Genomic DNA, 72,089 nt, shown 5'->3' on the forward strand with positions numbered 1-72,089 from the left:
ATTTAGCTAAACGTAATGCACATACATATGATGATGGCAGACCGTGAGTGCATCATATTTAACGAAACTTATTGCACATATGATGATGGTAGATCGCGAGTACATCATATTTAACGAAACCTAATGCACATATAATGATGGAAGAGCGCGAGAACATGGTATTGTACGAAACCTCATGCACATATGATGATGGACGACCGCGAGTACAACTAATTAAGCGAAACTCGATGTACATATAATAATGGTAGACCACAATGACATCATATTTAGCGAAACTCGTTGTACATCAAATAATGGTAGACCGCGAGTACATCATATTTAGCGAAAATTAATGCACACATGATTATGCTAGACCAGGAGTGTATTCTATTTAAACATATCAAAACACATTTTATTTATAATCGTACGGACAAAACAGTAACAGAAAGCTTTTGTTGATGTTGTGTTTTGGGCTTATGAAATCAACCATTATGATTGCATATAAAATACTTAACAATTATACATAGTGATTTCTTTACCCTTCATCTATTATAATAAATAGAATACATATAAAAGGCATTTCACTTCTTTCAATGATATAAGTCTAATACTATATATTTAAGCAATGTATGAATAGTAAAATAAAGATGTTCGTTTTTTTTCTTGTTGTTTCTAATATTAATATTATAATATCTAATAGGGTACTTTGAAATCACTGAGCGATATAAGGACGTTATATTTATATTCTTTTATTTGATAGTTGGGTTCCTCTAAAACAGTAGTTTTTACCTTGGGGACCCGGCTTGCCAACAAAAAGTCCAAGTCTATGATCAACTACCCCTCTCTTGCGTCTGCTAAGAACTGAAAAAAGCGAAGCAAAAGTTATTGGAATGGTAGATAAATCTGATTTAAAACCATAGGATTATCTACGCTCTACCGCAAGCTGTTCAGATAGAGCACCTCCTTTAAATTTTGTGGTAAATAAAAAAAACCTACAGCATAAACTACTAGAAGAAGATCCTGGATGGGAGGTCCTCTGGAAGCACTTACTCCTTTCAAAATAAAAAGATTCTCGATTTGATAGATACTGTTCATTGCCATTAACTAAATATAGAGCATCGCCAATGCCACTTAGCATCGGCCTTTAAAACGGTAATCGTTATGAAAATGATCTCGTAGGACAAAGACATAAATAACTGAACTACGGACCAGGTACGAACTTAGTACTTAAGGCCAGTTGAAGTGAAATGAGGACATATTCTTGACGAGAGCCGGCGGTAAAACACAATCATATTTATGGTGGTGATGTTTTTTTTTAAAAAGACACAATGATGTAGTTTTTTTTACAGTTTTGGAAGTTTTGCGTTATCCAATCTTGAATTTGTGTGCGAGTATCTGCTTCAATGGAATGATCTGTTCACTATATTAATTCTAATACACACTCCATATTCCCTCCCCCATCCCCATTAACCGTTGCTTCACAGTCATACAGCAGTATAATTCACTAGGCATTAAAATTCCGTTTCATTATCTCATTTACCGGTTGATTTAAAGTCAATGAGAATGTAGTTTCTGTTGTCTATTGCAGACATGGAAAACGAAAGCTCCACCTCACATACGCAAGCATCACACGTGCGCCAATTGTACCTTGAACATATCTTAAACGCTTGATCTAAATAAGTTATTATAGAAATATATCATAGGATAAATGAACAGATTCTCGTCACAGGTGTTATGTCCCATCATTAAACGTCTTTGTCTTTTATCAGTAGTGATCGCTATTGTTTCTGGTGTCGAAAGTCCCGATTAGTTAAACTGGTGAACTGTGCCTATTTGAAAAGTGGAGTATCCAAAAAATACCATCAAGCACTGAGACATAACATATCCATGACAAACCCGGTTAATCTGCGTAACGGGAAATGACGTCATAATGAAATAAGCGAAATTAGAATAAACGTGAATAAAGTAAAAACATGGGTTATCGTTGTTGACAACGGTTGTGAATAACAGTGCTACCACTTCGAAATTGTCTCTGTGAATCTATTACCCATGAAGCGGTTTATACACATTTATATCAGTGCTTTATCACGTGCACGCAATTCAAATTTCATTGGTCGTAAAAGTCATCACGTGTAAATAGAATAAAATCAATATTTTATAGAAAAGGCAAGCACACTTTGGAATAGTTCTCTTTTTTGTGACAATGACAGTTTAATGAAAAAATAAAGTAATGTTACATTTAGTTCCTAATGTTGTGTTGATTTTTTTGGAAACAATTACATTTTCAAAGGTTTTCCTTTCGTTGTCCTGGTAACCAGAGACATACGTTGATGACCTAGACGTAAATTAACTTCACAATCGTACAATTACTAGTGGTTCTTGACATTGAAATAATTCCTAGCTCATCTGAGCACAAACAGCACATGTGGAGCTGTGAGGATTGTTGGATTTCTGTTGTTTGTCCGTCGTTAACAATTGATATTTCTAGAAACGTTTGAAATGATGTTGAAAGTGCGCATTGTCAAATGTACATGTCCGTCAGTTTGACAAAAAGGCGAGTATATATGTTACGTCATACGACGATTTAATTTTCTGATTGTCCCAAATGACGGTGTTGCGCGTTGTCGTAACATTAATCCCAGAAGGCAATGTTCACCTTTAATTGCCGTAAATGAACTGCGTTATTCAAAACGAGGCTGATGTGTTCATCACTAAGATTTTCTTTCATGCTTCGCTTCTAAAGGATCACACTTTCATAACTGATGAACACAATAAGGGAGATAACCTTGTCTTTCCCCAATATCAAATAGTAAGTAATGCGGAATTGTTCTATTAACTCAAAATACAACTTTAAACCTTTGAATTAATAATTTCCTTAATATAACATTGTTCCCATCTAACTATAGCAAACTTATATTTATATGATTGAAAGAGACTTTCAGGTCTATACATGCACAAAACAACTTTTTTTGTTCGAAACAAACAGATACTATAAAGGTATCTTTAAACATAATGTATATTGTCGAAAAGCTAAGTCTCAAAACGGCTTGAAATTTGCTTATTATTATCACATTTTAACATATATTTAATGAGTCTATTATCTAAATTGATAAACGTATTTAAAATTAGTGCATGCACATGTTTACCAAACATAAATTATGAGAGATAAATTTTTAACTGCTTACTAAATAATGCAGTTATGAAAAATACTACTAGCAAGATTGTAACCGTGTGTTTAATAGATGAACACGCACATTTTATAAATAAATTGCTTGTTGGACCTGATAGGGATCAACTATCGTCTCATAACGTAGAAATACCGTCTTGTCTGCACCCTTCTTTCAAGTTAAACATGGTATCACATGAACCATTGTTCTTGATTGTTTTTTATATTCATTAATCTATTTCGGTTATTTAAACAATTGAATAAATTGCGGTACATATTATTTAGGGTGAGTGCGCATCTTTTGTATAGACGTAAATAGCTTGGCATTCCAAAACAACTAAGCAATTTTATTTGACGTTTATTGGTGCATACAATTATAAGTTAAATAATTAATGGTACACCGAGCAAGATTGAAAAAAAATAATTTTAAATTGATATATTATGAATTAACTATGAAAGCTCTTGATATTATAATTGTTTTGTTTCTTTTTCTTTACTTTATTTCTTATATTTTGATAATGCCAAGTTTTTTTATCATGACTATACTATACATTTTGCTAGTCAATTGACATCAGTCTCTTATCAGCAAAATCTTTTCTTGAATATGTTACATTGATGAGTTTTATAGTAGAAAGTGGTTTAAAAAACGTCGCTGAAGTTTTCATTGTACTATAAATACTAGAATATCTAAACATAGATAACTCTGATGTAAACTGAAAAGAAATGTGATAATCAATTTATTATATTCATATACAATCATAGTTCACTTGTATATGTATGTGTTGTATCACTAATTACATAAACAAATCAAAGTACAAATCAGATAATAACATTGTTTTGACCAGTAATGTATGTACACGTAACTAAATTTGTCTATGTATACACTATTCAGTTTATAAAATTCGCCTCTCTATTATAACTTATTTTAATTTGTGAATATCCCCATTCACTGACCATTCATTTCGGATAAAAAATGCTAATAAATTTTATTTTAAAGAAGGTATATGAACTACTACTTAAATGTTGAAATTCATTTAGGGGGTATTTATGCGATCTTAAGTGCCCTTGGTCAAACTGTCGATTTCCATGAAGCGCGGTTTTCACATTTTAAATGTTAAAGTAAGACCAGTAGTTCTGTTCAACGATCGATATTATTACGCCGGTAATTCATCTAGGGATGCTAAGGGAAAAAGTAAATGAAGGTTTAGTATGTAAAGAAGAGTACTTGTGAATGTAAATATGAATTAGTAAAATCAGTTATCAATATACGATGCATTTATAACCAACATGAACACAATGTTCACAACAAAACATACACAATTGCACAAACTTTAAAAAAAAAGTTTCTTTCTGACAAACCTTGTTTCTTTTAATTAAAATCTGATAAGTGATAATATAATATTACATGTATAACATACGCACCGATAGATTTGACGGTACGGATGAACGGACAGACAGACGGAAGGACTAGGGCAGTTCTATATTGCTCAGTTTTGGGGCATAGAAATATTGAGTACTAGAGAAGGCATTTTGACCTTGGTTATACAAAATGTAAAACATAATAAAATAGTTGTGGGGCAGAAAGCCACTGTGGGTCGAAAATCATAATTATTGAATACATACAATAAAGTACAGCACTGCACCATTAACAAATTAATATGTCAATGTTCTTTTCGGTTATAAAATGCTCTTTACATCTTGTTTTATTTAAAAGAATCCATAATTGTGCGACCAATGTAAATGCATTCTTTGTCAGGTCCAGTTTATGTCAGAAAGTCTATCTTCAAATGGTGAACCTTTCCTGTTGCTTTCTCTGTTGCCTCGACATCGATTTCCGTCCCTCCAAAAATGAATCGTACCTTTACCCATCTGTTTGTTCCGCTGCCACATATTGGTATTTCAAGGTTCCCAAACTGAATACACCCCGGGTCTGTCGTATACATGGGATTCTTATCGTACGTTGTGAAAATTGAAAGGCGGATGCAAGTTTGGTGAGCATATAGGGGATGATATATCATGTTAGATTGTGCTTTGCCAACAGTAAGTTTCTGTCCGATTTCTACATGTTTTTCAAACACATTGCGGCATCGGGCTTTTCCTTCATAATATTTCTTCTTGGTCGCATCATGTTTGATTTCATCAAATAATTTGGACGTTTCAACACCATATGTCAGTTTGCTAATACGTTCTTTAATAGCGCTCGGGTAATGTCCAAATATCACAGCTCCTTTCAACACTGCCAGGCTTGCTTCTTGTGGTACGATTCTTTTCACAGCTCCGAACTCCGTGCTAACGGCGTGTTAAAGCATAGGTGACTCTGAAAATCCACCTACCATCAAAATAGCTTCTACACCCCTGTTTACTGGCAAACTTAGAATGTTCTTCAAGTGCTCAACAGTGCTTGAAACGGATGTATCGAAAAACCGTTTGACAACGCTAGCGTCGATCATGACCTTCTCGTTTTTCATTGACACATATTAACAGTAAAACGGATTTTAAAACAAATCTTATTTCATTAATTGACTAGACATCGCCTATGTTATATATTACTGGAAATGCATGATTTTCAGGTTTAATGATATTTTGTTTAAGGATATTTTTATGCGGTGATTGTTTTCTTGTCTTATTAAAAAAAAATCATAGTGTAACATAATGAACGTATATGCCATTTTAATGTTGATGTTGATGTCTACTATATTTATTTCAATTTATGAGTAAAGAAATCAGAGACTTCTAAAGTAAAGTATTGGTAAGTATTGCAAACTGTATTTTCTTTTTTATTGGTATATCTATGTATTACCTGATCGTGAATGATAACGACTTGCATATATATACATAATTAAAAAGAACAAATCATTCTTAAACATTCATTTTCCGACGAAATATATTAGTAGATACCATGTAACAGTAGAACAAGTAGAAATATTTTACCAAATCGGCATAAGACATGTTCTTGATGAGGTCACACAAGGCTCGTCCCTGTCGTTTCTCTATCAAGGAGCACAGGGACTGAGGAAGGGGAATAATCGTATTGCTGTCCTTGTCTGGAGAAATGGACCGCTTCTTGTTTTCGAATCGACGAAACAATTCGATGTAATCGTCGAGGTGTTTACGCTTTAAATCGGCCATGGCGTCGAACCCTGCACATAAAAATACATATCTATTGTATGTTTCACGATCTGTAGAACAAATATGTTCAGAATTGTTCTATTCATTTTTATTGAAATGCCATCAAAATTGTCTTACCTTTATCAAACTTGATCACAGTTCCAATGGCAAGAAATATAATTTGGGTTTAGAGTTGAAACCTTTTGAATTTATTCTTGGAAATTATTTCTTAAAGCGATTTTTCATTAACAATAACGCCAATCTTCAACTATGTTCAGCCAAATAAAAATCAACATTTCTCCGAGACGGACTGACCAAATGTATTAAAACTTTTAGGATGTCTTCTTGAGGTAATATGAAACCATAATACGTAAATACAAAAAGATTGAATTACCATACTATACTCAATAGTACCTTTCTTTTGAATCCCTGACGATGATTTATGCATGTTCAGTATAAATGTATGTTAAAAAATCCATATGCGTTGTTTAAAGAACATTAATTATGTTACCTGCAATGTCATTGATAAACCCTTTGAAGGCTTCGTCGACCTTAGTTCCACCCCAAGCACCGCCGCTCGCCTTGTACAGTTCCTTTACCTCCATCGACTGCAACACTTCATGGACGGTAATATCTATTGTCCCACCTTAAATTATAGAATACTTCCTAGTTTCTATACATAGCAACATGACATTATGTTTTCACTATGAATGTAATTTCTTAAGGGATACGAGACACACATATGCGGATTCTGGATGACTAGTGACCCCTAAAATGGTATCATTGTAATGGGATTTTAATCTACAGCAAGTATATGTAGACATTATACTGTAAATCGTTTCACAAACATGTTACTTTCTCCTCCTAGGCCTTCTTAACTGGTAAAACTGGCACGTCCGATTTATAGTTGTAATATAGAGCAAAAGAAAAACACTTTTTTATCAATTAAGTTTTTTATTAGAGTTGTAAGTAATTAGTTTTTTTAATTAAACTTATTAGTAAATGAAGTTATTCGAAAACTAACCTATAAGTTGGTTGATGCCTGAAACGAAACCACCGCCAAAAGAAACAGAAGCAGGAAATTAACATTCGTTATTTATTTTTATTACTATTACCACGTAACAGAAGAATTATACGGCTTTGCGTAGCATGAAAACATTTTTTTTTTCATTTCAATTTAAGTGAGGTTCCGGCTTCGCGATTATCTGAGCATTGACAATGTATTTATACACACATGAACCGCATTTCTAAAATATTGAATGTGTTTCTCGTTTCACATTTTATATGTGAAAATGGTATATTGATACAACAGAAATACCATGTTAGCGCGCATATAAGGAAAGGCAAAAAGAGTGTGAATATAGAGTTAATAAACTTTTTTAAGGTCGTTACCATCTGTAAAGGCCCGTAAAATGGTTTACAGCCCGTGTGCTTAGCACGAGGGTTTTAAACTATTTTAAGGGCCTTTGCAGATGGTAGCTCGGACCGAAAAAAGGGTAAATTACCGTTTTTTTTGCATAGAATATACACCATGAGAAACGTTTGTGTTTAAAAAAAGCTGTTTAATATCACGAACATGCAAAAATAGTTCAAACAGTTCAAAATAACTTCCATAACAGGTAAGCTGTGACGTCACGAGGGATGTCATTAAAAATGTTTTTCATTTTTAAGCTCGATAAGGGCAGCTTCATTACTCGGCAGTTTTGCTTTTGTTTCGACGCCATTTTTTGCAGTGTTCATTCGTTTGGAAAGTGTTTTGTTTTGGAAATTTATTGGATTACTTGTATTATTTACACACAATACCTATTGGGTAATCGATTAATTACCGATAAATTCCTACTTTAACATTTGTTTGTTTTAACAACTGATTTAAGCCTTAAGAAATGTTAACATGTATCTGCAGCATCACATATTTCATTTTTTTTTAAATTTATTTGTTCATTGTATACTTCGTAATGGAGTCATGTCTATAAACGTAGTTTGTTCTAAATAAAAACGAAAGAAATAGCTCAAATTCGGAGGTGGCAAACGTTTTAGACTTAATATAGTGTTTTTAAAGGAAGTGAATAGTCAAAACAACTTCAGAAAGTACTATTTAGTAAACACATATCACTTTGCCAGGACAAAAACAACTCAAAAGAAAATATGTTAGCTAAATGCGGTGTATTTCATTTGTTGATATTTGTATACAGCTATAAATGCTGAAATTTATTTTTGTGCAAAAGACGGAATCGTTGACCCACTTAAGGTCAAAAACCGTGTTTTAAAACGGTGAAAATGGTGCTCAGTGGGCATTGTTATAATGCTAGCCTTGAAAGCGCTAATGTAAAACAAAAAGCCGGTCATTAACGGCACGTGAATTTACTATATAATGCACTTTTTCTTTCGATAAAGACCGGGTCTTTTCGTTTTAACACACCACGATAAGGGACCGAAAACACACATTTTATGCAATAATATTACTTTAACTACTATAACTTGTTCTACTACAACTTCCAATAATATTTTTCCTTCAAAAATATTGTAAATCTATTAAAACAGTTCCAATAGAATGCTTACAGACGTTCGTTTCTTTCTCGTACTCGTTAGATAAATGATGCATGCTCAGTTTGAATAGAGGGGTTACCGAACCAGCTTGTACGAGTACGATCTACCTTATCCAGTTACATGTATTATGCAAACGCATAACTAAGTGTAGTTTGTACCTAGTAATGATGTAAAATATTGTATGCACATTCTTAAGGTATGAAAGTGCTTGTGCAAGGTGCACTGCAACCAATACAGATAGAAATACTAGATTCGCACGAGATTACTCAAACCTGTGTAAAAGTTTAAGCAATTATTAAGCCTATTGGCAAACAATTTTAAACTTGTACATTGTACACATGACCTTTAAAAAGGACCTTTAAAAAGGAGTTATCCCATATACGTAAACGTTCAAGTAGAGTTTAGCAATCTCTCAAATTCAAGTCACGGAAAACTTGGGGCAAACAAAGAATAAATATTTACTCTCGAATACACATAGGAACGGAGCGAGGCAGAGCTGAGACACATTTGTTTAGAAAAAAAATGTCAATGAGTCATGTTGGAACATTATGCGGAAGGTCCGGGGTTACGTGTAACTATCGCAACTGCCAGTTATACCTCCCGCATCCAACACCAGATATCTCTGTTTAGCTTTCAGTTTGCCGAGCGACGTTTTATTTCCCCTTCGTTCGACTGGTAGGAGGCGACAAAACTATGACGCTGCCTCTGGTTCTAGAGCAACAGTGAGACTTTTTTCTTCGATTCCAGCCTTCAGGAAAAACGCAAATTAGTGAATGTTCCAAACACTAAACATAATACAATTCTGCACGCATTGTACTTTCCTCCTAATTTAATGCTTTGCTCAAAGTTGATTATAATTTAAGATAAGATTGTTAATCATTCAATATATTCATACACTATGATAAATTGTCGTATCGAAAAAGATAAAGAACGACGATATATCAGATGTTTACAAAATTAATCAATAAAAGAATACAGGGTATCTGCGATCTATATTCACTCAATCTTAAGACGACATTTCCTTTCTTAACAAAATGCTTATAAATACATTTCCTTTCATGTCCTCTGCACACCACATTGTATCGAGTATCTAATAATCGATTAACAATTCTAAAAATACTAACATTGTGTTAAAAGCTCTTAATCGTTTATTGATCGTTTATGGCTTTCTTATACCTGTTTAGCGGCTTCTCTCATAAACTGTTTGGCAGCATTATCCCAGATTGCTGGCACAGTCAACACCCAGTGTATCTCATTCTCTCGTATTGTGCCAGAAATTCTGTCGTTTGAAACTCGTAAAAGGTCGTCCTTGAGCCATCTTCAAATAAAAAAATAGAATTTGTTTTATGTTCATTAATGTTAACTTGTAGTTAACACTCTATTCTAATTATAAAGATTTATTACCACTCGTCTGATGTATAAAACGTATATTTCTTGAGAGATATAAACCGTAAATTCGAGACATATATAAACAGTATATTATTGACAGATATATACAGCATATCATTGACAGATATTCTTAACAGATATAAACCATATATAATTCTTGAAATATGTAAACCGTATATTCTTGACAAATATAAACCGTATATTATTGACAGATATAAATCGTATATTATTGACATACATAAACCCTATATTTTTGACAGATGTAAACCGTATATTCTTTACAGATGTAAACCGTATATCCATGACAAATGTAAACCGTATATTCTTGACAGATGTAAACCGTTTATTCTTGACAGATGTAAACTATATATTCTTATAAAATATATTAACACTCTTGTATAAAGACATGTTGATTAGGTCATTTTTCCAAAGGCTAAAATTAGAGAATTTTGCCCTTAAGCCTACAAAAAAATGTGTGGTTAGGGTAACATGGCCCCCAATAATAGGTAGGGTAGGTAGGGATATTTTTAGGTTTTTAGTTTGGTACAGGTTTGTTTGCTTTGTTTTTGTCCCATTTCAACAGTATTTCAGTTACATAAGGGTATTTTTGGGGCTAAAGATTCGGTAACAATGGTTTTCCTTGATAAACAAACCCTTAGATTGATAGTCTGGCGCTCTCCCAACTGAGCTTGCAGAGTTTCGTTGTCATTCGTACACACCTTCCGAAAGCAACACATATTGATAATAAAATGGCAATATTGCCTTGGTTTAGCATCTCAAAAAACATTTCTCTGCCATCCCCCAAGAAGTAGAGTAAGGAATATTTTATAAACTTTACAAATGGCAACAGACCCAGGTTTCAGTTCAAGTTTGAAAATAAAGTCAAATTTTGTCAGGCACCAGCCTGTGTCAGAACTCATTTTATGTTTCCGTTTTATGCTAGTAGTATGTTTGCCCAGCTGATATTTTATTTAAACTTTTTCTTTTATGATTGCATCATTGGATAAAAACATGACAAGTGAAAAGGGTCATGTCTTGTCCTGCAGAGTGGGTTGGGTATATTAAAATTAGACGACATTCAATCGACAGGAATGTCGTACATTTGTTCTTCATGCAAATGGGTCCATGGCCCCTTGTCGGATGTTTACATGTCAATTTCGGATAAAGAGTGGGTTTTTTTTCGCAAGTCCCACTAAAAACAGTAGGGTCGGCGGTACTTTCCAGGAAGGGTCGGATGACCCGAACCACAAAACTTATTTTTTAGGCCCTATATTCAAAATAAGTGCCAGAACATCATTAATAACTTTCTTTAAGACTCTATAAGAATCAAGTTAATTCTAAATAGTCTATACATTTAATACATAGAATAATATAGAATGTTCTGAAGAAATCTTAAAAAACATGCTCAAGGTAGCAAAGGAGAAAACATACTACTTAAATGAATCTAGCTCACCTTACAGATAAGACCCAATATATTAACCATGAAGTAGTAAAGTTTAAATGCATAAATGAACATGTTGCAGTGTTATTTGATAAAGAAGCGCACACATTTTTCTGTACACGTATTTGGCTTACTTGATTGATAGTGCAAACACAGTTTGTGCAGAAAGATAACGACTGTTTTCGTCCTCAATAAGCATATCTCGTTCTATTTTTTGAAACAAAATGATATTATGAGTACATCAAATTAACCCAGATTGGTAGTTTGTTTGTAACGAGTTGCATGGAAAGTTTTAAGTGATATATAGGGTTAAATCAGAATTTTTCAAACGCTTTCGATTTGTTTTGAAGCTATGAAAGTTTTTAGAAACAGCTATTTCAATCAGCCATGTGGCCGAAGGGCGCCGCTAAATACTAGCATTCTATGTCAGTGTTTATTTCATCCATATATTTTACAAATTAAAAAAAAAATCATTTGAAGTTTTAAATTGATTGTACTCAAAACGAGAGCACAAACTTCATTTCAGTACGATACGTAATGATACATCATTGAATGGAAGATCGTAAAAGCTCTGATATCGAATTACCCAAAGGATTGCCAAATTGTTGTTGCCAAAAAGGATTGTTGATTGTAATCGACATGACCAAGTTAATATATATGGAGATTTCTATAAAGTAAGTCATGAATAAACTGTGTGTATAAATATTGGATCAGCACACTGAGTAAAGTTATGAATAGATTAATGGAATCAGCGCAGTTGGGTTAGAAAACAAAAACAACATGATTTGAAGGCGGATGAATTCCATAAATTAAATTTTCTCTCCTACTCTGGACTTTTACTTGCCTGGTTCCATAACTTCATTTTAAATCTTTTGAAGAAGTAGTACGATTCATGCTCGTCTTCGTCTATCAGTTCTGTATATCTTGTCTCCGCCTCAAAGCCAAATGCCTCCAGGGTTTTCCCATCGGGTTTTATCAAAACCGTTGTTGGTCCTTACCAAAAGAACATATATGTTCGTTTAATATTTTAACAAAAAAGCGCTTAAGTTGAATTATGTCCGCTTTCCGTAAGAAGTTATTTAAAATTCGTCATAATTTCATCTCATTTTCAAATAAGTGAAGCCTTTTGGTGCCATTTCAAATTATCTCTGACAGGATATAGACAAAAAAACCTTTGTGTAATTGACTGCATTCATGCCGTCTAGCGGTAAATGCATTGTTTAAATGCACGCAATTAAATTGTTATATAATTAGACATTACAAACCCTTCGTCGAATCATGTCCCTGCCACTGTTTTGCTGATATCTGTCTTGGATCATTTTTGTAGTCATGAAGCAAAGAGTACGCCCAACTTGAGTACGTCGTACCGAAATCTATGGCTGCAACCAGCATCGGTTTCGACTGTTTCAAATAGAGATATTTGGAGAAATCTGCATCGAATCGTACAAAGCAATTTCCATTCTTGTGAGTAAATGGCCTACCAAATAAATTGCAAAAATAGTATGGAGACCGCGGCGTACCTTTGGACCCTTTCCACATTGGCATTGCATAATATAGGTTTGCAATGTCGGGTTTTACGGCACAGAGAATGTTTGTCTGAAGTGTTGCATTCTAGCGCGTATTTTACATGAGTATTACAAAGTTTTAGCAACAGGATCTTTGAAATAGAGCACACAAAGAGCAATAAAGGGGCAGCACAATCCTCAAACATCAATGTCATATTTCGTGTAAAAAGTGTTATTTATTACTAATTTCTTTTCGCACGATTGTAACGACAGCTTATAAAAGCACGTTTGAGTCCATTCCTGGGTAGACACCGGCACGTGTGTCCATTATGAGGTTATGAAAACGGACTGATAATGTGATTTGACCCACATTCTCTTCAGCCAGAGACGGACAGCGTTCACAACACTTAATTCTACTATTGATGTCATTTTTTGTTTCAGTATCAAGTTTCTTCAATACAATCGAGCGTTAACTTACACGAAACATGTCGGGATCCCTTTGTCGTTATTGTCGTCGACTGGAATCAAATATAATGCGAACATGTAAATGGAAAAAAATGTTTGATGATATTCCTGATTAGAATTACTTTTTATTTTTGTTAAGTCGTTCAGTCCTTTACTGTTTGATGATTTCATTTGTTTTATTATTCCTCTTTCGGTAAACACTTTACTTGATAGGCAATACGGCCCATTTTCTTTCACAAGCACGTATATTATTGATGACCAATTTTCAAACATTGTAATTTTAATTGTTTTTTTTTCTGTTAACTGCTCAATTTACCTTAAGCGATCCTTTATCTAAACTCCATCACTTTCTAGTTCCACCTATCAAAATAGGAAGTAGTTTTTAAATACATACCGAATTCGTTGAAAGTACCTGTTGACGATTTATTGACAAAAAGGTCTGTCTGAGTATAAAGGTATGCGTCCAGAATTGCACTTTATGCTTAAAATACTGGCGCGGAACGTTGTAACGTATAAAATGGAACAAACAGCTGCTGAAATATTATCCTTATGGCCTCTAATCTTATAGCTGATACTACACAGGCGATATTTGTTATCTATTTATGAAGGCTAACCAATGAATAATCATGTGTTTATCTTTTATCTTTTATTGGTTTGTTTACAACACTACACCTGGCTCACCTCACCAACTCGTCCAAATTAACTTTTCTTTCATATAGGAGGAAAAAGTAATACAATACGCCCAAAATGCACCAATTCGGATCAGAAATCTGAGAAAAATGAACTTTTTACATATTGTACATTTACATATTTCAAAAACAAAAATATCGATCTTTAATACATACAAATAAAAAAACAAATTTACCAATACATTCAATGATATGTAAGGCAATCTATTATAACAAAAAATAAATAAAAAAAGGTTGTTTATCTTTGTAAACTTTTTCCAGTAATGTTGAGCGTTATTATGTCTATATTGCTTTAAAGTTTTTATTCTGTCGCCGAGGTATGTTTTCTTACAAGATTGTAATGCATTTGTATTCCGACAGAGCTTTAACAAGTAACAATATATTTTCATTCGAATGACAATTGCGATATTTGTTTAAAGATGTTAAAAATATGCTTCTTTTTTGACAGCATTCTTCAGTAAACAAAAGATTATTTCCAGGTTGTGTTATATTCGAGTTGTTGCATTATGGTAAATAGAAGTAACATTGTCCATAAGCTTGGAATATTGTGATAAACTAGAATCTACGTCACTACCCGTCGAACAATTAATCATAAAATAGTGCATTCAGTTCATCAACAAACACTTCGGTGCTTATTGCATTTATTGAATTATTCGTAAGATTAACTTGCCGTATAGTTGTGATTTAATGCTACAGAGTTTATCAATCTGTCAAAAACATTTTCTAACTGTAAGATAAATCTACCGCTACTTTCTGGTACAACATAAAATAAACCGATGAATAAATCATTATCTAGAAAGAAAATATTGCCATCCAACCGTATCAATAAGTGTCATCTTCACTTTGGAAGAACAAACTTTTATCATTCACATATATATCTTTTACATAAATAATTATTTCACCGGAAGCACGTTTAGAGTTTTTACTATTTTCCCTATGTAAACAAAAATGCTGAGCTTTTTGTACATTTAAATCAATAGATTCATTATACCATGTTTCAGTAAGCATAACTATGCTATTTTTTATCAAATATGGAAATGATTTCAGGACAATGCAGTTTGTTGCAATATTTAGACACTAAACACTGTATATTTAGGACGGCTATTTTAAGGTTAACCTTCTCCTGCCATTCCTAGCCAGAGTCAGCACCTCCTAAGGCTACAGATTCACCAACAGGGGCAGAGGTAATGTTTGTACCCGGATTATGTTGAAGGTTTTCACGGCGCGCTGAAACTGACTGTGTCCGACGTGGACCCGGCTTACGCCGGGTCGTTGATCTAGGAGTTTGGGAACCATCCTTACCCCCCGGCTGGGTTTTAGACATAACAATTGTGAGTTTTGTACCATTTTGTTTAGAGGCGTCCCGTGTTTCCTTATGTTTAAAGAGTGATGGTACAACAGTATCACGTGGCGGCTGCGGAAAGTCGAACACCATGTCCTTCTCGTGACTATTGGCTGTTGCCGTCGGAAAGGTTACATGAAGCGTAATTTGGGGTGTATTTCCGGAGGCATCAGCAGACGGTACACCCCCTACCGCCATGGCGTTATCTGGCATAACATCAAGCACAGTGTGGGATGGGTTTCGGGAATAAAACATAAACATTTTTCCTTCAAAATGGATATAAATCTCAGAGCTTAATAATCCTGTTAATATGAAAATAAATGCAACAGACACATCATACATTCCGTGATTGATTTGTTTTATTTGTAAACATTGTTGCCTGATTGATTCAACATTTCGTTTAGTTTGGACATTTGAATTCAAAGTTTTAACGAGCGTACGACAAACAAGCTTAAGGAACTACAGCGAGTTTCAGGTACTGGTTTATATTTTAACTCAAACTAGAATTCTGCTTTTCAGAAAAGGGTCATCTCCGGACCATACCAAATATGTATACCAAGTTAAAACCATGCAAGACGTCAATAAAACGTTTATTGTGAAGGAAGCGAAAGCGCGATGCGGCTAATGACGTAGACATACGCAGTTAGAATACCGTGATGTATCTAATGATGTTGACAGAGACGAAGTCGGACAAAGTATTCCCTGTGTTTGCCATGTTAGGCAGGCGAAAAAATGTCATTGTCAAACGTTTCCAATTCAAATTTATATTTCATTGCATATATGATTCATAGCGACCAAATATACTTTCGTTGATAAATGGTCCCAAAGGCGTAAAATGAAACGGTCCTAAATGTTAACCCTGCAAAGATATTTGGTAATCCACTAACGTCACTGGAAGAATATTTTGTATACTTAGACACTTGATTGACACTTTCGTGGTCAGTTTAATATTTTAATTTCGAAAGTAGTCCTTTTGAACTGCCATGATATACTATTCAAATTTGAATTACAATGATCATATTGAACTGTAAAATAAGGCAGTATATAATGTATATAATATGTGGATATAAATGATTTCAAAATACTATTTGAGACTAGGAAGACCTCTCTAGCCTCCTGATTAACACGTAACAGTGTGATATGAAGTCGAATATATTTGATCGTTATTAAAACCGTGTTTATCCGGTTTGATAAGCTAAGGTAATCAGGTTTTTATGTATGTATCTATTCGTTTAGAACTTCAACAACATTTATGCATTGGTTCTTTATTCTGTATGATTACCGAGTTCATTCTGGCTTTGGTGAGGCTTATACATTTAAGTAAAATCTTGCTTTATTAATATATTTTAGAACAAGTTTTAGGTTGAGCGCTGTTCTAAGCGGTCAAAAACCTTCTACCGATGGTTTCAATTTATGGACACTACCCTATTATTCATAATCGCATAATGTAATGAAAACTACAGAAACAAGCCTAGGAGTCCATGGTTAAACGAATAATTTTATTTGTCTGGTGCTTCAGGTTTTCAGCATACAAACTGTATACTCAGTGACCTTTTGCATTCCTTACTGTTCTAAACTATGATTAAGATCCTATATTTGTTGCTTTAAAAATGATCTCAAGTATCTAAAACTATGGACTATTACTCTCATAGTTTAAACCTTTTAATACACATGTGTATATTTGGATGAGAAAGCCTAATATTTACATATGTATGACATTTAAACGCGTATTTAACATTGATATAAGACTGATTAATGTTAACATATTACGGTATGTTAAGAGTTGTCTGAGCCATTAAATCCCTTGAACCTTTTTAAAGCAAAGTGGAAGAAAAACACCCAATTAATGAGTCACATTAAGATAATGTTACGGTCACAATAGCGTCAAAGTCTACAACAGCCGGTTGACTTCATCTGGAACAGAAACCTAATATATAATAAGAAGGATGTCGTATTCCTTGGAGTTCTTCAAACAACACATTCTTCTTCTTAGAAGTCTAGCAAGCCATATTCGAGGACCGAGTTGCCTCATTAACAATACGTCGTAGCCGAAATGTTAGCTGTAACCGTCTTTATATAGACTTTAGGAGAGGACGACGAATAGATATTTGAAAAACAATAAGGAATGAGGTATGCGTCTGTGTCCTAACCACCAGTTCTGGTGCTCAATTCCAGGTGCCTTCAGGGTTTGTATGTTTGAGGTATGTTGTGTAACTCAATGTATTAGGGAGTCATATATATTTTTTATCTTAAAATGAAATGTCAATGAGTACAAACCATAACTTTGCTTGCAATTTGTATGAAGATGACCAACTTGATGAAGGCTGTGATAGCTTGAACGTTAGGTTACAATCCTTCAAGGAAAACAACGTGGTTCAAGTAAGACTTTTCTAAATGCATTAACATACGTTTGTGATGCAAACACTTTTGTTTTATGATCGGCTTAAACGTAAATCTGCTTACCCTATATCACATTGAAGCAATATGTCAACTCAAAATGTTTTGAAGATATGGGTTTGCCTTTGTCCTATTTTCGTTTAGATAAGATTAAGGTTCGGTTTTGATCATAGTCTATTAAATAAAAAAAAATGTTTCAGTTACCATTTCAAGAATTATTCTTACCTTCTTCTATTTATTTCTTGACAACATACGAATCACCTCTGAAATATAAATATAGTGTATATGGTTTGTCCCGGCACAGTAGGTTTCTAGGTTAAAAGTACCGTGAACCAATTTGTCTGGACGATACACATTTAGGCCACTTGATTAAGTTTGGACTCTCGTGTTATATATTGTGACTTTATGAGATAGTTCTTGACTAATAGTGATCTAGAAATTAAATAACGTATATTTTTGGGTGCACATTTTCATCCCGAATGGACCTCTAGTGCATTAAAAGGGTCTAATTAGACTTATCATAGTAAAACGCTGTTGACCAAAATGACACGGTATTGAACTTATCCGACTTCATGTCGAGGCAACCATTCTGACCACGATTTTCGTTTTCTGTGGCATCTAAAAGTACACAGTTGCTGTTTTGACCTAATAACTTATGTTTTGACCAAAATTAATTCCCCATCAAACTTTTGGCGAAAATCTATCAAGATCACTAGGCTAAATTACGAACTTTCAAGGATTGAAAGTTCACACGTGTCGACTGACGTCAGAAGAAAGACTCTAAACGAACAGACAAAATAAGATGTGTCAAGTGGTTGTCATAGGCAAAAGATATTCGGTACAATTTCGGCTTCATATAATGGTACTGGTTTTAATTTTTGAAACAAACATTGGTGTGATTTATATCAATGGAAACTATACGGACATATCCAATGCCGAGTTCAGAGGCAAATTGTTTAATACATAGCATACATTTGAAGAGATTCACACACCAATAACATAAAAAGCACCTCGGTCAATAAATAAATGAATGTGCCTGACTTTCAGTCCCCAATAGTGCAATAAGTAAGCTCAATATGCTGAGATAGTGTTTGAGGTTCTTTATAAAAATCTTTATTAATACATATTTAAACCTTTTTCTTGTTTTTAGGGCAAGTGATCAACATCGACGGTGGTAACACATACGAGAGTATTTAAACTGACTGACTATTCAATCATTTAACTCACATGTTTTCATTCTTGGTTTTTGGGGACATTATCCTCGCGAGCATTGTGAAGTGCTAGGCAACGACATGCCGCCATATTCATCAATGATGTGACTAAACAACGGTTCAAACTACACCAGCTATTAAAGCTTCCAGTACTGCAGAGCCAATATTCCTCAATCTCTTAAGGGGTTTTCATAACTTATGTCATTTTTTAAGTTAGGTTGCTCGTTTTTCATATAATATCTTTGCATATTTGCTTTGACACTATTTTATTAATTTACTTTATTTAAACTACTCACTGTCTATATTAAAAATGTATAAACGTATTTTTGACAAAATCTGAAAAAAATGATATGACATAACTTAGAAAATGCCTTAAACGTTTTTTATGAATACTGGCCCGAGTATGTTTTTCAAAGCTAAATAAACATCGAATGATCATGTATCACGAGTGTTCTTCTGACTTTGTTGTTTTATGAAATTAGTATAATATGTCATGTTTGAATAAAACTATGTTAAAATACCACTTGTGAGGGTTTGAATATGATAGATGATTACTTTTTCCCAAACCTTTATAATCATTTAGACCTTATAAACTTTAGGTAAAATAAATAAAAAATACAAATAATTATTATAATCTGTAGTTCCTGACTTATTTTGTCTTTCTTAAATACTTCAATATTTCGTATTGCATATAAAGGTAAAATGACCATGTTATTGTATCGAATGTGTTTATTTCTCGTACTATTTATAACATAATATAATATTATAAAATATAATATATGAATGTTTGTTAGATTAAAGCTACATGCATGTGTATGCAACTGTATATGTTTTAATCGTTAGTTGCATTTTGACAAAAATAAAAGAACATTAGTTTTAATATGCTTGATATCAAACACTGAATAAGTGAACGGTATATAAGCAAAAAACGTGATCATGAACATCCTTCTCTGAACTCTTTTTTGATCACTCTTCGGAATGTTTATCAGAATATTCTTCTGAGCTATCTTCATACATATCGGGAGCGATCGTTGTGGTCTCGTTGTTTAATTGATCTTCAAACATCTCAGGTGCAGATGTCGTGGTCTCGTTGTTGAACTGATCTTCAATCATTACCGGTGTAGATGTGATGGTTCCATTGTTAAATTGATCGTCAATCAAACCGCCCTCCTCTTTCTTCAACAGTTTGATATACTCTTCCTCCGTCAAAATATCTCCATCTTCAGAATCGTAGCCCATATATCGTACAAGATCTTCATCAGATATGTCAACACGGCTTTGACCTTGAACTTTTGTACCCAATTATGGTGGTCCATATATAAAAGGCGCCTTTCCAATCACAGGACCGGCTGCTACCGTAACTACTTGCGCACCGGGTGGGGGTTCATGTATACCGGAAATGCCATCTTGCTGGACTTCCCGATGGCTTCAGCTGGTGGTCCACTTTCGAAGAAGCAATTTGATTGGCTATCATATGTCTCTGAGCAGTTTACAACTTTAAAAGGATCGTAATCAAATGCAGCCGATGCAGCACCAAACATGGCGGCGTATGGGTCATACATGGGTCCCGGACTTCCAACAGGTCCCCATTGTCCGATGTCTCCTTGTTCTCCTCTTTCGCCATTTGGCCCCTTTAGACCCATTTCCCCTTCTGGTCCTTAAAAGCCAGGTTCACCCATTGGACCAGCTTCTCCATAAAATCCCACGTCACCTGGAACGCCGGCGATTCCCTGGATTCCTTAGAAATAGACACGAGATAAATGTAAACAATACAACATTTATCTCGAGCTATAAGTATGATACAAATGAGATAAACTTATTTTAATATTTTGATTTGATTAAGATTTGAACAAGCTCAGTGTTTCGCAAAATAACATTTATGATAGCCAACTAAGCCATTACAAGATTGTTATGCAATTTGCACTCATCCGATGTGTGATTAAGCAAATACGTACAGTTAAAAGCTATAGCTATTGTATATATCTGAAATATGTTGTCATCATAAACAGCTGCTAAATAGCACAGAAGTGTAAAATTTGAACTAAAAATAAGAAAGTTAGTCATTGTAACTAATTATATCCACTGGCAAAACTTAAGTAGTGGGGTATGTTAATTGCTACATATTTTAAATCTGTATAAGGTACTCCTGAATCATTTGACATTTTTGGTTGCTTTCAGTCGGTTTTGATCCGGTTTAGATGTAACACTGAATTATGTATACTACAAACATAATTTAATTAAGCATACCTGGCATCCCCAGTCTCCAGTCATCCCCACATCACCTTGATGCCTGGAGGCCCGGGCATACCAATAAAACCCACATGACCAAGTTACCCAGGAGGGCCTCTAAACCCATGTTTGCCATTTACACCAGCCCAGCCTACGTCACCGATAATCCCAGGGATTCCGTCGTAACAAGGGAAACCTTTCTCACCTATCTTGCCCGGGAAGCCGACAAAACCTGTAAGTAATAAATACACACGAAATAAGATTGCACAATTATAAAAGAAAAACAATTAGGAAAGGAATAACTTCTATAATAATCGTTCCTGTGTCTGGTTTAAAGGCTATTATTTTGAGTGTTCCATATACAAGGAATACTAAGGAAACAAAACTACCTTAATAAAATGAGAAACACTTAACAGCAACGACATGTTAAGAACAGGAACAATTGGCCATCCAGAACTTCGTTGAACCTTTTTAGTTGATATAACTATTTATATACAGTTATAAGTTGTAGTGGTATCATACATTCATAAAACTTTACTCAAGATTTAAAGTAACAAATCGGCTCCAATACCTGGTGGTCCGGGCCAGCCAGGATGCCCGTATGGGCCTGGTGGGCCGCGTAAGCCTGGGCGTCCACTGGTGCCTTTGTGACCTTTCTGACCTATAGATCCGATTCTGCCTGGTGGACCTTGGTGTCCAGGGATGCCTGACGAGCACAAAATAGTCAGAGCTATCGATGATGCAGGATGGTTAAATTTAATTTAAAGCACATATAACGATGTAAGTCCGCGAGCACATACTATTTAACGAAATTGAATGCACATATGACGATGGAAGACCGCGAGAACATACTAATTAGCGATACTTTATGCATATATGATGATGACAGTTCGCGAGTACATCATATTTAGCGATACTTTATGCACATATGATGATGGAAGACCGCGAGTACATCATATTTAACGAAACATAATGCACATATGATGATGAAATACCACGAGTACATCATATTTAGCGAAACTTAATGCACATAGGATGATGGAATACCGCGAGTACATCATATTAAGCGAATCTTAATGCGCATATGATGATGGAAGATCGCGAGTACATCATATTTAACGAAATTTAATGCACATATAATGATGAAAGATCGCAAGAACATCATATTTAACGAAACTTAATGCACATATGATGATGGAATACCGCGAGGAGTACATCATATTCAACGAAATTTAATGCACATATGATGATGGAAGACCGCGAGTGCATCATATTTTACGAAATATAATGCACATATTACGATGGAAGACCGCGAGAACATACTATTTAGCGATACTTTATGCACATATGATGATGGAAGTCCGCGAGTACATCATATTTAGCGAAACTTTATGCACATAGGATGATGGAATACCGCGAGTACATCATATTCAACGAAATTTAATGCACATATGATGACGGAAGTCCGCGAGTACATCATATTCAACGAAACTTAATGCGCATATGATGATGGAAGATCGCGAGTACATCATATCTAACGAAATTTAATGCGCATATGATGATGGAAATCCGCGAGTACATCATTTTTAACGATATTTAATGCGCATATGATGATTGAAGATCGCGAGTACAACATATTCAGCGAAATTTAATGCACATATGATGATGGAAGACCGCGAATACATCATATTTAACGAAATTTAATGCGCATATGATGATGGAAGATCGCGAGTACATCATATTTAATGAAATTTAATGCGCATATGATGATGAAAGATCGCGAGTACATCGTTTTTAACGAAATTTAATGCACATATAATGATGAACGATCGCGAGTACATTATATTCAACGAAATTTTATGCGCATATGATGATGGGTGACAGCGAGAACATCATATTTAACGAAAAATAATGCACATAGGATGATGGAAGACCGCGAGTACATCATATTTAACGAAACTTAATGCACATATGATGATGAAATACTACGAGTACATCATATTTAGCGTAACTTAATGCGCATAGGATGTTGAAAGACCGCGAGTACATCATATTCAATGAAATTTAATGCGCATATGATGATGGAAGATCGCGAGTACATCATATTTAACGACATTTAATGCACATATAATGATGAAAGTTCGCAAGAACATCATATTTAACGAAACTTAATGCACATATGATGATGGAATACCGCGAGAAGTACATCATATTCAACGAAATGTAATGCGCATATGATGATAGAAGACCGCGAGAACATCATATTTAACGAAACATGATTCACATATGATGATGGAAGACCGCGAGTGCATCATATTTAACGAAACTTAATGCACATATGATGATGGAAGACCGCGAGTGCATCATATTTAACGAAATTTAATGCACAAGTGATGATGAAATACCGCGAGTGCATCATATCTAACGAAATTAATGCACATATGATGATGGAAGATCGCGAGTACATCATATTTAACGAAATTTAATGCACATATGATGATGGAAGACCGCGAGAACATCATATTTAACGAATCTTAATGCACATATTATGATGGAATACCGCAAGTACATCAGATTTAGCGAAACTTAATGCGCATATGATGATGAAAGCCCGCGATTACATCATATTTAGCGAAACTTAATGCACATAGGATGATGAAAGACCGCGAGGACATCATATATATTGCGAAACTTAATGCACATATGATGATGAAAGACCGAGAGTACATCATATTTAGCGAATCGAAATGAACATATGATGATGAAATACCACGAGTACATCATATTTAGCTAAACTTTATGCACATATGATGATGAAATACAACGAGTAGATCATATTAAGCGAAACCTAATGCACATATGATGATGAAAGACCGAGAGTACATCATATTTAGCGAATCTTAATGAACATATGATGATGGAATACCGCGAGTACATCATATTTAGCGAAACTTAATGCACATATGATGATGAAAGACCGAGAGTACATCATATTTAGCGAATCTTAATGAACATATGATGATGGAATACCGCGAGTACATCATATTTAGCGAAACTTAATGCACATATGATGATGGAATACCGCGAGTACATCATATTTAGCGAATATTAATGCACATATGATGATGAAAGACCGCGAGTGCATCATACTTAACGAAACTTAATGCACATATGATAATGATAGACTTTAGGATACATTGAAATCAGTGAGCTATATAAAAACGTTTTATAGATTATTGTATTTGATAGTTGGATTCCTCTAAAACAGTAGTTTTTACCTGGGGGGCCCGGCTTGCCAACAAAAAGTCCAAGTCTATGATCAACTACCCCTCTCTTACGTCGGCTAAGAACTGAAAAAGCGAAGCAAAAGTTATTTGAATGGTAGATTAATTTGGTTTAAACCCATAGCATTACCTTCGCTCTACCGTTAGCTGTTCGGTGCGCTTCCCTTAAATTTATTGGTAAATAAAAAACAACATAAAGCATTAACTACTCAAAGTAAATCCTGGATGGGAGGTCCTCCGCGTGGAAGCACTAACTCCTTTCAAAAAAAAAGTAGTCTCGTTTGATAGATACTGTTCATTGCCATTAACTAAATATAGAGCATCGCCAATGCCTCCTAGCATCGGCCTTTAAAACGGTAATCATTATGACAAGGATCTCGTAGGACAAAGACAAAAATAACTGAACTACGGACCGGCTACGAACTTACAAAGTAAGGACTGATTTTGTACATAGCACTTAAGGCCAGTTGAAGTGAAATGAGGACATATTCTTGACGAGAGCTTGCGGTAGACCACAATCATATATCTGATTTAATGGAATGTTCTTTTCATTATATTTATTCTAATACACACTCCATATGCCCTCCCCCATCCCCTTTATTCATTGCTTCACAAACATACAGCAGTATAACGCACTGGGGATTAAAATTCTGTTTCATTATCTTATTTACCGGTTGATTTAAAATCAAAGATAATGTAGTTTCTGTTGTATATTGCAGACATGGAAATCGAAAGCTCTAACTCACATACGCAAGCAACACACGTGCGCACAATTGTACCTTGAACATATCATATACGCTTGATCTAAATAAATTATCATAAAAATCGATTATAGGACGAATGCGTTCGGAACTCCTAAGCCTTTTTTCGTGAAAACAACCTCGGATGTATGCCGGTACATTAGTTGAAGTAACTACGCGATCTTCTTGCAACGGACTTAAACATACCAATTTCTGAGTATGCAAACCGTCCAAATACATCCGAGGTTATTTTCGAGAAAAATGGCCGAGGAGCTCCGAATGTTGTTTTCGAGAAAAATGGCCGAGGAGCTCTGAATGGGACGAATGAAAAGATTATCGTCACATAGGTGTTATGTCCCATCATTAAACGTCTTTGTTTTTAATCAACAACGATTGTTATTAATTCTGGTATCAAAAGTTTCGATTAGTAAAACCGATGAAGTGTGCGTACTTGATAAGTGGTTTATCCAAAAATTACCATCAAAAGCTGAGACATGACATATCCATGACTGAACAGGTTGAGCTGCGTAACTGGAAAAAACGTCATTATGAACTAAGCGAAATAAGAATAAACGTGAATAAAGTAAAAAAGTGAGCTATCGTTGTTGACTCCGGTTTTGAACAACAGTGCTATCACTTCGAAATCGTCTCTGTGAATCTTTTATCCATGAAGCGGGTTGTACACATAAATATCAGTGCTCGAACACGCAATTCAAATTCCATTGGTCGTAAAACTCATAACGTATAAATATAATAAAAGCAATATTTTTCAGAAAAAAATAAGCACACTTTGGAACAGTTCACTTTTTTGTGACCATGACAGTTTAATGAAAAAAACCACGATATAATTACTTTCAATTCCGGTAAAATTAGTTCAACGCACGTTTGTCGCAAAACGACTTAATCAAGGTAAGAATAAACAATTGCGGTAGTGTCAGTTTTTCGCCTTTATCAAAGCATTCCCCTAAATCCATAAACATAATCAACTGAATCATGAAAATAAATAACCGCTTTTCAAAAGATATTCCAGGAGGCAATGTCCACCTTTAATTGCCGTAAATGAACTGTTTTCTTCAAACCGAGGCTTCTGTGTTTATTACTAAGATTTCGTTTCATGCTTCGCTTCAAAAGGATCTCACTTCCATAACTGATAGTAAGATATGTTGTACAATTGATACAAGAAAGAAAAACAACTATAACGTTCTACCTTCTTCCTTATTCCGTTTTACTTCCACCATATGTTGTTCAGGTGTTTCTATTTTCAGTTTCCATTCCTGAATCTCATGCTCTTCTTCTGATAGTTTTTCTACTAAAGCTGCAATCTTTGCTTCAAACCCTGTCGATACTGTATTAGCATTTTCGATATTCAATGAAAAACTCCCGCATAAATAAAACGAAAACAAACTAAACGGCTAACAACACACTACATATATCCATACTGAGTGCTTGCGTTTGATCCAGTGAAAGAGAACAAGTAAACTAAATTGCTGAAAAAAATAAGTCGGTGGGAATATAGATGCTTTGATGTGGTGTTTAACGGAAAGGCGATCGGTATCTAAGGGAACTAATTCGATGTGAATCTGCGAGGAATTATCCCATTCTTAAATTGAGCGTATGTGGAAATTTAACTTTGAAGTTGTGTTGTCTTAACCTTTATGTACACTAATGTAATAACACCTTTTTATTGTTCGCTCTATGGCAACATTGGTCGGGATATATATAATCAATAACTTTATTGACAGCCTTCAACATAGAACTTATGGACAGTATGTAAAACGTTCGACACATCTACACTTTTATTCATCTAAACTCATGTCACAAGTACATGACAAAAACATGAGAACATATAAACACATTAAGTCATTGCAAACACTATATACATTAAAGATAAAAAATAAATCAGTAAACATTTTATGTTTCATTATATGAGTAACATTTAGATAATTACAAACGTCAGCTTACTTTTATGCAGAATAAAGAGTCAATCAAATATTTACCAAGGGTGGAACACATTATTTTACATTTCTCAAACTAAAATAAACAACAATATGCTTCAGGAATTTACATGATATAATTAATTTGATATTATTATCATCAGGTTTGGTCCGAAATAGTTCTGAAGTTTTATACATTTGTATAACGATATAATCGTCTTTCAATAAATATGTTTTCTATACTCAGCAAAATAGTTACATTTAAAACCTGGTGTAATACAAGATTCAAGATTCAAGATTCAAGATTTATTTACAAAATATCCAGAAGGCCATAGCCCATGTGGACAAATATAAAAACCTGGTGTTATACATCACCAATACAGTTTTCATCGCAAAATCTACATCTTTAGCCATTCAGTATTTGGAAATTCATGACTTTCTCTGATATAAATCATATCATTTTTAGTAAATATAGATGTGATTTGTTTTAACCATTGGAGTTTATTCTTTCTAATTTTATTAACATATACATATATCTACGAAGCATCGCATTCAACACAGACACTGGAAGTTTTATACAAGTCTGGATTATAAGTTTTGACCATAAACTGATCATTTGTGTGTCGATATCTATTTACAATGGTTGAATACCACTTCTCTATAATCCACACAATCACTTCTTTTAACATTTTGTGTACATGTTCCATTGTTTTGTTCTTTTTCTAATACATAATTACCACCATAACCCATCCTCTTATTTCAGAAAAAAATACAATTGATTTTACAGTAGTCAGTAGATAAACATATATGTCTTCCTTTTTACTGAACAAAATATAGTTTTTGTTGCTTGTAAACAATACGATCTTTAGCTTTACAAAAAAATATAACCTTAACATTTAAATTTAGACATTTCATCAATTTTGTGAAGGTAAATCAAAGTAAATTATTATCTTTGTGAGTTTGTTTTCATAATTTCCAGTTTCACAGAGACTGAGAACGGTAGTCTTAAGTTTACATAATCTTAGCCATGTTAATAACTAGGTAAACACTTTCGAAACACATCAGCTATACAGTATGTGGAACACACAGTCTATACTTCATAACACAGATAATTCACTGCCGCCTAAAGCTCAAAATGCAATCAAACACAACAAAATTCAGTTTAAACCAGGAAATCGATCTTCAAGTGATGAACCTTTCTTGTTGATTTTTCTGTTGCCTCAACGTCAATTTCTGTTCCTCCAAAGATGAACCTTACAATTACCTCTCTGTCTTTTCCGCTGCGGGATAGAGGGATGGTAAGATTCCCAACACAAGTACACCCTGGATCTGTTGTATACATGGGGTTCTTCTCATATGTAATAAAAATGGGAAAGACAATTGAGCTTTGGTCTGATTCCATACTAACATAACGCCGTTTAAATTGGGTCTCACCAACCTTTAGTTTCTGTCCAATTTCTATATGCTTCAAAAAAATATCGGTGCATCGGGCTTTTCCTTCATAATATTTCTTTTTGGTCACATCGTGTTTGGTTGCATCGAAAGGAGAGGTCGTTTCAACACCGTAAGTCCGTTGGCTAATACGTTCTTTGATAGCTTTTGTGTTGTGCCCAAATATTACAGCCCCTTTCAGTACTGCCAGGCTTGCTTCCCGTGGAACAATTCTTTTTAGAGCTCCGAACTCTTTGCTCACAGCGTGTTGAAGCATAGGCGATTCGGAAAATCCACCTACCATCAAAATAGCTTCTACACCCCTGTTTACTGGCAAGCTTAGAATGTTCTTCAAGTGCCCAACAGTGCTTGAAACACATGTTTCGAAATACCGTCTGGCAACGCTAGCGTCGATCTTGACCTTTTCGTTTGTCATTGACACCTTATAACAGTAAAACAGATTTTTGAAGAAATCATGTTTAATTAATAATTGTCTAGTATAATTTGTTTAATATTTGAGTCAAAAAATCAGACTTCTAAAAAAAGTATTGGTAAGTATTGGAAACTGTATTTTCTTTTTCATTGTTATATTTATGTATTGCCTGATCGTGAATGATAATGACTTGCATATTAATACATAATTGAAAAGAACAAACAATTCTTACAAATTCATTTTACGACAAAATATATAAGTAGACACCATGTAACAGTAGAACAAGTATCAAGGATTTACCGAAGAGGCGTAATACGTGTTCTTGATGAGGTCACACAAGGCTCGTCCCTGTCGTTTCTCTATCAAGGTACACAGGGACAGAGGAAGGGGTATAATCATCTTGCTGTCCTTGTCTGGAGAAATGGACCGCTTCTTGTTTTCGAATCGACGAAACAAATCAATGAAATCGTACAAGTGGTTTCGCTTTAAATCGGCCATGGCGTCGAACCCTGCACACGAAAATAATATTTTTTGTATGATTTACGAACTGTAAAACAATGATATTAAGAATATTTCTATTCATTTTTATTGAAATGCTATCAAAATTGTGGTCTGAGCTTTATCAAACTTGATCACACTTCAAATGGCAACAAACTTTTGGGTTAAGAGTTGAATTTATTCTTGGAAAGTATTTCTTGGATCGATTTTTTTATTAACAATAAAGTCAATCTTCATTTATGTTAAGCAAAATAAAAATCAACTTTTCTCCAAGACAGAATGACCAAATATATTAAGACTTTTAGGATGTCTTCTTCAGTTTATATGAAACCAAAATACGTAAATACAAATAAATAAGTTTTTGTTATTGAATGAATTACCATACTGTTCTCAATAGAACCTTTCTTCTGAATCACTGACGATGATTTATGCTGGTTCAGTATAAATGTATGTTCTAAAATACCATATGCGTTGTTTAAAAACATCATCTATGTTACCTGCAATGTCATTGATGAAACCTTTGAAGGCTTCGTCGACCTTAGTTCCACCCCACGCACCGCCGCTCGCCTTGTACAGTTCCTTTACCTCCATCGAACGCAACACTCCATGGACGGTGATATCTATTGTCCCACCTTAAGTTATAGAATATTTCCTAATTTCTATACATTGCAACATGCCATTATGTTTTCACTTAAGAATGTAGCTCCTTAAGGTATACGAGACACAAATACGCGGATTCTGGATGCCTAGTGACCCCAAAAAGTGGTATCATTCTAATGGGATTTTAATGTACAGCAAGTATATGTAGACATTATACTGTACATCGTTTTACAAACACGTTACTTTCACCTCTAAGGGCTTCAAAACTGGTCATTGCACGTCCGATTTTATTGTTGTTATTAAGAGCAAAAGAAAAAAAACTTTAACCAAAATTATCAATAAAGTTGTTTATTTAAGATGTAAGGAATTAGTTTTTAATTTAACTTATTAGTGAATGGAGCTATCCGAAAACTAACTTATTTGTTGGCCGGATGCTTTAAACGAAACCACCACCAAACGGAACAGAAGTAGGAAATTGAACCACATTAATAAAAAAATCTTATACTCGTTATTTATTTTTATTACTATTACTACTGCTAAAGGATTATATGGCTTTGCGTAGCATGAAAACATTTTGTCAATTCAAGGTAAATGAGGTTCCGGCTTCGCGATTATCTGAGCATTGACAAATGTATTTATACACACATGAACCGCCTTTTAAAAATATTTAATGTTTACAACTGAAATACCATGCACGCATATAAGGAACGAAAAAAAGGAGTGTAAATATTACACAAATATTACTATAACTTCTACAACATGTTCAAGTACATCTACCATTACCACTGCTTTTATTCCAGCAAAAATGTTTAAATTTTATTTAAACAATGCATATAGTATGCTAACAGACTCTTTCGCGTTCTCCTTAGATCAGTTTTGTAAGCTCCGTTTGAATAGAGGGGTTACGGAACCTGCTGTTACGAGTACGATCTACCTGATTGCTACGTACATTATCCAAAAACATACCAGCGTGTATTTTGTACCTAGAAAACATGTGAATTATTTGATGCACATCCTATTGGTACAAATATGCTTGTGCAAGGTGAACTGCAATGGCATCAACACAATCCCAAGAAAGAAAAATTATGTCAGCCATCCCTTTGCGTAAAAAAAGAGGGTTTGCAAATGACTTTAAATGCCAACATCCAATTATACTGAAATCGGTACGTATGAGCAGTGTTCGACTAACTCCTTATGATAAGGTGCGTTACATTTCATTATTTGATCAAATATTAATTCATGAAAAGGTATAAAAAATGTCCTCACGTATACTCGAAGATACTTCATAATATTACTCATATTGCTTAACTCTCCATTCAGCTACCAGTACAGATAGAAATTGCAATTGCTTAACACGTTGTATTTATGCTTAAATAAAAACTCACTTTGTACGAGCCTATTCAAACCGGTGTTTAAAGTTCCCATGCCTTTGGTATCGGCAGGACGTTTTAAATTTGTACACTGTACACATGGGTGTTAAAAACAAGTTATCGCCTAAACGTTCATATTTAAGTAACGTTTCGTAATCTCTCCAAGTTGAGAGCAAGGAAAGGACAAATTGGGGCATAAGAAAGAAATATTTACTCTAGGATTCATATTAGAACGGATTAAAGCGAAGCTAAGACAAAAGACACATTTGGTTGTACGAAAACGATACTGAGTCATGTTGGAACAGTATGTGCAGGTCCGGGGCTACTGTTTTTATGGCATCTGCCTGTTATACCTCCCGCATCCAACACCAGATATCTCTGTCCAGCTTTCGGTATGCCGAGCGACGTTTTATTTCCTCTTCGTTCAACCGGTAGGTGGCGACAAAACAATGACGCTGCCTCTGGTTCTAGAGCAACTTGTTTCTTCGATACCAGCCTTCAGGAAAAACGCATATTAGTGAATGTGCTAAAGCACTAAACATAATACAATTCTGCACGCATTGTACTTATATTCAAAATTAATGCGTTGCTCAACGTTGATAATAATATTAGATAAAAATGTTTATCATTCAATATATTCGTACAATATACCGCATTGCCCTATCGAAAAGATAAAGGACGACGATAAATCAGATGTTTTCAAAATTGATCAATGAAAGAATACAGTGTATTTTCGATCTATATTTACAAATTATTTGGATTTTTTTCCTTTCTTAACGAAATGCTTATAAATACATATCTCCTCTCATGTCCCCTGCATACCACATTGTATTGAGTGTTTTTGATAATCGATTAAAAGTTCTAAAAATACTCAAATTGTGTTAAAAGCTCTTTATCATTTGTCTATTTATCGTTTATGGCTTTTGAATACCTGTTTAGCGGCTTCTCTCATAAACTGTTTGGCAGCATTGTCCCAGATTGCTGGCACAGTCAACACCCAGTGTATCTCATTCTCTCGTATTGTGCCAGAAATTTTGTCGTTTGAAATTCGCCAAAGGTCGTCCTTGAGCCATCTTCAATTCATTAAAAGTAGTATTGTTTTGTTCTAGTTATTAACATATTCAAAAATGTTAACCTGCATTAAACAATTCTACTTTAAATATAAAGATTTATTACGACTCGTCTAATGTTCTTGACAGATATACACCATATGTTTTGTTAGATATACATCGTACGTGTTCTACATATACGAACAGATATAAACCATAAACCCTTGACATATATAAACCGCATATTCTGGACAAATATAAACCGTATATTCTTGACAGATATCAACCGTTTATTTTTGACATATTTATCTTATATATCACTGCTATTGATCTGTTCTATCAACACCCCGAAATCTTAAGATCAATTGAAAGTGCAGTCATTCAATGAAGGGCAGATATGTGTAGTAAAAAAACTAATAATATGTTTTATATAGTTACGACGACCGTACACAATAGAGAAAGAGAAACTAGCGAGAAACTTAAAACAACAACAACATTTATATATTAGTTGTTTTACAATTTTAAAGAATAAGAACCATGATCCTTGCAGCCACCAGAAAAGCATCCTTTCATAATAACCCCTGTACATTTAAACATCGCTCAATATAATTCCCCCCAAAAAATTAAAACGTAATGCTTACATGATACATTAATTTAATGCAATATAATTGTTTACATGTTCTAGCACCGGTAAAACTTTTATAAAGACTTGTTAACATTTTAATGAACGTTTATTTTTCCAAAGGTTAAAGTTAGAAAATATTTTCCTTACATACAAAATAAATGCGAAAACATCATCAATAACTTTCTCTAAGACTCTATAAGAATCATTTTAATTCTATGTTTTCTATACATTTAATAAATAGAAAAATCTAAAACTTTCTGAAGAAAAAAAAAAAAAAAACATGCTAAAAGTAGCAGAGGAGAAAACATACTATTTTTATTTTAATGAATCTAGCTGACTTTACAGATAAGACCCAGTATATTAACCATTAAGTAGTGAATTTTTAATGCATATATTCAGGTTACAGTGTTATTTGATATAGAGGCACCCACATTTAATATGTCTGTGCAACTATTTGGCTTACTTGATCGATGGTGCAAACACAGTTTTTGCAGATAGATAACGACTATTTTCGTCTTGAATGACCATATCCCGTTCGATTTTCTGAAACAAAATGAGAGTACATCAAATTAACATAGATAGGTAGTTTGTTTTAACGAGTCGCTTGGAAATATTTTAAGTGATACATTTTGTTAAATCAGAATTTTTCAAACGCTTTCGATTCGTGTTGAAACTTTGATTGTTTTTGGATACAGCTATTTCAATCAGCCATGTTGCCGACATGTTGATGCGAAATACTAGCATTCTATGTCAGTGTTTGTTTCATCGATATATTTTACAAATTTATAAAAAAATCATTTCAAGTTTTAAATTTATTGTACTCAAAACAAGTGGACAAACTTCAAATTAATACATTACGATATGACACAATCATTGAATGGTAAAACGTCAAATGCCTGATATCAAATTACCCATTAAGTTTTGCCTAATATTGATTGTAATCAACATGATCAAGTTATTTACGTATGGCGATTTCTATAAAGTAAGTCATGAATAAACTTTATGTATAAATATTGGAACGGCACACAGACTAAAAATATGAATATATTTATTATTAACAGCACAGTAAAATGGGTTAGAAAATACAAACAACATGATGTGAAAGCAGATGAATTCCATAAATTGAATTTTCCCTCTAACCTTTGGCATGTACTTGCCTGGTTCCATAACTTCATTTTAAACCTTTTGAAGAAGTAGTACGATTCATGCGCCTCTTCGTCTATCAGTTCTGCGTATCTTGTCTCCGCCTCAAAGACAAATGCCTCCAGGGTTCTTCCATCGGGTTTTATCAAAACCGTTGTTGGTCCTTACCAAAAGAATGTATATGTGTGTTTGATAATTAAAACAAAATACAGTACGATTAAGTTAGATTATGTTCACTCTATGTTATGGAGAAATTGATGAAAATAATAATATTGAACCAAGTCTGTACTGCGTCATATGTTTATCTCCTTTCATTTCTTTTTATATATTTCAAATTAAGTGCAGCGGCTCAAAGTCATGTATATATATATATCTTAAAAGACTCAAATAATTGAAAAGAAACTGCCTATAATAACTACTTTGAGCAGGTGCGAGTAAATTCTTAAATCTTATTGGATAACACAACCCATGTGATATTCATTCATTTCCCAATGAGCATTCGTGTATGCAAATCAGCTTGTTAATCTTCATAACCGGGCTACTTTCTATTTACAACCTATGGCGTCACGTCATAGTAGGAAGTTGCTTACATGTGCATTTTCCTTCTTAAAAAAATCTGGGGATAAAAAAGCAACAACTGAACAATAAACCTTTAAGAAATATTGCTTTTGTTTTATTTTTTATTATAAATGACAAAAAATTGATTGCGGATCACTGGAAGCTGAAAGTTCGTCTACAGCACAGAGTAAACATGGCGGATGATCTGTTAGATTTCGACTTGCTTAAAGATATTTTTGGTAGTTTTGAGTTGTTTGTGCCGGAATTGAGTGAGGAAACTGCTGCTGCTACTGAGAGTTTTCCAGAAATTGAAGAACTGATGAACATTTCATTTGATGATTTGCCTGAAGTTACAAATAAAAATGAAGGTGAAAATGAAAAGTAAGATCTAAGCCAACAGCTTAACGAAAGTAATGACATGCCGACAATTCAGGAATATAAACAACAGGGCAGTAGATTTAATGGTAAAACTATTGTCTTAGGTAAGGAATAATGGAAGATACATTTCAGAGTTTAAAAAAGTCGCCTTTATGTAAATATCTTACACGAAAGGTGTTGTAAATCCGCTTCGAAATGGGATAAAATGAGGAGTCGGCAGCCATTACTGGTCACATCGTTACTAAATTTAGCTCCTCGTGTCTCCAAGACGATGATGTATCCATACACGTGGGAAGGCTACAAACTACGTGGAATTATCGAGTGATGAATTGCGGTTCTTGGATAATAGCAAAATGAAAATGATCTTTTATTTTTATGGTTGTTATTATAAGTATTGAACATTAGTTTTCTGCGTTTCATTGATGTATGAAGTGTCGGAATCAATGAAACGCAGTAAAATTATGTTCAATTCTTAAGTAAATTCATAAAAAAACGCCGTCTAGCAGTAAATGCAATCTTAAAACGCAAGCAATTAGATTTTTTTATATAATTATCATTACAAACCCTTCGTCGATTCATGTTTCAGCCACTGTTTTGCTGATATCTGTGTTGGATCACTTTCGTATTCATGACGAAAGGAGAACGCCCAACTCGAGTACATCGTACCGAAATCTATGGCTGCAACCAGCAATGGTTTCGACTGTTTCAAAAAGAAGAATTGAGAAATCTGCATCGAATCGTACAAAACAATCTCTAATATAGTATAAAAATGGCCTAACAAATAAATAATATCGAGTCTATTTGGCAATAAGCTGAGGTGGTTCCAGCATTTCACACTAGAGAAGAGGGGATGGAGACCGCGGCGTACCTTAAGACGTACCCTTACCACATCGGCATTAAAAATATTGGTATCCTATGTCACTTGAGGTCGGGTTTTACGGCACATATAATTTTTGTCTGAAATGTTGCATTCTAGTGCATTCGTAACACAATAATATTACCAATTTTGGCAACAAGCTCTTTGAAATATACCACACTAAAAGTAATAGAGTGCAGCACATGAATCATTAAATAAATTTGCTAAAATTCATGTATTAAGAACTTTTCTTTACTAATTTCATTTATATCGATTGTAGCGACAGTTTACAGAAACACTCGAGTACTTTCCCTGGGTAGAATCCAGTACTGTTGTCCAATTTTAGGCCATGAGAACCTTAGAGGCGGCCCCCTAACTACACGACCACTCTCACCGTCTCACCACTTAAAACTTGTATAAATAAGTATAGGAACTTCTAAAAAATGTAATGCAATAAACATGTACAGATATAAATATGTTATTCGGTATAAAGCATATTTCATTAGAGTGATTCGAATGTGTACTTACAAGAGACATATCGGAATCCCTCTTTCGTTATTGTCGTCGACTGGAACCAAATACAATACGGAAATTAAAATGGATATGATGTTTGAAAACAATGATATTTTACTTTACTTCCTATTTTGGTTAAATCCCTCAGTCCTTCACGATTTGATGATAACATGCAGATACACGACGCGTATTTTTTCATACTTCCTCTTTCGATATACAATTTGCTTGCAATGCAATACGGCCCATTTTCTTTCACAAGCTCTTATTTTATATTACCATTTTTTTAAACATAAATCTAAATTGTTATATGTAAACTGCTAAATTTACCTTAAGCGATCCTTTATTTAAACTCCATCAGTCCGGTTATTTCAAGTTCCACTTATCTTAACTGGAAGTAGTTTTGAAATACCTACCGAATTGGTTGAAAGTACCTGTTGACGATTTCTTGAAAAAGGTCTGTCTGAGTTTAAAGGTATGCGTCCAAACTTGCACTTTATGCTTTAAATACCGGGGCGGTACGTTGTAACGCATAAAATGAAACACACAGCTGCTGAAATATTATCTTCGTGGCCTCTCATCTTATAGCTGATACTACACAAGCGACTTTCTGTTATCTATTTATGAAGGCTAACCATTGAATTATCATGTGTTTATCTTTTATTGGTTTGTTTACATCACTTTTGGTTCCGGGGGTTGGCACACCCGGCGCACCCCCAACCAAATCGTCCAAATTAAATGTATATTTCAATATAGGAGTAAAAAGTAATAAAATACACCCAAATTCGGGTTTCGGATAAGAAATTGTTAACATTTTCTTGGGGGTTACCCACTAACCCCACTGCCAACACTTTTAACCAAATAAGTTCGATTCTGAAGGAGTGGCTCAAGTATAAAGGGTTATACCCTTAAGCTACGCCCCCACTGACTTCGAATCCTGGATCCGCTCATGTACATCATTTTTGTTTAATTTTAGAACCACATTCTTTTTCTCTTTAGTATTATTAAATGAAAGATGATGATCAGACTTTTGAGTTATTTTTCTTCACCTACGCAATTTGTTTTCTGTAAGGCATATACAAAAATAGTCTCCTTGACCGTTAATTGGTTTTTGTCTTCGATTATGATACAAGTTTTAATTGTCGACAAATTCAGTACCAACCTTAAACTGATATTGATAAATAATAAAACATCGTTTTACCATCCCAGCAGTAAATTGCAATTCTAAATGGTTTGATTAAATTGTGGCATTGAGTTGACAATATGTACTTTCAGATACGACAGGATGTTCAGTGCAATTGGAAATAAAACATGAACATGTTTTCCTTCAAAATGGATATAAATCTCAGAACTGAATAACCTGTTATGAAGATAAATGCAACAGACACATCAGACATTCCGTGATTGATTTGTTTTATTTTAAACATTGTTGCATGATTGATTCAACATTCGTTTGGTTTGGACATTTGAATTCAAAGTTTTAAGGAGCATACGACCTATAAGTTTAAGACAAGGAACTACAGCGAGTGTCAGATACGAGTTTATATGCTAACTCAATCTAGAATTCCGCTTTTCAGATATGGGTCATCTTGGACCATACCATACCTTTGTTGATAGATGGTCCCAAAGGCGTTAAATGAAACTGTCCTAAATGTAACCCAGGAAAGATATTCGTTAATCCGCTAACGTAACTGGAAAAAAATATTTGGTATACATGGACACTTGATTGACATTTCGTGGTTAGTTTAATATTTTACTTTCGGAAGTTGTTCTCTTGAACTGCCAGAATAAACAATTTCAAATTTGAATTGCAATAGTACTATTACTCTAATTGTTTAGCTTTTTTAATACACATATGTATATTTGGATGAGAAAACTTAAAACATACATATGTTTGAGATTTAAACACGTATTTAATATTGATATAAGACTGAATAATGTATACACACGGTATGTTTAGAGTTGTCTGAGCCATCAAGTCCCTTGAACCTTTTTAAAGTAAAGAAAAAACGCAAATTAATGAGCCACATTAAGGTAATGTTACGGTCTCAATAGGGCCATAGTCTACAACAGCCGTGTGACTTCATCTGGAACCGAAACTTAATATAAAAGAGGAATATCGTATTCCTTGGAGTTCTTCAAACCACACATTATTCTTTTTCGAAGTCTAGCAAGTCATATTCGAAGACCGAGCTGCCTTATTAACAATACGTCGTAGCCGAAATTTTAGCTGAAACCGTCTTTACGTATATACTTCAGGAGAGGACAACGAAGAGATGTTTGAAAACCAATAAGAAATCTGGTATGCGGCTGTGTCCTAACCACCAGTTCTGGTGCTCCATTTCAGATGCAAGGGTACGTATGTTTGTGATATATTGTGTCATTCAATGTATTAGGGAGTAATATATTTTTGATCCTAAAATAAAATGTTAGTGAGTAAATTTATAACTATGCTTGCAATGTGTATGAAGCCTTCACTGGTCATCAACTTGTTGAAGGCTACGATAGCTTGAATGTTAGGAAACAATTCAAAGTTAAACGAAATGCTTAAAGTCTTTGATGCAAACACTTTTGTTTCATGATCGGCTATAACGTAAATCTGTTACCCTTTATCAGATTAAAAAACAACTATGTTAAATCAAAACGTTTTGAAGATATGTTTCTGCCTATGGTTTTGTCTTACATTTGTTTAGATTATAACACAAAGTGGCACTTGGAGTCCAGGTTTGGTTTAATCATAGGCTATCAAATAACAACACGTTCCAGATGTCACCTCAACAAACATTATGACCTTCCGTTATTTAACAAACGAGGCATGTTTGTTGCGCGTTAAGTGTATACCATGGTATGGTTTGTTCCACTGACCCAGTTTCAGACTTAAAATAACTTAGCATTAAGTTGTCTTGACAATACACATGCAAGCCATGTTTGAATAAGTTTGGACTCTCGTGTTCACGAGTGTTCACTATATTGTTACTTTATAAGATTGGTCTTGACCAATAGTGATATAGAATTTAATTTGCCTTTAATTTTGGGATGCACATTTTCATCCCGAATGGACCTCAAGTATGTTTACAGGACTTTATTTGATTGAACATAGTGGCAATACTGTTGACCAATATGACACAGTATTGATCCTGTTCGACCTTATGTCGAGACAAACATTCTGATCAAGTTTGACAGCGATATGTCTTACATGTGGCACCTTACTGTACACAGTTGCTGTTGTTTAGTTTGACCTTATAACTTAGGTATTGACAACGATTGTTTCCGTATCAAACTATTTATCAAGACCACTATGATTAATTGCGGCCTTTAAAGAGATCAAATGCAATACATGTCGACGGACGTCAGCAGATAAACTGTAAACGAACATTAAACTCATGGTAAACGGATAAAATGATAAGGTAGTGTCTAGTGGCTGTCATAGACAAAGCAATATTCGCTCGGCTTTCAACACAATGGTACAGTTTTGAATCAAACATTGGTGTGCTTTATATTAATTAAACAATGGTAACTTTTTGGGTAAATCAAATGCCAAGTTTCACGATGACCCTGTTCAGAGGCAAAGTGTTTAATGCATAATATTAAACGAGATACACACAACAAGCACATATTATATATAAAGCACCTCGGTCACTATCCTAATAACTCTGCCTAATTTTCAGTTCACAATAGTGCATTACTTCAGCTCAATAATGTAGCTGGTGATAATTATCCTTCTAACAAAATGATAAGGGTAAACCTATCATTTGTAGATATCTTCACAATCACGCTTAGACGTACAATTATATTGTATTTTGTTTTCAGGGCATGAAAGCCAAAATTATCAACACCGACGGTGGAAACCAATACTAGGATATTTAAACTGGCTGACTGACTATTCAATCATGTAACTCGCATGTTTGCATTCTTGGCTTTTGGAGGACATTATTCACGCGAACTTGGTCCAGCTTTGTGTAGTTTTAGGCAACAACATATCACAATATTCATCAGGTGCTGTGACTAAACAACGGTTCAAACTAAACAAGCTTTTACAGCTTCCAGTGATATAGAGCAGACCCAGTATTCAAGCGATATCTTAAAGGGGTTTCCCAACTTAAGCCATTCTCTAATTTAAGTTTCTCGCTTTTTATATAATATGTCTTTGTATATTTGCTTAGACAGTATTTTTTCATTCTCTTTATTTAAACTACTCACTGTTTATGTTAAAAATGTATAAACGTATTTTTGACAAAATCTGAAAAAAATAATATGACTTAAGTTAGGAAATGCCTTTTATAAGTGTTTGAATATGTGGGATGATTATTTTTCACAAATCTTCATAATCATTTAGACCTTCTAGGCTTTAGGTAAAATAATAAAAAAAACAAATAATTATTATAATCTGTAGTTCTTGACTTCTATTGTCGCCTTAAATATTTCAATATTTCTTTATTTCTATATTGCAAATTAAAGGTAAACTGACGATGTAAGTGTATTGAATGTGTTTATTTCTCTTACTATTTATTATATAATAGAAATAGGTTTGTTAGATTTAAGCTAAATGTATGTGTATGCAACTGCATTTTTTTAAAATCGTAAGTTGCATTTTGACAACAATAAAAAAACATTAGTTTGAATATGCTTGATATCAAACACTGAATAAGTGAACAGTATGTTAACGAAAACGAACTCTCATCAGATCAATCTTCGGAATGTGCATCAGAATATTCCTCTGAAATATCTTCATACATCTCAGGTGCAAATGTCGTGGTCTCATTGTTGAATTGATCTTAAAATAGTACCGGTGTAGATGTTATGGCTCCATTGTTAAACTGATCATCAATAAAACCGTCTTCCTCTTTCTTCAACAGTTTAATATACTCTTCCTCCGTCAAGATATCTCCATCTTCAGAATCGTAGCTCATATCTCGTAAAATATCTTCATTAGGCCACTCCTTTTTTATTTTTTGGTTTACAAGAATTTTTGGGAAAAATGTCCACCGGGTCGTCGAACAAAAACAACAGAAAAAGGAAAAAAAGACAGAAAACATACTCTTAAAGGCTGAAAATCAGAGAACAACATAAAAACGTTGAAAATTTATATCATTTACGTGACATTTAAAAAAATAAACTGCTATTAATGCATGTTTTAATACACTCAAATTTTCAAAGTTCTAATTAAGCATACAGTTTAAATTTTACATACTGTGCATATAAAACATCAATGCAATTGACTTTAAAACATGTTTACATGTATAAACTACACTTTGTATCAAAGATACATTGAATATCACTCAGCAAGACATTGTTAAGCTTTAAGGGTATGCTAAAGCAAAAGTGAATGCAGATCACTTAAAAACTGACACATATTAAATTGAAAAAAGGGAAGGCGAATTTTACGTATTAAAATACAAAAAAACGCACTGTATTATAACAATACATTACATTTTCTAAATATTGTTTCAGTTATTTCAATATTGGAAAATGTCAATAAAGTGAAATAATTACCAATTGCAGTGTTGTTTTATCTAAATGTTTTGCACACAACTACTGGCATTAGTAACTGTCATTGGCACATGTGTTCAACTCTTTTATTGTTTTTACTCATATTAACCCAAACATGAATAAACATGTAATCTAGAATAAACACAATCTTTATTTTGACTCGATGACAAGTATTTCCAAACCATTTTGTGATTTAAAATCCATAAACACCACCGATCGAATTTGTGAAACTACTCACCGGTGTCAACTTAGAAATTTTACTTTCGATTTCACATCTCACACTTACTGCACTGCACACATTTGATATTTAACCATAAAATGTTATAAAATGTTTTTCTCACACATAATTTACAGATATTTGTGTCTACTAATTCGATGGCAGCCGCTGACACTTATATTTGTTTTTTATCTATAAACAACAATATTTTCATGGCCTAAATTGGCGGGGAAAAATAACAATCACGTGACAGTTATTGTTTGTACAATTTACCAATGTTTACTGCTATTGTTATTTTAACAACCCCTGCATATTTTAATTTATTATTTCATACAAAGAATGACTGCTATCGTCAATTCCGCCATTGCCACCGGCGCTGCCATAACAGTTGACTGGCTCACATGCTATTACTATAAATTGGCGAATACGGCTACGGAACAACAAACCTGTCGAGATCTACTGCATTCGTACTGTTATCTGTTCGTATTTCTTTCGTTTCGCACCAAAATTAATACTGTCGGAAAATAATTTTGAAAAAAAGAGAACTTCATTTTTTTTTTTTTTTGTACTTTTCGGAAAATTAGACCCGTCGGTTTTGTAAACCAATTTATATAAAAGTAGTGACCTTAGATATATCAACACTTTGACCTTGAACTTTTGTCCCCGGTGGTGGTGGTCCATATATAAAAGGCGCCTTTCCAATCATACGACCAGTTGCTACCGGAACTACTTGCGTACCGGGTGGGGTGCATGTATACCGGAAGTGCCATCTTTCTGGACTTCCTGATGTTTTCAGCTGGTGGTCCACTTTCGAAGGAGCAATTTGATTGGCCATCATCCGTCTCTGAGCAGTTACATTTTTAAAAGCATCGTAATCAAATGCAGCCGATGCAGCACCAAACATGGTCATACATGGGTGCCGGACTTTCAACAGGTCCCCATGGTCCGATGTCTCCTTGTTTTCCTCTTTCACCATTTGGCCCCTTGAGACCCATTTCCCCTTCTGGTCCTTGAAAGCCAGGTTCATCCATCAGACCAGCTTCTCCATAAAATCTCACGTCACCTGGAACGCCGGCGATTCCCTGGATGCCTTAGAAAATAGACACGAGTTAAATGTAAACAATACAACATTTATGTAGAGCTATAAGTATGTTACAAATGAGATAAACTTATTTTAATATTTTGATTTGATTAAGATTTGAACAAGCTCAGTGTTTCGCAAAATAACATTTATGATAGCCAACTAAGCCATTACAAGATTGTAATGCAATTTGCACTCATCCGATGTGTGTTTAAGCAAATACATACAGTCAAAAGCTATAGCTATTGTATATAACTGAAATATGTTGTCATCATAAACAGCTGCTATATAGCACAGAAGTGTAAAATTTTGGACTAAAAATACGTAAGTTAGTCATTGTAACTAATTATATCCAATAGCAAAAATTAAGTAAAGGGGTATGTTACTTGCTACATATTTTGAATCTAGTTACTCATGAATCATTTGACATTTTTGGTTGCTTTCAGTCGGTTTTATTCCGGTGTAGATGTAACAATGAATTCTGTTTACTACAAACGTAAACAATCAAGCATAACTGGCATCCCCACATCACCTTTGATGCCTGGAGGCCCGGGCATACCAATAAAACCCACATGACCAAGATACCCAGGAGGGCCTCTAAAACCATGTTTGCCATTTACACCAGCCCAGCCTACGTCACCGATAATCCCAGGGATTCCGTCGTATCCAGGGAAACCCTTCTCACCTATCTCGCCCGGGAAGCCGAAAAGACCTGTAAGTAATGAATACACACTAAATAAGATTGCACAATTATAAAAGAAAAAAAAACACTTAGGAAAGGAATAACTTATATAGTAATCGTTCCTGTGTCTGATTTAAGGGCTATTATTTTGAGTGTATCCATATCCAAGAAATATACTAAGGAAACAGAACTACCTCAATAAAATGACGAACAGCAACGACATGTCAAGGACAGGAACAATTGGCCATCGAGAACTTCGTTGAACCATTTAAGTTGATATAACTATTTATATACAGGTTAAGGTTGTAGTGATATCATACATACAACTTTATTCAAGATTTAAAGTAACAAATCGGCTCCAATACCTGGTGGTCCGGGCCAGCCAGGATGCCCGTATGGGCCTGGCGGTCCGCGTAAACCTGGGTTTCCACTGGTGCCTTTGTGGCCTTTCTGACCTCTAGATCAGATTCTGCCTGGTGGGCCTTGGTGTCCAGGGATACCTGACGAGACAAAATAGTCAGAGCTATCGATGATGCCGGATGGTTGGGACCTTACTCTTGGTGTTGATTGTCCCTTAATAGTGCAATTGAAACTACAGCCAAGTAGTCGAACATTCAAAAACACTCCGTTATTAGAGGCACAAAGCAAGGGGGTGGGGCAGACATAACTAAACTAGAGACACAAACGTACAAACACATACACAAATACACCACAAGCTTACCACACACCCATCAAAATAGTTGTGCCGATAAATGATGGGAATACCGCTCTGGAACGGTCAGTGGAAAACCACTGGAATCCGATATCATAATACACGCTCTATGTGCCAGAACTCGCTTATTTCCTTTTGGACATATCTTGTACTGGTCCTTGCTTTCTCGTTATGTTAATACGTGTTTAAGAAGAGCTATGGTGAGGAAGTAAGTTATGCCAAACGTTAAATCTTATGCAGGATCATAACAGCGGCTCAATAAAGATATTGCATTAAAAAGATAAAGACATTTCCATTTACAAGTTCTTTGTTAAGACTGCATTGCTGTATAACAGGTAATATACGTCTATCAAAGACAAAACTCACATATGATGATGTAAGACCGCGAGTGCATCATATTTAACGAAACTTGATGCACATATGATGATGGTAGACCATAGTGCATCATATTTAACAAAACCTAATGCACATATGATGATGAGGACCGCATGTATATCATATTTAGCAAAATGTAATGCACATATGATGATGGGTGACCGCGAGTACATCATATTTAACGAAACATAATACACATATGATGGATGACAGCGAGTACATCAAGTTTAGCAAAACATATTGCACATATGATGATGGTAGACCGCGAGTACATTATATTTACAAAACGTCATGCACATTTTATGATGGTAGACCGCGAGTACATCATATTTCACGAAACTTAATGCACTAATGATGATGGTAGACCGCGAGTACATCATATTTAGCGAAACTTAATGCACTAATGATGATGGTAGACCGCGAGAACAACATATTTAGCGAAACTTAATGCACTAATGATGATGGTAGACCGCCAGTACATCATATTTAGCGAAACTTAATGCACATATGATGATGGTAGACCGCGAGTACATCATATTCAACGAAACTTAATGCACATATGATGATGGCAGACCGCGAGTGTATCATATTTAGCAAAACTTAATGCACAAATGATGATGGAAGACCACGGGTGCATCATATTTAACGAATTTTAATGCACATATGATGATGGTAGATCGCGAGTAAATCATATTTAACAAAACGTAATGCACATATGATGATTGCAGACCGCGAGTGTATCATATTTAGCGAAACTTAATGCACAAAAGATGATGGATGACCGCGAGTACATCATATTTAACAAATTTTAATGCACATATGATGATGGTAGACCGCGAGTACATCATATTTAGCGAAACTTAATGCCAAATGGTAATGGTAGACCATGAATAAATCATATGTAGCGAAATTTAAAGCACATATGATGATGGCAGACCGCGAGTGTATCCTATTTAGCAAAACTTAATGCACAAATGATGATGGAAGACCGCGGGTGCATCATATTCAACGAATTTTAATGCACCTATTTTGATGGTAGACCGCGAGTAAATCATATTTATCGAAACTTAATGCACATATGATTATGCTAGACTAGGACTTTATTTAATTTAAAACATATCAATACACTTTTGAGTTATACTTATACGGAAAAAACAGTAACAAAATGCTTTTGTTGGCGTTGTGTTTTAGGCTTATAAAATCAACCATTATAATTGCGTATAAAAAAACTTAACAATTAGGCATAGTGATTTCTTTACCTTCACATGTAACAATCAATAGAAGACATATAACAGACATTTCACAACTTTGAATGATGTAAGCCTAATATTATATCTTTTAGCCATGAATGAATAGTAGACTTAAGATGCTCGTTTTTTCTTGTTGTTTCTAATATTAATATAATAATATCCAATAGGTTACTATGTTATCAGTGAGCTATATAAGAGCGTTCTATTGAAATTATTTTATTTGATAGTTGGGTTCCCCTATACTAGTAGTTTTTACCTGGGGGACCCGGCTTGCCAACAAAAAGTTCAAGTCTATGATCAACTACCCCTCTCGTACGTCGGCTAAGAACTGAAAAAAACGAAGCAAAAGTTAATCGAATGGTAGATTAATCTGATCCAAAGACATATCATAATCTGCTTTAGCGCAAGCTGTAAAAATCTGCAAGATAGTTAACCTCCTTCAAATTCTTTGGTAAAAATAACACACAGCATAAACTGCTTAAAGTATATTCAGAATGGAAGGCCTTCCGAAAGCACTATCCCATTTCAAAATATAAAAACAAAAGTACTGTTCATTGACATTAACTAAATATAGAGCATCGCCAATGCCACCTAGCATTGGCCTTTAAAACGATAAGGATCTCGTAGGACAAAGATATAAATAACTGCACTACGGACCAAATACGAACTTAGGAAGTAAAGATTTATTTTTTACATAGCACTTAAGGCCAGTTGTAGTGAAATGAGAAAATATTCTTGACGAAAGATCCTTCGGGAGAACACAATCATATTTATGGCGGTGTTGTTTCAACACGAAAGGCACAATAATGTTAATATTGACAGTTTTGGAAGGTGCGCGTTATCCAATCTTGGATTTGCGTGCGAGTATCTGATTCAATGAAATGTTCTGTTCACTATATTAATTCTAATACACACTCCATATGCCCCCCATTAACCATTGCTTCATACATACATAAGTATAACTCACTGGGCATTAAAATTCCGTTTCATTATCTCATTTACCGGTTGATTTAAAGTCAAAGAGAATGTAGTTTATGTTGTATATTGCAGACATGAATAACGATCGCTCAAACTCACATACGCAAGCAACACACTTGCGCACACTTGTACCTTGAACATATCTTAAACGCTTGATCTAAATAAATTATCATAACAATCGATAATAGGACGAATGCATTCGGAACTCCTCGGCCATTTTTCGCGAAAACAACCTCGGATGTATGCCGGTACACTAGTTGAAGTAGTTCGTAAATGTTTGAATTATATCATTTATTAAATGTTGTGTTTTAGCTTGTATTTATTGATATTGGTTTAAATTGATTGCCAGTGAAGTGTATTATTGCAAACAAAATAAAGATTTACAAGAGTTAAGTCATTAACTTTAACTGCTAAATTGAAATTAAGGACTTAAACATACTAATTTCTGAGTATGTAAACCGTCCAAATACATCCGAGGTTGTTTTCGAGAAAAATGGCCGATGAGCTCCGAATGGGACGGATGAACAGATTCTCGTCACATAGGTGTTATGTCCCGTCATTAAACGTCTTTGTCTTTTATCAATAATTATCGTTATTGTTTCTGATATCGAAAGCCCGATTAGTTAAACTGTGGTGGATTATCAAAAAAACAAAAACATCAAAGGCTAAGACATATCCATGATTAACTGGTTAACCTGCGTATCTGGAAATGACGTCATTATGAAATAAGCGTAATTAGAATAAACAAGTGAATAAAGTAAAAACATGAGATATCGTTGTTGATTACGTTTTCAGTGCTGTCACTTCAAAATCGTCTCTGTGGATCTATTATCCATGAAGCGGGTTATACAGATTAATATCAGTGCTTAAGCACGTGCACGCAATTCATATTACATTGGTCGTAAAAGCCATCACGTAAAATAGAATAAAAGCAATATTTTCTAGAAAAAGTAAGCACACTTTGGACAATTCTCTATTTTTGTGACAATGATAGTTAGCCACTCAAATGATAATACTACATTATTGCATTAAATTTAGGTAGAACTAGTCAAACACACGTTTGTCGCAAAATGAATTTAATTAAGGTAAGGAAACAATGGTACTAGTGTTCCGTGCATTGTAACTGACGTAAAAAATCATGTTTTCGCCTTTGTCGAAGATTCCCCTAAAACCATTAACATACATGTATATAAATGACTCATGGAAATAAATAACCGCTTTTTTAAGCTGTTCCAGGAGGCAGTGTCCACCTTTAATTGCCGTAAATGAACTGTTTATTTTTTTCAAATCGAGGCTGCTGTATTCATAACTAAGAGTTAGTTCCATGCTTCCGGTTAAATGTGTCCTCCCTTTTTTAAGGATCTCACTTTCATAATTTAAAGATTGTAAGATATGTCGTTCATTGATTCAAGAAAGAAAAACAGCTATAACGTCTTTCCTTTTTCCTTATTCCGTTTTACTTCCACCATATGTCGTTCTAGTATTTCTATTTTTAGTTTCCATTCCTGAATCTCATGCTCTTCTTCTGATAGTTTTTCCACTAAAGCTGCAATCTTTGTTTCAAACCCTGTCGGCACTGTATTCGTGTTTTCGATATTCAAAATGACAGACTCCCGCATTAATAAAATGAACACAAATAAACGGCTAACGACACACTACATATATCCATCCTGAGTACTTGCGTTTGGACTAGTGGAAAGAGAACGAGCGAACTAAATTTCGGAAATAAAAAAGTCGGGTAAATTTATATGAAAATTTGGTTAGTTATGTGCTATGTTTTATAAATTGATCCAGATACGAAAATAATGCGTTGATGTGGTGTTTTACGGCGAGGCGATCGGTATCTTAGGGAACTAATTGATGTGAATCTGTCAAGAATTAGTCCGTTCTTAAATTGGGTGTAAGTAGAAATATAACTTTGAACTTGTGTTGTCTTAAAGCTGCACTCTCACAGATTGAACGTTTTGACAACTTTTTTATTTTTTTGTGTTGGAACGAGCTAATTTTTGGCAAAATCCATGGAAACCAATTATATAAGACTGCTGACAAAAAACAGATCGCATATTTTTATGTATAAGTTCAAAAATTGATGTTTTATGCGTTTTTCTTAAACCGTTAGTAACGGTGTAAGCCAAAAAACATTAATGTTCGAACATAATTATGAAAAACTACGATCTGATTTTTGTCAGGAATCTTATATCATTGGTTTGCAGATATTTACGCAAAAATATGCTCTTTCCAAGACAAAAAAAATAAAAAGTTGTTAAAATGGTCAATCTGTGAGGGTACAGCTTACCGTAATGTAAAATAATGAAAATACATGTTTTAAATGTTCGCTTTATGGTCGGGACTTATATGAAAATATCTTTATTGACAGCCTTCCACCATAGAACTTATGGACGGTATTAAAGCCATCGACACATTTACAAGTCTATTTATCTAAACTCATGTCCCAAACACGTGACAAAAAGAGCATGATCACGTATATCATATACATTTTTTAGGCAAACACTATACACTCTAAACAAACATTGATTAGTTAACATTTTATATATTAAAATTGTTTAATACTTAGTATGTTGTACATTTAGATAGTTGATCCAAACACCATACTGAAACAGAATATATACTGTCAACCATATAATAACCCCAAAAAACGTATATTTCATATTTGCATGTTTCTAGATAAAAAAAATAGTTTAGATTTATGGTCAACATTACAATGTATGTAATTTGTCGAGGGAAGATCAGGGACTAATTAACAAACTTAGTTTGCACAGAAAACTATGGCGAATGTAAATATTAAATCAGTTATTGATAAACAATACTTTTTAAAGCAATATGAAATAACATACTCAACAAAATACAAATAAACCCCATAAACTGTTCAGCCAATATTTCTTGCTGATACACCTTGTTTCTCTCCATCCAAATTTGATAGAATTTCTGAATTGGATTAAATGTGATGGATCAGGCAATGCTTAAATGGTAAATCTCTTTATGGAATAAATCCATTAAAACACAGGACTACATTTTGAAAAGTAAATAAGAAAACTATATCTTCAAAACTGACACAGCAATTAAAACTTAATATAAGAATATCTTAGATGGATTTTTTTTTATATTTAAATGTTCATAATAATCTTTCAATTTATATTTGAAGTTTCAATTGCGATAATCAAAATACATGTAGCCTTCTTATTTCAATATGAAAACAATTTATTACTAAGAAAAATCATTCAAACACATGTGGAACATACTAATGCTAAAATTGAAATTAAATACAACAAAACTGTGCAACATTGCTATATTGAAAATAAAGAAAGTTTCATTTTAATTCATTGTTTTTAAAAGTGTGCATCACTGTTGGAGCTTTGTTAATGCATTCTTGCAATGTTCAGTTTACACCAGGAAGTCGATCTTCAAGTGTTGAACCTTTCCAGTTGAATCTTCTGTTGCCTCAACGTCAATTTCCGTTCCTCCGAAGATGAATCTCACAGTGACCCATCTGTCTTTTCCGCTGCCGGATAGTGGAATTTCCAAGTTTCCGATCTGTTTACACCCTGGATTTGTCGTATACATGGGATTCGTTTCATATGTTGTAAAAATCGGAAAGTACATAGCTTTTTGATTTAATTCTACTGCATGATACCTCTCTTTATACTGTGCCTCACCAACCTTTAGTTTCTGTCCAATTTTCACATGCCTATCAAACAAATCAACACATTTGTCCACTCCATCAAAACACTTCTTTTTAGAACTAACGTGTATTGCTGCATCAAATGTTTGAACCATACTAACACCGTATGTCAATTTGCTTATACGTTCTGTGATCGCGTTGGGGTTGTGTCCAAATATTACAGCCCCTTTTAGTACTGCAAGGCTTGTTTCCCGTGGTACAATTCTTTTCAGAGCTCCGAACTCTTTGCCAATGGCGTGTTGAAGCATAGGCGATTCTGAAAATCCACCTACCATCAAAATAGCTTCTACACCCATGTTTACTGGCAAGCTTAGAATGTTCTTCAAGTGCTCAATAGTGCTTGAAACAGATGAATCGAAAAACTGTCTAGCAACGCTAGCGTCGATCTTGACTTTCTCGTTTGTCATTGACACCTAATAACAGTAAAAAAGATTCTTTATGAAATCATGTTTCATTGATCATTGTGTAATATATATATATTTCTATGTTTGAGTAAAGCAATCAAAGACTTCTAAAATAAAAGTATTGGTAAGTATTGGAAACTGTATTTTCTTTTTTATTGTTATATGTATGTATTGCCTGATCGTGAATCATAACGACTTGCATATATATACATAATTAAAAAGAACATACCATGCTTAAAAAATATTTTAAGACGAAATTGGAAAACACCATGTACCAGTATAACAAGTATAAAGTTTACCGAAGAGGCGTAAACTGTGTCCGTGATGAGGTCACACAAGGCTCGTCCCTGTCGTTTCTCTATTAAGGAACAAAGGGACAGAGGCAGGGGTATAACCGTTTTGCTGTCTTTGTCTGGGGAAATGGACCGCTTCTTGTTTTCGAATCGGCGAAACAAGTCAATGAAATCGTCCAGGTGTTTTTGCTTTAAATCGGCGATTGCGTCGAAGCCTGTACATAAAAATACAAATTTTCAAACTTGATCACACTTCAAATGGCAAAAATGCCGTACGCGCTGTATAAACTATCATATATACAATCATTTATGTTACCTGCAATGTCATTAATGAAACCTTTGAAGTCTTCGTCGACCTTAGTTCCACCCCACGCACCACCGCTCGCCTTAAACAGTTCCTTAACGTCCATCGACTGCATTACTTCATGGACGGTGATGTCTATTGTCCCACCTTAAGGTATAGAATATCTCCTAGCTTATGTACATATCAACAAGACACCATGCTTTCACTATGAATGTAACTTCTTAAGGTATACGATACACGGATACGGGAATTCAGTCTGCCTGGTGATCAAACAATTTTGGTATCATTTAAAAGCGTATTAAATGTAGAACAATTATATGTAGACACTATACTGAATATCATTTCACAAACACTTTTCCTTTGCCCTTGAAAACTGCAACCTTTTTGATTGCAAGAGCATTTTCATAGTAATTAAGAGCAAACAATACAAACTACAATGAATTAACATTAAAAGTTGTTTATTGAAAATTATAAAAATGTATTCAGCCTTTTAATTCAATTTATTGCAAAAAATGGTTAATTGAACTATCCGAGAACTAGCTTATGATGGTTGGATGCCTTAAACGACACACACACACACACAAAAGGTACAGTAGTATCAACTTGAACAACATCAATAACAAAATTGTTATAGTCGTTATTTAATTTTATTAAAATTACTACACTACTGAACGATAATATATCTTAGCGTAGCATTCAGAATTTTTGTCAATTCAAGATTGGTTATGTTCAGACTTCGCGATTATCTGAGCATTGACAAATATATTGATATTCATTTGTGAAAAATGGTATATAAATACACTATAGTCTGGGGCTACGTGTATCTATGGCATCGGCCAGTTATACCTCCCGCGTCCAAAACCAGATATCTCTGTCCAGCTTTCATTTTGCCGAGCGACGTTTCATTTCCGCTTCGTTCGATTGGTAGATGGCGACAAAACAATGACGCTGCCTCTGGTTCAAGAGCAACAGTGAGCTTTTTTTCTTCGATACCAGCCTAAAGGAAAAAAGCAAATATGTGCCAAACACTAAACATAATACATTTCTGCACGCATTGTACTCTCATCCAAAATGAATGCGTTCTTCAAAGTTGATAATAATGTTAGATAAGATTGTTAATCATTCAATATATTCATACACTATTCACGTATTGCCCTATCGAAAAAGATAAAGAACGACGATATATCAGATGTTTTCAAAATTGATCAATTAAAAAATACATGGTATCTGCGATTTATATTTACTCAATCTTTAGATTACATTTCCTTCATAAACCAAATGCTTAATACATATTTCCTTTCATGTCCTCTGCACACCACATTGTATCGAGTGTTTAATAGTCGATTAACAGTTCTAAAAATACCCACATTGTGTTGAAAGCTCTTTATCGTTTGTTTATTTATCGTTTATGACTTTTGAATACCAGTGTAGCGGCTTCTCTCATAAACTGTTTGGCAGCATTATCCCAGATAGCTGGCACAGTCAACACCCAGTGTATCTCATTCTCTCGTATTGTGCCAGAAATTCTGTCGTTTGAAACCCGCCAAAGGTCGTCCTTGAGCCATCTTCAAGTAAAAAAAGTAGAATTTGTTTGTAACATATATTGACCGTATATTATTGACATATATCAACCGTATATTCATAACAGAAGTGCACTTTTAATGCATATATACATGCTGCAGTGTTATTTGATAAAAAGCGTACACATTTAATATGTCTGTGCAACTAGTTGGCTTACTTGATTGCTAGTGCAAACACAGTTTTTGCAGATAGATGACGACTGTTTTCGTCCTCAATAAGCATATCCCGTTCGATTTTCTGAAACAAAATGGGAGTACCTCAAATTAACATCGAAAGTTAGTTTGTTTGTAACGAGTTGCTTGAAAATACTTGGGTGACATATTGTTTTTAAATCAGAATTTTTCAAACGCTTTCGATTCGTGTTGAAACTAATGTTTTAAGATACAGCTATTTCAATCAGCCATATGGCCGACATGTTGACGCGAAATACCAGCATTTTATGTCAGTGTTTGTTTCATCAATATATTCTACAAATGTTTACAAAATCATTTCAAATTTTAAAATAATTGTACTCAAACGAGTGCACAAACTTCTATTCAATAAGATACGAAATGACACAATCATTGAATGGTAAAACGTAAATTGCCTGATATCTAATTACCCGAAGTATTGCCAAATATTGATTGTAATTAACATGATCAAGTTATTTACGTATGGGGATTTCTATAAAGTAAGTAATAAATAACTTTTATGTATAAATATTGGAACGGCACACAGACTGAAAATATGAATATATTGATGTATTACAGCACAGAGAATTGGGTTAGAAAGTACAAACAACATGATGTGAAAGCGGATGAATTCCATAAATTAAATTTTCTCTCTTACTCTGGACATGTACTTGCCTGGTTCCACAATTTCATTTTAAATCTTTTAAAGAAGTAGTACGAATCATGCTCCTCTTCATCTATCAGTTCTGCGTATCTTGTCTCCGCCTCAAAGCCAAATGCCTCTAAGGTTCTTCCATCGGGCTTTATCAAAACCGTTGTTGGTCCTTACCAAAAGAACGCATATGTGCGTTTAATAATTAAAACAAAAGACTATACGAATAAGTTAGATTATGTTAATTCTCTGCATGTAATGGAGGAATTGATGAAAATAATATATTGAACCAAGTCTTTATTTCGTCATAAGTTTATCTCCTTTCATTAGTTTTTTTTATGAAATTCAAATTTAGTGCAGCGGCTCAAAGTCATGTAAGTTTATCTCTGAAAGGACTCAAATAACTGAAAAGAAATTGCCTGTAAATGACTGCATTCATAAAAAACGCCGTTTAGCAGTAAATGCATTGTTAAAACGCACGCCATTAGATTGTTATATAATTATACATTACATACCTTTCGTCGATTCATGTCCCTGCCACTGTTTTGCTGATATCTGTGTTGGATCATTTTCGTATTCATGAAGTAAAGAGAACGCCCAACTCGAGTACGTCGTACCGAAATCTATGGCCGCAACCAGCATTGGTTTCGACTGTTTTAAAAAGTGGTATCTTGAGAAATCTGCGTCGAATCGTACAAAAAAAACTCAAGGATAGTATGTTAATGGCCTAACGAATAAATAATATCGAGTCTATTTGACAATAAGCTGAGGCGGATCCAGAATTTGACGCTAGAGAAGAGGGGATGGAGACCGCGGCGTACTCTAACCACATTGGCATTTAACAATATAGGATCCCAATGTCTCATGAGGTCAGGTTTTCGGCACAGAGATATTTTGACTGAAATGTTGCATTCTAGTGCATTCTTAACACAATAATACTACAAAGCTTTGGCAACACGCTCTTTGAAATAGACCGCACTAAAAGTAATAGAGGGCAGCACATTAAACTATCAATACCAATGACATAATTTTCATAACGGTCTCATAATTGCTCTTTTTAACGTGATTGTGAAGATATATGGTATCTTAGAGAAGCACTCTCGAATCCGTTTCCTGGGTTTTAATCAGAGCTGGATCCACTTTGAGAGGCCAGTAGAAAGTATCCCTGGTAGAATCGAATCCACAACCTCTTGGATCAAAGGCGGACACCTATACCATTAGACCACTGTCACCGTCTCACCACATAATACAAGTATTAATAAATATAGGAAGTTCAAAGAAATGATCTGCTACTAAATCTTTACCTGTGTAACGTGCGAGCCAAACAAACAAACAAATATCAGTTAGCCGAGCTTTCTGGCGTAATGAAACACCAACAGATCCCTTCAGGGAAAAGTATGCTCGACCCTGAAGGGGTCCATTGGTATTTATATACACTAACTTCTCTATTCTCACATAGCCCGGGCTTAGCTAATTTGCATATTACCAACCAAGTTTACATCCGGTATGAACGTACTTCCGTTTATACGGAATATTATTATGAACGCACCTTCGGCCGCTTACAGCGGACCGTTACACCTGTATAAGATACATGTATATATGTTCATATATCATATATTTGTGTAATGATAAGTTCTTTTCAATAGAGTGATTCGAATGTGTACTTACAAGAGACATGTTGGAATTCCTTTGTCTTTATTGTCGTCGATTTGGAATCTGGAAATAAAAATGGAAATTATATTTGAAAACAATGTTATTCCACTTTACTTTCTATTTTTCTATAAATCCTCCAGTCCTTTACGATTTGATGATAACATGTAGATACATGACACGACGCGTTATTCCATTTGTTTTATACTTCCTCTTTCGATATACATTTTACATGCAATGCAATACGGCCCATTTTCTTTCACAAGCACATATATTATTGTTAATCATGTTGCCAACATTTAAATATTATTCCTTTGCTGCTTGTTTACCTTAAGCGATCCTTTATTTAAACTCCATCAGTCCGGTTATTTCAAGTTCAACTTATCTTAACAGGAAGTAAGTTAAGAAAATACCTACCAATTCATTGAAAGTACCTGTTGACGATTTCTTGAAAAAAGGTCCTACTGAGTTTAAAAGTATGCGTCCAAACATGCACTTAATGCTTTAAATACTGGCACGGATCGTTGAAAGAAATAGAATGGAACAATGCAAATAACTGCTGAAATCTTATCCTCATGGCCTCGAAGTTTATAGTTGATACTATACAAGCGACAATCTGTTATCTATGAAGGCTAAACATTGAATAATCATGTGTTTATATTTTATTGGTTGTTTATATCACTAGCAGATCCGGGGTGGGGGCACCCGGCGCCCCTCCCCCTCAAATCGTCAAGGTTAACATTTTATTTCAATATAGGTGAAAAAAAGTAATGAAAGACCGCAAAATTCACAATTTCGGTCTAAAGATTGTTAAAATTTTGCTTGGGAGTTACCCACAATCCACTGCCAACCCTTTAAACCAAATAAATTTAGATTCTAAAGGAGGGGGGCAAGTAAAAAGGGTTACATTCTTAAACGACGCCCCCTCTAACGTCGATCCTGGATCCGACCCTGTACATCGTTTTTGTTTATTTTTAGAACCAAATTCTTTATCTCCATACACTATTAAATGATAGATGTTTACCAGACTGTTGAGTTACTTCACCTCACCAACTCTGTAAGGCATAGCCAAATACAGGCTTCTTGATGATGATTCGGTTTCTGTTTAATATTGTTTATATTATGATATAGTTTGCTGATGACATTCTGATAATATGTCATTAAATTAAAACATAAAAGGGATACAAGTTTTAAGTGTCGAAAAAAACAACAGTATCCAACATTAGTCTATTTAATTTAGTAAATTATAAAACATCGTTAAATGAATATTTTGTATACATAGACACTGGATTGACATTTCGTGGTTAGTTTAATATTCTGCTTTCGAAAGGAGTTTTCTTGAACTGCCAGGATATACAATTACAATGACCATATTGACTTGAAACATAAGGCTGTTTTAACGTCATTTTGAACAGCCATATATATGTAGGTCTATATGTAGATGTATATAACGTATTTCAAAATGATATTTCAGACTTGGAAGACCTCTCCAGATAACTTTGATTATTTTATTATTTATTTTACCAGCGCTCAACCTATTACAAAACCTATATGCGTTTCAATAAAGATTTTTATCGTAAATTAAAATTATCTTAGTGTCATAGTTTCATTATTTTATTACATATTTGAGTGACTTGAACTCGAGTCAGCATTGAAAATGAACACCAAATTGAGTAAATAAAAATAGTTGATGTACATATATTGTAAATCTTTATGCAGGTTTAAGATAATTGAAGTTACCACTAAAATCCTTTATTGAAACGGCCCCTAGGTAGCAGCTGAACATAAAACGAATGATGAACACGTAACTGTGTCAGATGAAGTTAAATGTGTATGGTCGTGTTTAAAATGATAAATGAGTTGCTCCGGTTTGATAAGCATAGGTAGTCAGGATTTTTATTTATGTATCTATTCTTTTAGTACTTCAAAATCATTTATACGTTGGTTCTTTATTCTGTATATTCTTTAAAATCATTCTAGCTTTGTGAGGCTTATACATTTAAGTAAAATATTGCTTTACTAATAGATATTATTACAAGTAATAGGTTGAGCGCTGGTAAAAGCGGTCAAAAATCCTTCTACAGATGGTTTCAATTTAAGTATACTATCCTATTTTTCTTTATAAATGATCTCATGTATCTAAAACAACCAACAATGGACTTTTACTCTAATTGTTTAGCATTTTAATACATATGTGTATATTTGGATAAGAAAACTTAAAACTTACCTTTGTATGACATTTAAACGAGTATTTAACATTGATATAAAACTAAATAATGTATACACACGGTATGTCTAGAGTAATCGGAGCCATCAAATCACTTTAACCGTTTTAAAGAAAAGTTGAAGAAAAAAAGCCAATTAATGAGTCAGTGTCTGCAAAAGCGGTGTGGCTTTATCTTAAACAGAAACGTAATATATATATAATAAGGATATCGTATTCCACTGAGTTTTTCAAACTACACATTATTCTTTTTAGAAGTCTAGCAAGCCATATTCGAAGACCGAGTTGCCTCATTAACAATACGTCGTAGCCGAATATTTAGCTTAATCCGTCGTTACATAGACTTAAGGAGTGGAAGACGGAGAGGTAGTTGAAAGACGAACATTTAAACCTCAAACTGGTGCAACTGTGACATAAAACATTGCTTACACCATTGTTTTTACGCGATTCAGTTCCTCGCGTTAGATTCTTTGAATCATCCAATATTCAACGTTTCTTTTGAATGCCGAGCATCGGAATTAGAAAGTAGAGTTGAATACTTGACATTGTAATTGCTTTATGAGGCTGAGTTGTAATGGATATAACACTCGCAAAATGATGTTTCATTCATTATAAACCTGTGGAACAACACACGCAAGCAATCACATGTACGCAAACCACGCATTCTACATCTACATCTACTAACGCAACTCTTAATGCAAGTTGCTTATCAGAGAAATCTACACGACAGAGACAACGGAACTGTGTCTGCCCTTCCCCTGAGATATTGAAATCTTGCTATTACAATGAAGACTCAGAAAGTAACCAGGAAGTGCATCAATGTAACAACCAGCCCCGGACCCGCCTCACCCGCCTCCAAAGATGATATGCCACCGTTTTAAATCGGTGTTTAATTCTACTGGTGTTTTGTATTGTTTTGCTGACAGCGAGAAAAGGCCTGCAAATGCATTTCTACCAGCGCGTCAACAAAAACTATACACTAAGCATCTGTCGTATCAGAATGTTTCTTTCTGCCTTTTTTACCTGCCACATCAAAAGACCAAAATACTTACTGAAACTTGATACTAAGAATTATACTATTACAGCTTGGAGTTTGTTCCATTTATATCGGACTTCAATTATTAACAAAAATTTGGATCATAAGCGGAGCGTATAGCAAGCTTATCATTGCCGCCCTAATCGACGTTACGCGCCAATTAGTAAGGATTGCCGCCCTAGTGAGGATGATATATTTGAGGTCAACGTCTGTTATCTTGAAACATTAATATTAAAGCGATGGAATTACTAATTATTTTTATTCTGATAATGCAAATGAATGATGAGCCGAAAACTACTGCTGAAATCATTGTTTTAATAATGTTAAAAATGGAAATGTAGAAGATATAGTCTAGGACACAATATCTTTTTGTAACCCAAAAAACACAATTGAAAATTAATTGTTAAATTTATTGTGTATATAAAAGTATTAATTGTTCCTAAACAACTAAAGCGAAAACCATTGTTCTAATATCGTTTTGAGGGTAAATTAATTTCTTGGAATCAAATTTCATCTGCCAAAATAAATGCAGATACCTAAATGCTCATCTAGTGACATAAACACAAATACAGACATTAACATCTTCCCACATCAACACAAATTCATACATTCTCATTCACCCTCATCCTCACAAATACATTATTAACTGCACACATCCACACAAATAAACACAGTATCATCTACCCACATCCACACAAATACATACATCATCATCTAACCACATCCACACAAATACATACATTATCATTTACCAACATTCACATAAATACATACATTGTGATCTACCTACATCAACATAAATACATATATTTTCATCTACTTTCATCTACACAAATACATATATTCTCATCTACCTACATCCACACAAATATATTCATTATCATCTACCCATATACACACAAATACATACATTTTCATCTACCCATATCCACAAAAATATATACATTCTCATCTACCCTAATCCACACAAATTCAAACATTTCATCTACCCACACCCACACAAATACAAACATTTTCGTCTACCCACATCCACACAAATGCATACATTCTCATTTACCCACATCCTCAAAAATACATACACTATCATCCACCTACATCCACACAAATACATTTATTCTCATTTACCCACATCCTCACAAATACATACACTATCATCCACCTACATCCACACAAATACATTCATTCTCATTTACCTACATCCTCACAAATACATACATTCTCATCTACCCACATCCTCAAAAATACATACATTATCATCTACCAACATCCACACTAATACATACATTCCTATCTACCCACATCCTCACAAATACATACATTCTTATCTACCCACATCGACACAAATACATACATAATCATCTACCCACATCCACACAAATACATACATTTTCTTCTACCTACATCCACACAAATACATACATTATCATCTACCCACATTCACACAAATACATCCATTATCATCTACCCACAGAATCACAAATACATACAGTATCATCTACCCACTCAATCACAAATACATACATTATCATCTACCCACATTCACACAAATACATACATTCTCATCTACCAACATCCACACACATACATACATTCTCATCTACCCACATCCACACATATACATGCATTATCATCTAGCCACACCCACACAAATACATACATTATCATCTACCCACACCCACACAAATACATACATTATCATCTACCCACATTCACACATATACATGCATTATCATCTACCCACACCCACACAAATACATACATTATCATCTACCCACACCCACACAAATACATACATTATCATCTACCCACATTCACACAAATACATTAATTCCCATCTACCCACACCCACACAAATACAAACATTTTCGTCTACCCACATCGACACAAATGCATACATTCTCATTTACCCACATCCTCAAAAATACATACACTATCATCCACCTACATCCACACAAATACATTTATTCTCATTTACCCACATCCTCACAAATACATACACTATCATCCACTTACATCCACACAAATACGTTCATTCTCATTTACCTACATCCTCACAAATACATACATTCTCATCTACCCACATCCTCACAAATACATACATTATCATCTACCCACATCCACACAAATACATACATTCTCATCTACCCACATCCACACAAATACATACATTCTTATCTACCCACATCGACACAAATACATACATAATCATCTACCCACATCCACACAAATACATACATTATCATCTACCTACATCCACACAAATACATACATTATCATCTACCCACATTCACACAAATACATACATTATCATCTACCCACACCCACACAAATACATACAGTATCATCTACCCCCTCAATCACAAATACATACATTATCATCTACCCACATTCACACAAATACATACATTCTCATCTACCAACATCCACACACATACATACATTCTCATCTTCCCACATCCACACATATACATGCATTATCATCTAGCCACACCCACACAAATACATACATTATCATCTACCCACACCCACACAAATACATACATTATCAACTACCCACATTCACACATATACATGCATTATCATCTACCCACACCCACACAAATACATACATTATCATCTACCCACACCCACACAAATACATACATTATCATCTACCCACATTCACACAAATACATTAATTCCCATCTACCCACACCCACACAAATACAAACATTTTCGTCTACCCACATCGACACAAATGCATACATTCTCATTTACCCACATCCTCAAAAATACATACACTATCATCCACCTACATCCACACAAATACATTTATTCTCATTTACCCACATCCTCACAAATACATACACTATCATCCACCTACATCCACACAAATACGTTCATTCTCATTTACCTACATCCTCACAAATACATACATTCTCATCTACCCACATCCTCACAAATACATACATTATCATCTACCCACATCCACACAAATACATACATTCCCATCTACCCACATCCACACAAATACATACATTCTTATCTACCCACATCGACACAAATACATACATAATCATCTACCCACATCCACACAAATACATACATTTTCTTCTACCTACATCCACACAAATACATACATTATCATCTACCCACATTCACACAAATACATCCATTATCATCTACCCACAGAATCACAAATACATACAGTATCATCTACCCACTCAATCACAAATACATACATTATCATCTACCCACATTCACACAAATACATACATTCTCATCTACCAACATCCACACACATACATACATTCTCATCTACCCACATCCACACATATACATGCATTATCATCTAGCCACACCCACACAAATACATACATTATCATCTACCCACCCCCACACAAATACATACATTATCAACTACCCACATTCCCACATATACATGCATTATCATCTACCCACACCCACACAAATACATACATTATCATCTACCCACATTCACACAAATACATTAATTCTCATCTACCCACATCCACACAAATACATACATTATCATCTACCCACATTCACACAAATACATACATTATCATCTACCCACATTCACACAAATACATACATTATCATCTACCCACATTCACACAAATACATGTATTATCATCTACCCACATTCACACAAATACAAACATTATCATTTACCCACATCCACACAAATACATACATTATCATATACCCACATTCACACATATACATACATTCTCATCTACCCACATCCACACAAATACATACATTCTCATCTACCCACATCCACACAAATACATACATTATCATACACCAACATCCTCACACATACATATATACTCATATACCCACATCCTCACACACACATATATACTCATATATCCACATACATACAAGCACATATATTCACACCCATATACTCACGTGCATACTGATAAATTACGTAATTGGAACACCTTTGTTATTAATATCAGTTTGACATGTTTAATATACAGCAATTATTTATGTTATGTTTGTTCTGATTCTATCTCTGGTATATTCTTCTTCGTTTTCTTTTCCTTTCACTTTTACTGTTGTTGTATTTATCTGTGTTCTCGCTGAGATCATCTGAACCATTGCATGAACTAATTCTGCTTTTATTTTATGTCCGAGATAGGGTACTATCCGAAATTCAGTATAGTTAAGATAAAATATTTCTTCACAGATTTCTTATTATGAATACGCACCAATCTTTTAACTTGTTTAACACCAATATTGGTTTACACATCATCACATATCTGTGAATGAGAGATTCAGACTCGAGACAGTTTTCAATACCGAATATTGGTGCAATAATGTGTAGCTACAATAATTAGCGATCAGAGATAATCTTTTATTATATTGACATTTCATATGTATCCCTGTGACCTCGAGTCTGCCATAGTAAACAAAAAATCGCCAAAAGACTCAGTGACGGTCATTTAGGTGGACTACAATAATGTGTATATGGTGGAAATGTTTATGTCAGAAGAAACTTTGTATTTGCATATACTGTAAGTCGTTGTGAGCATCTGTTATTGTTTGTATCATATGCAATGTTTGTACATGCCATTATATACTACCTGATATATTGTATAGTGTAATATTATGCTGACATCGTGAGATTCATGCTATTTAGATATGTTTTGAAAACAAAAAAGCCCATATAAAATACGTATTTTATAGCTGTAGTAGAAACTGATATGCTTTGCATACATAGAGATCCAACCATGTACACATATATACAAACATACCCATCTGACAGCTGACATACGAATACGTACATACACATATACCAAATATGGATCCAACCATGTACACACACACATATACAAGCATACACATCTAACAGCTTACATACGAATACGTACATACACATATACCAAATATAAGTACGCACAAAAAGACATGCACTCACAATACTCTGGTCATTTTTATGTTTGGCGGACAGTTTCCGCTTGGACATGATCGAATTAGTAATTTGCGCCAAAAAGCAAATAACAATTTAAATTATTTTAATTCCATTGTTTTCAGTATTGAAAACCATTCTCATTGAACATTTTCATCTGGCCATTTAATGTATTTTTTTTTGGAAATCTAACACCTGACCTATAGCCTGATGCAAATGTAAGGTCATTATCAGATAAGAGACTGAACGAGTCCGAAGTGGGCACAGAAACAATTACGTATTGCGGCCATTTATGGTATCTAGATCGACGACAACACAATGGGTAAGTTCTGTTCCTATTAGCAATGTTTTCATTTCTGGAATCAAAATGCAGCTTAATTGGTTTGATAAATTGAAATCATCTTTCTTAGCTCAAGCTTAAAATTATTTTATTTCAATTTCATCGTTAATGCCTTTCGACAAAAATGAAGCGATCTCTGCCGTATGTTCACGTATGGATGAACGTTTATACATATCAAGAATTTAAATATGTCTTATTTAACTCGCCATTGTATGTATTTTACAATATACACAAATGTAACCTAATAAACGTTTGACTCTTAAAGGAATTTGATGTTCAAATATCCTTGTGATTTCCTTGAACAATTGACACTAATGTTAAATACCTTTGGTCTCATATGAAAGGGTAGTACTTGCCGAGAATTTATATGTAAGCTAAATAAAAGGTTAACTTTTTTATTTTGCTTCTTTATTTCAACTGAAATACGGAGTGACTAACCAAAATGGAACTTTCCATTTTAGAAAGTGTTAATTTATAATATGTTAAATGTGTTGCTATCATAAGCGTTTCTATTTTACGTTTAAAAGTAATTTCAAGTGGTTGATTTTTTCCCGCGTTATTGTGACGTCATTAGATAAAATGTTTCCCGTTACAGTAGGGTCGTTCTATTTACATGATGTTATGTATAAGAAAGGATTACTGAAAGGTTTTCTTAAATGAAATGATGTATTGTTTTTTACAATTCTTGAATAAAATAAAGAACTATTGGTAAATATAAGTAATGAATTGCGGGTTTGATGTCATTATCGGGATATGAACGCAATTGAGCTGAACAAAGTACGCGTCCTTCGGACTCCACACACCTGGACCAGCTCAATTGCGTTCATACCCCGATAACGACATCAAACCCGCCATTTACTCCTTAAGCAGTGTTTGTATACCACGTGATAAATTATGTCATATATGCTACGTCGGCTATATTTTGCTTCGAATGAAGACTCTAAACAAATGTATCTTCATTATTTCTTCACCATTTTAAATAAAACATAGCGCAATCTACGCCGCTAACGTAGCTCCACATTCGGTCTTTTACTAGAAATTGATTGAGAGTTTAATTTCTAAAAACACTTCGACAAACCTTTTCACAATACGGCCGTCTGACCGAGCACTGTCAAAACATTATTTTGGAAACAGGTTTGTCGAAGTGTTTGATGAAACTAATCACCTTATCGAATTTCGGTAATAAAACGAAGGCGGGGCTATTTAAGCGGCATAGACTGCCCTTTTTTATTTAAAATGGTGTAGTAAAAGAAAAGTTATCTCTGATTTAAGTCTTTATTTTAAGCAAAATTTTGCATTCCGACGTAGCATATATGACATAATTTATCACGTGGTATACACACAATGTTAAGTGGAAGCCCGGAATGATAAACGTTCGGGTTGGTTTCCTCAGCTTATCCTCTGGCACAACCAACATTGTACCGTTTCAATAGACAAGCGTAACTTAAGAAACAATATAATCATTGAGTTTCTATATCAGTTAGAACATTTATTTTTTGTACCAACATGGGAAACCCAGTTCAGTAAATAACGAATTATATTTATAACATTGTTATTCTTTAGACGATTTTTTTATTCGCAGGTCTGATACTTTTTGCTGTGGTGTTACTTGTTCCTCAAGGTAAGCAATGTATCTGTATATTTACGAAATACTTGTAAACGTGTGAACAGTATGGTGACTTAATCTGAATTGTTCCCACGACTTAGCATGTCGTGATCATGACTTAGAGATAACTAAGTCATAGGTACGAGTTATTAATTCGTGGCGACGGAAAACATCATTTCCATTATCGGGGATACACCATACATTATCTGGGCAAGATCATTGCCTTAAGTACTCCTTGAAACGTTAACATGGCCTTATCCATTTCTATGTATCTGATACAACTCAGGGATTTTTGAAGCCTGTTGACCGCATTCTGTTTTGGTATCATTTGAAAGCATGTGTAGGTACAGAAAGATTATGTTAATATTATACAAAAATAATTACAAATATTATTAAGCTTTTTAAGCCCTAAGGGATTGCAAAATAAGCCAATTCCCGTCCGAATTCAGTTTCATTAAATAACAGCTTTACAAACTATTTAAATAATCAAGAAAGTACAAACTAAATTATTAGCCATTTATTTCACATAATAGTATAAATTCACACAATGCTCAAAAAATATGTGTGTTCACAAGAAATCAAGTTTAGCATTAAAGCCAATGGCTGGATAAAATTGCAAAATTCTTTGGCTATCGGATACATATCTTAAAATGGCCTTCTCTATTTAAAGTTACACTCTTATTTAAAATCAATACATACACCTATATAAAAATATATATTATGGAGTAATATACCTTTAACAACTTATGCATTTATGGAACATATTAATTACTGATAACAAGATTGTAACTGTGTATTCAATAGGTGAATACGCAAAAAAATACATGTTTGGTGAGTGTAAAAGATTTACAGTGGCTTATACTATTGTCTTATAATGTAGAAATACCGTGTTTTCTGCACCTTTTTATCAAATTGAACTCGGTATCATTCATAAGAACCATTGTTTTTGACATTTATTTATCCTTTGTTTGGTATATTAAATCAATTGTATTAATTGTGGTAAATCTTATTTTCATGTAATATTTGATAGTTTATTAAAGTCTCATTAATACAACATATATACATCAGCTATTAAATATACATTAAAATATGCATTGCCACTCAGTATATGAGTTATAAGAGACTATAGCACACACACAAAAAACATAAAACAACATATTACTTATTTAACATCTAAAATCGATATATACAAAAGTAAGAAACTAGAAACCAATGCTAATCTTGTTTTAAAACTTAGTTAAATGAAACAAAATAAAATACCGAAAATGAACGCGCACAAACGTGCATACTTACGAAATGGGTGTAAAAAATCGAATATCACCCCGGTCAGACCGTAGATGAACAGATTAGCACTCATTTCTAGCTTAACGTAAAATAACACAATAATTTAAGTTTAAAAAACAACAACAACATTACTTACACAAATAAAACATCCTATAATTAAGAATATCGTTGCAGGTTTTGGCACTCAGTCTTGACAACATATTATTTGATAAAATAAAAGACAACTTATCATATCAGACATACTTTGAAATAATGGATTAAATGTGTTCGCCTTTTCTAACAATGACATTCTTATATTATTATACAACTTACAATATAATAACACATGAATTTCTGATTCAACAGAATTGCAAAAAGGGCAAAGACGATCATTAAGGGCAAGATTTTCATATCGGCCCGTTACCACTCGAATAGGAGCTACCCCGTATCTAAATTTACTTAACGCTGCCCTATGTTTTGGCGGCATAATCAATTTACAATAATTTTCAACAGAATAGTTAATTTTATACTTGCAATAGTTTCTTAACTTATTTCCACCCCTTCCACGTATACCTTTTGGTCTATTAATAGAATCGTGCCACTCATTGATATACGCTGACATCATTTTATCATATATTTGGCTAACAACGGTGGATTTTGGTACATGGTCATTCATATTAGTATATATATCCAAGTCAAGGCTTACCATCTTCTCATTTACATAATAAAACCAAGATTTGTATGTATTACATGCCTTGCCGTTTGCCCAAAGAGCTATTCGTTTATTGATACGAGACACAGGTGTATTACACAACCTAGACCAATAATGTCCGACTATAGATTTCCATTGACGGATAATCGGTGGTACCCAGGCCATTTCGCCTGAAAGAGCATCATTAGGTGTATAGTTCCCAACGCCGAGAAAGAAACGCATGGCTCTATTATGCACGGCGTTGATGCATGAAAACGATTTTACACCCCAGATAGATGCATATAATTTAGTGTATGCGTCATACGGTATACCACCAACGATTTTACATTTAGCAATAAGAAGCCCGAGCGCACGGCTAGCACTCTGAGCAACGGCTTTAGCAGTCACATTATAATCAAGAAATTCATTGATAACAATGCCAAGGTAAGTATACTTATCAACTGCATATAGCCACACTTAAAGTTGAAATTTGTGCGTTGTACAGATTGAGGACGAAAGTGAACTATATTACTCTTTGTTGTATTAATAGTCATGTCATTAATATTACACCAGTCAGCTAAAGCATTTAAAAGTACTTGTAAATCAGCTTTGCTTGAAGCTAGTAGAACAATGTCATCTGCATATAATAAAACACACATTTTCTCATCTTCAATAGTAATCCCAACATCTAAACTTTTTAAGTACTTAACTAGGTCATCTAAGAGTGCATCTCTAATCGGCACAGTTGTCCTGCGTTCCTTGCATCATTTGTATAATTATATAACTGCAAAATAAAGCAATGTCTTAAAGCCCGAACCTGCACATCAAATGAATGTATTCTTTTCATTAGGTATTCCAACCAAAATTGTTTGACACTAACGGGTCTAGTGCGGAAAACAAACATCACGAAAGTAAAACCCTTATATTACGAACATGTGTTCAAAACGTAAGGCAACCTTAATGTAATCGTTCCTTAATCCGGCATATTCGCATGGACATTTGCTATGCATAATATGCAATTCGTAAATACTTTTGGAAAATTGTGATGATTTTGTTTTGATCTATGAAGATTCAGTACAAATAAAAAGGACTTTCAATACGATTAAATTCGATTTTCTACGCAAGTTACAGACTTTAGCGTATCTTTAAACACTCGTGAAAATATTTCAATTGGTATCCCTCGATGGAAAAGCGAATTACAGCAACATAATTTCGAAATCGTGGTATTGTAATTCTCATTCCCTTCGTGGGATAATCTTACTAATCGTATTCCAATCTCTCATCGTGGGATAATCGCAGTATTCATATTCTCATCGGAGGATAGTCGAAGTATTCGTTCTCTCATCGTGGGATAATCGCAGTATTAGTTTTTCCATCGTGGGTTAATCACAATATCCGTATTTTCATCGTGGGAAAATCGCAGAATTAGTTTTCCCATGGAGGGATAATCGCAGTATCCGTATTCGCATCGTGGGCTAATCGGAGTATTAGTTTTTCCATCGTCGGGTAATCGTTTTCTGATCGTGGGATAATCAGAGCATTAGTTTTTCCATTGTGGGATAATCACAGTATTAGTTTTTTTTCCATCGTGGGATAATGGCAGTATAAGTTTTCCCATCGCAGGGTTATCGCAGTATTCGTATTCTCATCGTGGGATAATCGCAGTACTTGTTTTCCCTTCATGGGATAACCGCAGTATTTGTACTCTCATTGTGGGATAATCGCAGTATTAGTTTTCCCATTGTGGGATAATCACAGTGTTAGTTTCCCCTTCGCGGGTTAATCGCAGTATTTGTATTCTCATCGTGGGATAATCGCAGAATTAGTTTTCCCGTCGCGGGGTAATCGCAGTATTCGTATTCTCATCGTTGGATAATCGCAGTATTAGTTTTCCCATCGTTGGATAATCGCTGTATCTGTTTTCCCTTCATGGGATATCCGCAGTATTCGTATTCTCATCGTGGAATAATCGCAGTATTAGTTTTCCCAACGTGGGATAATCGCAGTATTCGTATTCTAATCGTGGGATAATCGTAGTATAAGTTTTCCCATCGTGGGATAATCGCAGTATTAGTTTTCCCATCACGGGGTAATCGCAGTATTCGTATTCTAATCGTGGGATAATTGCAGAATTAGTTTTCCCATCATGGGGTTATCGCAGTATTCGTATTCTCATCGTGGGTTAATGGTAGTATTAGTTTTCCCATCGTGGGATAATCGTATTATCTTCGCAGGATAATCGCAGTATTAGTTTTCTCATCGTGGGCTAATCGCAGTATTCGTTTTCTCATCGTGGAATAATCGCAGTATTAGTTTTCCCATCGCAGGGTAATCGCAGTATTAGTTTTTTCATCGTGGGATAATCGTTGTATTAGTTTCTCCATCGTGGAGTAAACACAGTATTCGTATTATCATCGTAGGATAATCGCAGCATTAGTTTTCAAATCGCAGAGTAATCGCAGTATTCGTATTCTCATCGTGGGATAATCGCAGAATTAGTTTTCACATTGTGGGATTATCGCAGTTTTCGTATTCTCATCGTGGGATAATCGCAGTATTAGTTTTTCCATCGTTGGATAATCGTTGTATTAGTTTTCTTATTTTGGGATAGTCGTATTACCATCGCAGGATAATAGCAGTATTAGTTATCTCATCGTGGGATAACGGCAATATTCGTATTCTCGTAGCAGGATAATCGCGGTATTAGTTTTCTCATCGGCAGATAATCGCAGTATTAGTTTTCCCATCATGGGAATATTGCAGTATTCGTATTCTCATCATGGTATAACCGCAGCATTCGTATTCTCATCGCAGGATTATCGCAGCATTAGTTTTTTTATCGTGGGATAATCGCAGTATTCGGATCCCAATTGAATTTATTTTGTAAAAGCAGATAATTGGCCTGTTGACCATAAAACTATTTCTCTTTTTCTCGCATGTTGAACACTGCAACAGAATAAAAACTATGTTTCATACCACATACACTTAATCGCTTCCCCTTGTTGTATGTTCCTGTAATTGCTTCTCTCTTATATTGAACGCGGCAACAAAAACGCGATGATATATTTCCCATACACAATGTTCCAGTACTGGGTTCAATACCAGCAGAAGACGTTTTATCGTGTCGCCGATGTCTGAACGCGAAGACGATCGACACGTGCACCACGAGTATTGTATGTGATAATAGAACTGAGGTGCGTTAAAGTTACGTTACACCAAAACACGTTTCAGTAGACTACGATCCCAAAGATTCGACAAAAAAATGATCAACACAAATACAGCGCTTATAATACACTGATTTTGTACAACCAAATTTCATTTACGAAAGCCAACAATGGCGCATCGAATGGCTCGCCTTAGTTTGATTTCTTTTCTGTTTTGAAGGAATGCTACATGGATGAGGTTATCACTCCGAATGCAGAAGTTGTGTACAGAGCTGGATGTCGTTCACGACAGGTAATATATAAAAGTTATTTCATATTTTTTTCTGGACGCCCAAACCATTTTTATCTACAAACACGTACCTTCATTGTTGTACAAATGCACGATTGCTCAGTGCACAGGGAAGAACCACTGCGCATCAGTTTGA

The 72,089-nt window shown here is 34.4% G+C and overlaps 2 protein-coding genes and 1 long non-coding RNA gene across 4 annotated transcripts; all 3 read right to left on the reverse strand.

The window, feature by feature from the left end:
* Window positions 1-21,569: 21,569 nt before the first annotated feature.
* Window positions 21,570-36,998, reverse strand: LOC128227461 (heat shock 70 kDa protein 12B-like). Its single transcript, XM_052938031.1, has 12 exons — window positions 36,896-36,998; window positions 36,076-36,211; window positions 34,590-34,738; window positions 33,896-33,975; window positions 32,112-32,254; window positions 30,286-30,420; window positions 29,591-29,799; window positions 29,011-29,299; window positions 26,700-26,837; window positions 24,747-24,818; window positions 22,040-22,174; window positions 21,570-21,700 (listed from the first exon to the last, which is right to left on the reverse strand). The coding sequence occupies exons 1-12, from the start codon at window positions 36,902-36,904 to the stop codon at window positions 21,570-21,572; spliced, it is 1,626 nt and encodes a 541-aa protein (XP_052793991.1). The 5' UTR covers window positions 36,905-36,998.
* Window positions 36,999-43,457: 6,459 nt separating this feature from the next.
* On the reverse strand, window positions 43,458-47,073 carry LOC128230958 (uncharacterized). The gene is made up of 3 exons (XR_008260289.1): window positions 46,941-47,073; window positions 44,713-44,847; window positions 43,458-44,377 (listed from the first exon to the last, which is right to left on the reverse strand). It is a non-coding gene; the product is annotated as an uncharacterized LOC128230958 (long non-coding RNA).
* Window positions 47,074-50,080: 3,007 nt separating this feature from the next.
* Window positions 50,081-57,031, reverse strand: LOC128231029 (heat shock 70 kDa protein 12A-like). 2 transcript variants are annotated; one of them, XM_052943545.1, is made up of 10 exons: window positions 56,833-57,031; window positions 56,435-56,482; window positions 55,282-55,417; window positions 54,790-54,938; window positions 54,102-54,181; window positions 53,787-53,928; window positions 53,210-53,360; window positions 52,376-52,510; window positions 52,066-52,274; window positions 50,081-51,775 (listed from the first exon to the last, which is right to left on the reverse strand). In XM_052943545.1, the coding sequence occupies exons 2-10, from the start codon at window positions 56,441-56,443 to the stop codon at window positions 51,065-51,067; spliced, it is 1,722 nt and encodes a 573-aa protein (XP_052799505.1). In that variant the 5' UTR covers window positions 56,444-56,482; window positions 56,833-57,031; the 3' UTR covers window positions 50,081-51,064. The 2 variants fall into 2 exon arrangements, with proteins under 2 accessions (XP_052799505.1, XP_052799441.1); XM_052943481.1 differs by lacking the exon at window positions 56,833-57,031 and adding an exon at window positions 56,746-56,828.
* Window positions 57,032-72,089: the final 15,058 nt, after the last annotated feature.

The sequence above is a fragment of the Mya arenaria genome, chromosome 1 (assembly GCF_026914265.1).
Source record: "Mya arenaria isolate MELC-2E11 chromosome 1, ASM2691426v1".
Taxonomy (NCBI): Eukaryota; Metazoa; Mollusca; class Bivalvia; order Myida; family Myidae; genus Mya; species Mya arenaria.

Excerpts from the sequence above, each read along its gene's own strand:
- LOC128227461 (XM_052938031.1), bottom strand. Across the intron at positions 29,300-29,590 it reads ACACGTATTACGCCTCTTCG|GTGTCAATGACAAACGAAAA; the intron begins GTAAATCCTTGA and ends TACTGTTATAAG. Across the intron at positions 24,819-26,699 it reads AAAACGGAATAAGGAAGAAG|TTCTTAGCCGACGTAAGAGA; the intron begins GTAGAACGTTAT and ends TCGCTTTTTCAG.
- LOC128231029 (XM_052943545.1), bottom strand. Across the intron at positions 54,939-55,281 it reads GGGACATGAATCGACGAAAG|GACCAACAACGGTTTTGATA; the intron begins GTATGTAATGTA and ends TCTTTTGGTAAG. Across the intron at positions 53,929-54,101 it reads GTGTTTGCACTAGCAATCAA|ATGGCTCAAGGACGACCTTT; the intron begins GTAAGCCAACTA and ends TTTTACTTGAAG.